General features: G+C 42.5%; 6 protein-coding genes, 1 long non-coding RNA gene and 2 pseudogenes across 7 annotated transcripts; 7 read left to right on the top strand and 2 right to left on the bottom strand.

Annotated features, from left to right (window-relative positions):
• The first annotated feature begins 8,392 nt into the window (after positions 1–8,392).
• On the top strand, positions 8,393–9,099 carry LOC120107093 (glycine-rich cell wall structural protein 2-like). Its single transcript, XM_039120249.1, has one exon. It carries the CDS (start codon positions 8,425–8,427, stop codon positions 8,866–8,868), a length of 444 nt encoding a protein of 147 aa, XP_038976177.1. The 5' UTR covers positions 8,393–8,424; the 3' UTR covers positions 8,869–9,099.
• Positions 9,100–15,319: 6,220 nt separating this feature from the next.
• LOC113462549 lies at positions 15,320–15,841 on the top strand. The gene is made up of 3 exons (XR_003385107.2): positions 15,320–15,374; positions 15,556–15,655; positions 15,762–15,841. It is a non-coding gene; the product is annotated as an uncharacterized LOC113462549 (long non-coding RNA).
• A 3,639-nt stretch (positions 15,842–19,480) lies between these two features.
• Positions 19,481–20,193, top strand: LOC103711224 (glycine-rich cell wall structural protein 2-like). Its single transcript, XM_039120245.1, has one exon. It carries the CDS (start codon positions 19,506–19,508, stop codon positions 19,947–19,949), a length of 444 nt encoding a protein of 147 aa, XP_038976173.1. The 5' UTR covers positions 19,481–19,505; the 3' UTR covers positions 19,950–20,193.
• A 4,244-nt stretch (positions 20,194–24,437) lies between these two features.
• Positions 24,438–29,311, top strand: LOC113463003 (annotated as a pseudogene).
• A 689-nt stretch (positions 29,312–30,000) lies between these two features.
• LOC103711168 (glycine-rich cell wall structural protein 2-like) lies at positions 30,001–30,753 on the top strand. Its single transcript, XM_017843803.3, has one exon. The coding sequence runs from the start codon at positions 30,080–30,082 to the stop codon at positions 30,521–30,523; it is 444 nt and encodes a 147-aa protein (XP_017699292.3). The 5' UTR covers positions 30,001–30,079; the 3' UTR covers positions 30,524–30,753.
• Positions 30,754–40,913: 10,160 nt separating this feature from the next.
• On the top strand, positions 40,914–41,698 carry LOC103711169 (glycine-rich cell wall structural protein 2-like). Its single transcript, XM_017843797.3, has one exon. The coding sequence runs from the start codon at positions 40,956–40,958 to the stop codon at positions 41,538–41,540; it is 585 nt and encodes a 194-aa protein (XP_017699286.1). The 5' UTR covers positions 40,914–40,955; the 3' UTR covers positions 41,541–41,698.
• A 3,069-nt stretch (positions 41,699–44,767) lies between these two features.
• On the bottom strand, positions 44,768–47,251 carry LOC108511445 (annotated as a pseudogene).
• A 1,497-nt stretch (positions 47,252–48,748) lies between these two features.
• Positions 48,749–49,560, top strand: LOC120107092 (glycine-rich cell wall structural protein 2-like). Its single transcript, XM_039120248.1, has 2 exons — positions 48,749–49,140; positions 49,177–49,560. Exons 1-2 carry the CDS (start codon positions 48,792–48,794, stop codon positions 49,395–49,397), a joined length of 570 nt encoding a protein of 189 aa, XP_038976176.1. The 5' UTR covers positions 48,749–48,791; the 3' UTR covers positions 49,398–49,560.
• A 14,001-nt stretch (positions 49,561–63,561) lies between these two features.
• Positions 63,562–64,761, bottom strand: LOC120107091 (dehydrodolichyl diphosphate synthase CPT3-like). Its single transcript, XM_039120246.1, is given in 2 exon segments — positions 63,562–64,672; positions 64,675–64,761. Coding segments are annotated over 2 exon segments (867 nt in total). The 5' UTR covers positions 64,748–64,761; the 3' UTR covers positions 63,562–63,878.
• Positions 64,762–71,282: the final 6,521 nt, after the last annotated feature.

The following is a 71,282-nucleotide window of genomic DNA, read 5'->3' as shown; positions in this document are numbered from 1 at the left end:
GTAGAAGGCTTATGGAAGGTGCGATAACCCTCCGGATTGGCAATAGAGTAAGCGTTGCTGCTGTTGCTGTGGGCAGCTACCCTCTGCGATTGCCATTTAGATTTAGTTTGATACTTATGGATTGTTATTATGTACCTGCTGCTAGCAGAAACTTAATTTCTGTATCTTGTCTAGCACAGAAAGATTTTGAATTCAATTTTAATAAAGACTACTGCTTCGTTTATTTGAGAAATAAAATGGTTGCACGTAGTTTTATGATTAACAGTCTCTATCACTAACATTTGGATGTGTCTGTGAATGTATCTGAGCAAACAGTAAGTACCATAGGATCTAAAAGATCTAAAGATGAGATAAATCAAAAGCATTTATGGCACCTCAGGCTTGGTCATATAGGAGAAGACAGAATAAACAAATTGGAGAAACATGGGCTTCTAGGCTCATTGACTTTCGAGTCATATCCGATTTGTGAATTCTGCCTTCAAGAAAAAATGGCCAAATTATCCTTTGTAGGACACGGAAAGAGGTCCACTGAAATACTTACCCTAGTACACACTGATGTGTGCGGCCCATTCGATGTGCAAGCTAGGAAAGGTTATTCTTACTTCATAATATTTACCGATGATTGTTCTCGGTATGGGCATGTGTATCTTATAAGATACAAGTCTGAAGCTTTTGAAAAGTTCACAGAGTTCAGATATGAAGTAGAAAAATAAATAGAAAAACTTATTAAGGTTCTTCGATCGGATCGAGAAGGCGAATACCTTAGTAGAGAATTCTGTGATTATCTTAAAGAAAATGATATAGTTTCACAGTGGACCCCTTCTGGAATACTTCAGCTCAACGGAGTGTCAGAGAGGAGGAATCAGATCCTATTGGATATGGTCAGGTCCATGATGAGCTTCACTGATTTACCCTTATTTTTTTGGAAAAATGTCCTACTTTCAGCAATTTATATATTGAATAGAATTTCCTCTAAGTCTGTTTCTACCACACCGTATGAGATATGGCATGGTAAGAAACCAAGTCTTGGTCATCTTAAGATTTGGAGATGTCCGGCCTACGTCAAGCGACAACAGACGGATAAGTTAGAGGCTAGGATAGTTAGTGCTCGTTTTATAAGATATCCTAAGGAGACATTAGGATACAATTTTTACGTTCCAGAGGATCACAAAGTGTTTGTGAGCCGACATGCTGTCTTTCTGGAAAAACAGTTTATCTTTGATAAAGGCAGTGGGAGAAAAATTGAGCTCGAAGAGAAAGTCTCTAAAAAGCAACGAACCACTGTACATGTAGAGCCTATTTACATTGAGCCAATACACGTAGAACTAGACCTGACCACGGTCCGGTTCTAACTAGAGAACCAGACAGAAACTGAACCGAAAAGAATCAGATCGAAACCAAAACCGTGTCTCACGGTTCTTAACCAAACCGAAACCTTGAGGAATACGGTTCGGTTAAGGTTCCAGGTTTGATGGAACCGAACCGAAACCGAAACCGAAACCGAAACCGGAGCCTAATTTTTTCTTTTTTTCCATTTATAATAAAATAAATTAGTTCCAAATTTATTTAATGTAACTTATTATTTTTTTTATAATGTTATCTAGTTGTATTATTAAAATTTACTTTGATAGTAAATAATAAAATGAGGTACAAATTATCATTTTGTATTAATTACACAATCTATTTGTATTTATAATTTTTTTCCAAATTAATTATACAATCTATTTTTTTTCAAAATTTTATAATTTATGTTGAAAAATCGGAATCAAAACCGTTTAGAACTGAAACCGAAACTGTCTAGAACCAGAATCGAAACCGGCGGTTCTATAATCGGAACCGAACCGACTATTTTCGGTTACGGTTAAGTTTCTAGGTTTTTGTGGAACCGAAACTGGCGGTTCCAGAACCGTGGTCAGGTCTACGTAGAACCTCCTCCACATCGTAGATTTTGTAGAATTTTCAATCCTCCTGAAAGGTACCTAGGTATGCTTACAGAGGAAGTAGGGAAAGTATTTCTCATAGAAAATAGGGATCATTCTAAAAATCTCAATAGCTACAACGAGGCGATGTTAGACATCGATTCCGAAAAATGGTTGGAAGCGATGAAGTTAGAGATGGACTCCATGCATACCAACTAAGTATGGACCTTAGTAGATCGACCATAAGGTATAGTACCTATTGGATGTAAATGGATCTACAAGAGAAAAATAAGTTTGGATGGCTAGGTAGAGGCCTATAAGACAAGGCTAGTGGCGAAAGGTTATAGTCAGCGCGAAGGCATTGATTATCAAGAAACCTTTTCACCTGTAGCCATGCTGAAGTCTATTCGAACATTGCTTGCCCTTGCAACATATCATGATTATTAGATATGGTAGATGGTTGTGAAAACTGCTTTTCTAAGTGGATATCTTGAAGAAGATATCTATATGGAGCAGCCTTTGGGTTTCACTTCCAGTGATGGTGATCATAAAGTCTGCAAACTGCAAAGATCCATGTATGGATTAAAGCAAGCATCTCGGAGTTAGAACACTCGTTTCAACGATGTAATCAAATTATTTGATTTTATTAAAAACGAAGAGAAATCGTGTATTTATAAAAAGGTTAGTGGGAGAGCTATTGTATTCCTCGTATTGTACGTGGATGATATCCTCCTAATTGGGAATGATATTCCATGCTTACTTCGGTCAAGGTATGGTTGTCTAAGGAATTCTCCATAAAAAACCTTAGGGAAGCATCCTATATTTTGAAAATTAAGGTCTATAGAGATAGATCTAAAAGGATGCTTGGCCTGTCACAGAAAATGTACATAGAGGAAGTGCTGAAGAGGTTCAGCATGGAAAACTCTAAAAGGGGATTGCTACCCCATAGGCATGGGATTCATCTTTCTAAGAAGATGTGCCCCAACACATCTGAAGAGACGCATGAGTAAGATCCCTTATGCTTCGACTATAGGAAGCCTCATGTATGACATGTTGTGTACATGACCTGATATAGCACATGCTGTGAGTGTCACGAGCAGATATCAGTCAAATCCAGGCGAAGAACACTGGACAGCTGTGAAGAACATTCTTAAGTACTTGATAAGAACTAAGGATATGTTCTTGGTGTTTGGAGGAGAATCAGAATTAAAGTTAGAAAGATACACAGATTCAGACTTTATGACTGACATTGATGATAGAAAGTCTACATCAGGGTATGCGTTCTTATGCAATGGTGGTATGGTAAATTGGAAGAGTTCCAAACAACCGATCATTGCAGATTCTACCATGGAAGCTTAGTACATTGCCGCCTCTGAAGTTGCAAAGGAGGCATTCTGGTACAAAATGTTTGTTGAAAAGAAAGTATAGAAAGTTTATTTATAATCACATTCGATGTGCTTTCATTATAATTTGCTCTGAAATTTTATTAATTGGCTCTGATCTATGCTCATTAATCTTGTTCTGACATTATTGCCTTGAGTTATATGATTCATATTCTTGCAATAATTCGATATGCATTGACTGAAAATCAGATTAAAATAAGGGAAAGAAATATCTAAATTTAATTTATTACTTTGCACTTAATGTTTCATTATTTTGCAACTTTTTTGATGTTGTCAAAAAGGGAGAGAAATATCTGAGTAATAGTATATGCTCATAATGCTTTATGAGTCATAATGCTTTATGTATTTTCAATGGAATATAAATCAGCTTAGATAAAAATATATTGATTGGGCTAAGCTGATTAAATCTAAAGCATTATCATGAAGTATGTTTTAAATATGCATGTTTTCTACTTCATGCAACTTAGCTATGCATTAGTTTTAGAACACAATCTATTTTATATTGCATATACTCCAAGTTTTGACATCATCAAAAAGGGGGAGATTGCTGACCCAAAGATTGACTTTGATGATCACAAAATCTTGAAGTATAATTACTAATGGTTGTGTTGCAAGAAGAAAGATAAATTGTTTTGCAAGGAATATAGCAAGTTGGAAGAATGCAAGAAGGCCTCAAAAGTTCTCAAGAATAGTTGGAAGAAAGCCACACTTCATTGGCTTAAGTTTCAAGTACAAAGAATTCAAGTTGGAGGGACAATTCTAAAGAAAAACTCAAAAGAACAGTCCTCGAGTCGACTCTTGGAAGCTTAGAGTCGATTCTGACACTTTGAAGTACCATGACATAAAAAGCAGTTTTCAACGCTACAGTGCTTGAGCCGACTCCTACTATTTACGAGCCGACTCCAGCTACAGTGCCGAGTCGACTCTTACTTCATTCGAGCCGTCTCTCTCAATCAGGACAGAAAGTAGTTTTCAGCGCTACAGTTCTCGAGCTGACTCCAGCTACAGTGCGAGCCGACTCCAGCTACAGTGCCGAACCGATTCCTATTCATGAGTCAACTCCTGCTTCAGCCGAGTCGACTCGAGCACGCTAGGAGGCATAACAGCTAGTTTTTTCTCGACTTCAATGGTTCTATTTTTGTCTCTAACGGCTAGATCTTTGTTCCCACGCCATCCAAAGCTATAAAATCAAGGGGAGAGCAAGGGGAGAAGTAAAGAGGGATAGAACACATAGGGAAGAGATTTCAAAGAGATTTTAAGAGAAACCTCCCAAAAGCACAAAAGGGCCATTCAAAGCAAAAAAGAGAAAAGAAGAGCATCTGAGTGAATCCTAAAGCTTTCTCTCCAACTGTGTGCTGCCTCAGTGATCCTCTACCTCGTGCGAAATTAGAAGAGGCTCAAGTAAAGAAGAAGTCGAGTTCTTTCATCTGCAAAACTTGTTTGAGGGCTTCTTCTCTTTACTCTATTTGCTTATATTGTTATATCTGCTTGTTTGAGAAGTTTGTATTTGTTTTAAACTTCTATTTTGACATCTTGTAACTTGATTCAATCAAGGAGTTAAGGGTTGTTGGTGAGCTAGTGAAAATCAACGTTGTAGGTTGTAGTTGGTAATTCGGAAAAAATCAACTGGGTTGGATTGTGAGCCCGTTAAAACAGTCGGATTGGTTCTAGTTGGTGAGCCTGTAAAAATCGACCGAGTTCGTTGTAATTTTGTGAAAACAACAAGTTAGGTTGTGAGCTTGTAAAACAACCGGCTGTAATTTGAGGGATTATACTGAAATTTTCAAGAGACTTTGGGGAGTGGATGTAGGTGCTGGGGTGCACCGAACCACTATACATAGTTATGTTTGTGATGCCTTTTCTCTTGTGCTTCATGCCTTACATTCATACTTGATTGTGTAATATCTCCAGCTTTGTTTCCTATTGCTTTATATGTGATTGTGTAGAGCTTGCTTAGCTTCCACTCCATTCATATCATTCACATAGATTAAAATTGATCATACAACTATAAGTTAATTTTAGATCAATTGCACCTTAAAGCCATAGTGTAGTTGCTCTAGCTTAATTTTCACTGCTTTACATGTAATTGTTTAGAGCTTAAGTAAGATAACATCTTATCATTCCGCTGCATTCAATTCAAAGTTAATTAGGGAACATAATTTTTAGAAAACTCAATTCACCCCCCTCTTGGGTTGTCATCTTGGGCAACAGAGTTACTATATCATATGCTAACTGTACCTAGAGGTTCATCCCTTCCGTTCTGCTAGGTTGTCACTATATGTTGCTAGGTGTCTCTAGTGGATTGCAAGACTCGAAGGTATTCACTTGGTGATCAGTGAACCCTAAGAGTAGAGTTGAAATCATTTCAATCCACTGAAAAGAGTTTTGATGATATTATGATAGAGATCATAGTATATCTCACTACTAGTCAGAATAGAACCTATGGGGTCACACACATTAGAGATTTTGATCGTTTCGACGGTTGGATGGCGATTTAGAATCGTAATTAAAATTGATTGCCAATTGGATTAACCCGTTAAGAGTTAGTGAGTTAAGAAGAAAGAATTGCAATTGGATTGCAATTTAATTTATTTAATTGGATCTTATTAAATTAGGCTTAACCTTATTGGATAAGGATAGAAAGGCGTAATTAATTAGAACTCCTTATTAGATAAGGAACTTGATTCATGAAGTCTGATTCAAGTCTTAATTGGATTAGGATTCATATAAATCAATTTGGAGGAGACATTGGGTTCTAATTGGATTAGAATTCAATTGATCAAGTGGGACCTTATAATTCCTAATTAGATTAGAAAATCAATGCATAAAAACTAGGAAGGAATCTTCCTTCATGCGGTTGTGAGGCAAAGAAGGAAAGAGGGAGGGGCGTCCGCCCCTCCTCCTTCTCACACGCATGAAGAAAGGAGGGGCGGACGCCCCTCCTTTCCTAGTTTGATCCCATGCCACATGGAGGGCCTGATGCTCCTCCTCCTCTTTCACACGGATTGCCACATGGCACATGCATATCCCTTGGATTTCTTCAAACTCTTTTAAGTAAGGGTTGCGATAGAATTAAGTAAGAGGTGTTGCAGAATTTGGAGAGATGAATTAAGAAGTGATTGATCTCTGAAATCATTCCTTGTTTGTATGGGCATGAGATGCTTATTTAAAGGGCCTGGCATGGGACATAGAGATGATTGAAGCCCCTCTGCTGCTGCCATCCTCTCTCTCCCCTTCTTCCCTTTGGCGTGAGCAAGAGAGAAAGAAGAAGAGCCGCCGTCTTCTTCTTCTTCCCCTTCGACGTTCATCGTCTTCTTTTTTCATCCTCTCAAAGTAATCAAGGAGTTGATTAAAAGAGAGGAATTCAGCCATCAAGGTGATCTCTGCAAGGGAGCTAGTATCCTGGTGAGATCTTGGAGCGATCTGTACCTCGTGTGGATACCGGTAGAGGCCGGACGCTTGTGCGGCTTCAAGAGAACCAAAAATCCTACGATCATCAAATAGCGGTGAAGTTCTACCCGTTCAAAGTTAAAGATTAGATCTTTATAAATTCTATACAATTAGAAATTGTAGTAGATCTGAAATTAATCTAGTCTTTCAATTTTAATCTTCCCTTTAGATTTCATAAATCTAAGTTATAGAACTCTAGAAAATTTTTGAAATCTACGTTCCCTAGAACGTTCACGAGATGAACAACCCCGTGCGTGTCTTTCCGCTGCAATCGTTGCAACGCGTGTAGGGGTAATCCGACACAAACTCCTCTCTCTCTCTCTCTCTCTAGAAGTTCTATTTTCTTTATTTTTCTTGCAGGGTTAATAGGAGCAAGCGGATATGCATAGACGAGGAGTATAGATTGATTTGGCCCTTGGTAAGCCATAAGATTAACCTTATCATATTTGAAACAACATCATGGCAGAACAATATCTAGCTTGCTCGCTAGCACCATTTCACAATAAGCGATTAATTATATTCGATCCATTTGGTTATACGATTCCAAGCCATTAGCGCACATTGGACGATGTTAAATTTTGAAACTAGTTCAATTCTTTTTCCACTTTGCTCTAATCTAATATTCTCAACATCAAATTGATAGGAGATCACAAATTGCAAATGGTGCATAGTGTTTCAACAGAGTGCTATCTCTTCTTGGCATTCTTGACATTAAAACTAGCTAGAGTATCGAATGTCAAATTCGAGGCTAGGTGGTAAAAGCGAAACTTGGATGAACTCTTTTCGCTTACAAGGAATTTATCAAGGAAGTACAAGCAAGAAGTTAAAAGAGGAACTTCAAATTTAAAGACTAGATTCTCTGAAATTATTAAATTCAAATTAATGCTACAATTTTAATTGTGCAAGATAGTATAGGATGGAGCAAGTCCCCAACTCTATGCATTTTCAAAAGAATTTCAAATCCTACATGACTACCAGCTACCTAAGTAATTCAAGAGAAATTAACAATGGAAAAGAAACAAAGAAAGCCATTCAAAATTGAACCTTGGCATCCAAAAGGCTGCATAATCTGATGGAGTTGGGTTCCAAAATGGACTGGGGGTAGTTTTTAGTAAGCTTTACTTGTACTGGTTAAATAGTTTGTTCTGTTGGGCTTATTTGGGTCTGGACCATGCACTACAGTGACAAGCTAAATTACATTAACCATGATCTAGCAACCATCATACTTATTATTTTATATCTCTTGTTGTTATGTATCCTTACCAGAATGGACAATTCAAGCCTGCCAACCTTCAAAAAGGTTAGGTAAAATTATAAAGATGGTAACTTTAAGCCTGGCCGACGCGTAGGCAAGAGTGGAAAAGATAGGTGGCAGCACCTTGGTCCGAGAAAAATACATGAAATCAATCCACGTCTCGATCGTATGTTAAGTTAGAATTAGTGAAAGATCGCGGTAACGTTGGTCAAGGCAACCCACCAGCCAATAAGACTTTCCCTGGTTTCACACCGGAAACCTCGTTCTCGCCATGTAAATAAAGTAGAATAAGCCCGCTTGCATGCCCCGAGAGCCACCCAAGCTACGCTATAAATACCCATGCTATCTTCCCTTCGAACACACAACTCAATCCTCATTTGGCCCTCCTTTGACAGCCATGGCTTGCACTAAGCTCGTCGCTCTTGCCTTCGTAGTTATGTTAAGCATTGCTCTCTCTGAGGCAGCCCAAGGCGGGGGCGGGGGCAGTGGCGGCGGTGGCGGCGGTGGTGGCGGTTCTGGGAATGGCTCCGGGTCCGGCTATGGTTCCGGATCCGGTTATGGTGAAGGAGGTGGATCGGGGGCCAGTGGCGGAGGATACGGAAGAGGCGGGGGTGGTGGCGGCGGCGGCGGCTCCGGCGGTGGGAATGGACGCGGGAGTGGGTCAGGATATGGGTCCGGCGGGGGGGCTGGATACGGTGAGGGAGGCGGTGCTCAGGGAGGAGGGTATGGAAGGGGTGGCGGAGGCGGCGGTGGTGGAGGTCGTGGTTCTGGCTCTGGGTCGGGCTACGGTTCAGGCTACGGATCCGGGTATGGGAGTGGTGGGGGGCACGGTCACCCTTGAATCATAGAGCAACAACAGCCGCATGAAGCCCTACGTGTTCTTTCTGCTTCTTCTCCTCTTCGTGTGTCTTTGTAATTTTCTTTTAATAATATAAGCGTGTGTTAGTGTAGTTTGTAATGACTAAAAGGTTCGGGAACTAGTTTCCCGTTGTGATAAATAAAGGAAGGGCTTCTGTTCCTAAATAAAGTGGCGTTACTTTTACGGAAATGAAATTATGGATTTCCTTGACTACCATATTTCTTTAATGTAAAGATGGGAATTATCCATCAGTATTTGCTTAGTTTCTTTTCTCACATATTGTTATGGTGCAGACAAACTCTTCATCTTCTGCAGCAAGAGCAAAGTCAACCCAACAGCCTGATATTGCCTACAATATGTTTCAAAGAAACAAGCTTTATTTTAATAACAATGTAAGTAGAAGTTCTACTTGAAAGTTCAAACATGATAAGTGCGGTAGCAGCAGCTGAAACAACAACAAGAGTATAATGAAAATTGCATGAGAAACGGTTTTATTAAATGGAATGAGCTTTAATGTGGCTAATTTGAATGGGTTTGTCGAAATGAGATGGTGCGTGGATATAGTCTGGTGTCTCGGGTAAAGAGATATATAGCTTGACTTCACTGCCATGCATGCTTACTCAAAGAGGTCAGTGAGTGGTCGCCACCCCTGTTCTACCCAAGATTTACTGCCTAAATCCAACTTGACAAGTTTTCTATAAATTTTTTTTCGAGGTCTCAAGAATCTTAGACAATATCCAAAATTGGTAAGCATACATGTAAGTGTTCACTGATGAAGAGAAAATATGAAATGTCTTTAACTATGAAATATCTTTAATTGGTAAGTTGTATCTTGAGAGACCTACCAGCTTAAGCTTCTAAGATTAGTTCATCCCTTCAATCAAGAGCTTCCTCTCTGGGGACCCTGACTTCCTTCCGGCTATAATTTCTATAACCAAATAATTTAGTCGTTGTTTTCCTGTTCTTTTTCTTCCTTGAAGACTAAGTGGCTACATCCATACCCCGTATAAAGGTAATCAGATATAGCGTTGATTTAGTCCTGCCCACCATGAACTATAGCTACGTGACTGTCAATCATTTGTATGCTCTATAACCTTTCGCTTGGCGTTCGACGATCATTTGCAAATATAGGTTGAGGTTAGGCACTGTTTACACCTCAATCATGCTTAAGAAGACATACTAAAATCATATTATGAAGGACAGATTGATCGTGGATCACAATTTGCAATTATTTCAAAAAATTTCTTTTATCTAGGTTATTTCCGGTCCTCATTTTTGGCTGCACAAGTACCCGGAGGGTAGCATTGTTCGGGAGAAAGATTTTTCTGTTCTTTTGTCGGAAGATACGCAAGTTAGAAGATAAGCTCCAGGTTTTATCCAGAAAAACTCGGGCCAAGAGCCCTGTTTTTGAACTAGAAGTGCAGTCCTGTCAACATCTTTAATTTGACTACGATTCCGTGATATGGTCAGCAAATTTTTCTTGACACTTGCGTGCTACGTACCCACAGTCCGAAGTTTCAAGTGGTTAATATCACTTTGAAAAATGCTTAACTCAAAAATACCACGACTTACCCAATATATATATGTGTGTGTGTGTCTATATATATATATATATATATATATATATATATATATATATATATATATATCACTCAAAGGCCATTCAATTGGGGTGGCTTACTGTGTTGGCCTTTTTTGCTGCAATTCATGACTCATAGTCTAAATGTACGTACACCAACATTCATGTTTGCAAACGAGTCAACGTTAGATGAGTGCGGCCATATGTAAGATTTTGGGTTCATCATGCACCAAGAAAAATTACATGCTGCAAGCCATGCACTAAGAAGCATTGCATGCTGCGATTCGTCCAACATGGAAACGGATCTGGTTGCCTTGTGGAGCACCATAAGTTGGAGCATAGAGAACTGATCTCATTTTATCAGTTTGGTCTGGGATTTAAAACATATTGGTTGGTTCCATCCTCGAGTTGAAAAAACCCAACTGACTTACTTTGATTTTGAATCAAGAGATTGGAAAACTTGATCCAACACGAACTCAATTGATCTATATTGTCTAATATTATGAATAGAAAATCTATGATAGAATATATAAAGTGCATTTTGTAATGTCCATATTATTTCATGATTTATTATATTCTAGACATGCCGTTTAAGTTGATTCTTGTGACAGACTTTCTTATTGATGTTGTGAGGACCAGTATAAGCATATGTTAATTAGTCTTACATCGGTTATTCATTGGGTAGATCTTAGATACTTATATAGGATCAAGAAACTCAAATAGTACCTTTTGGCTAGTATTTTTAGATTAGATCCTGAGTTGTAACAAATGATATCAGAGCGGATTTGGTTCATAATCTTTGTGGACTAGGAGCAATGCAGCACAGATTCATTGGGGTTGTGCACAGATCGATCGTGGTGCTTGTGATTAGATTTGAATAAATTTGAACTCTTAGCCTGGCGAGGACGTTAGGGCTTAAACGGAGGTAGTATGTAAGGACTCGTACGAGCGAGTATTTAGTTTCACATCGATTATTTGCTGAGTAGATCTTTGGTACCTATACAGAATCAAGTACTACAAAAACAAAAATCTTTTCTAATGCTTTTTAGAGCTTTTACATATGCTTATAAGTGTTGGTAATTTTCGCGCCGATGCTTCCAGATGCGTCGCAAAAGCATTAAGCAAGTGGGGGTGGAAAATTTTTCTTTTGATGCATTCTGAAAGCATTGGCATAAACCCAAGCTATGCCGATGCTTATAAGCGTCGACTCATTTTGGAGTAAGCCGACGCTTATAAGCATCGGCAGAGACCGAAGATAGGCCGACGCTTATAAGCATCGACATATCTAGGCTTCGGCCGATGCTTATTAGCATCAGTCCATTTTGGAGTCTGCCGACGCTAATAAGCGTCAACAGAAACCCATATCTGCTTCCTATTTTAGATTCCTCATCAGGTTTCCTCCGTGCCGCCTCCCAACCATATACATTTCTGGCCTTACACTTGCTGGTTAACCCATCTGTCAAATTACATTTCCGGCTTGCCCCTTCCCTGGCCTGACGCGACAGCGGCGGCGGCAATGCGCTCGAATCCATTACATGAGGTGGGCTTGTTGGCCAAGGAGGAAGCATAAGGCATTCGTCAGCGAAGACAGAGGTAGTGGCCTTTTTCCTCTTAGGTGTCACGCCCCCACCTGCGCGGGGTATGTGAGGCACCCAGTGCCCATGTAGGGGCCACATGAGGAGGGAACACATGGCTCCCCTGCCAAATATTGTCCGGTTCTAGAGCCTGCACGCGCGCGCATGTGCCACTCAAACTTCTTTTCGATTTTGTTTTCCATCCAAAATGCGTCTGCAGGATTTCGAAACATCCGCCTCATATGCCCAGGCTCCGAAACGAGTCGAGCCGATGTGGTATCTTTCATTCACCCCTCCTTGGACAGCTCTGATATCAAATGTCACGCCCCCACCTGTGTGGGGTACATGAGGCACCCACTGCCCACGTCATTAGAGCCATATGTGGGAGGAACACGTGGCTCCTTTGCTAGATATTGCTCGGTTCTGGGGATCGCACTCGTACGCGCGCCACTCAAACCCCTCTTCGGTTTTATTTTCCACCCAAAACGCATCTGCAGGATTTGAAGAGACCCGCCTCATATACTCAGGTTCTGAAACGAGTCTAGGCAATGTAGGATCTTTCATTAGGTGGCCTTCCATGATGGCTGAGAGGGAGCCAAATATAGCTGAACTGGATGTAGTGGGAGATGGAAGCCTCCGAGGAGCCACCCTCCTTTGCCAACTCTCGCAGCGCCACCTGAACCATCTACTATTCCAGCAGTCCCACATCAAGAACACAAACGATGTGGGACTAAAAATAAGGAAGAGGTATTGGCAACAGAAGAGAGAAAAATGGGGGCTAGAGCTGCTAAGCGCCGAAGAGAAGAAAAGTGTCGGGGTCGGGCACTAGGTTTAAGCTAGGGAGTTGGCCTTCGACGACACTTATAAATGTCATCTTAGGTCTTGGCCTCCGACGACGCTTATAAGCTTCGTCTTAGATCTTGCCCAAGGAGGGACATAAGGCACCCGATGGTGGAGCCAGAGGTGGCTGCCTTTTTCCTTTTAGGCGACCTCCCACGTCGGCCGAGAGGGAGCCAAGTGTAGCTGGATTGGATGTAGCGAGAGATAGAGGCCTCCAAGGAGCCGCCCTCCTCTGCCAGCTCTCGCAATGCCACGCGAACCATCTACTATTCTACTAGTCTCACATCAAAAACACAAACAAAGTGGGACTAAAAACAAGGAAGAGGTCTCGGGGTTAGAGCTGCTAAGCGCCGGAGAGGAGAAAAGCATTGGGGTCGGGCACTGGGTTTGAGCTGGGGAGTTGGCGTTCGACGACACTTTCTTAAGTCTTGGCCTTCAATGACGCTTATAAGCATCATCTTAGGTTGGAGGACAATAACGTCGCTTAAAACCGTTGTCACAGGCCGGCTCCTAATACTGAAAAGTGTTGTCTTAGCTTGAGGCCTCTGGTGACGCTTGTAGGCGTCGTCTGTTCTTTAAGATTGCCGATGCTCATTATTAGCGTCGGCAAAATTTGACGCGGGAGGCAAATTTACCGACGCATCTCCCTAGCGTCGGCATTGATTAGTCCGCTTTTTCCAATTTTGCTGTAGTGAAGGAACCCAAATAATACCTTCCGGCAAGCCTTTTTGGGTGAGATCCTGGGTTGTAGCAATTGTAACATGCTATGTCCAATATATATAGTTTATTTTTGAAATCATTATTATATTTTATGGTCATTGAATTATCTATTGATCTATCTCGCTACTTGTTCCAAATGTATTTTTTAATAAAAATTAACAACTATTTTTTTATTTGCATCAAAAAATAAAATTAACAAATTGGAAGTAAGGAGGAAGTCAGTCACTTTCCCCAATTTATTAGATCAACGAATGTACAAGTGGGAAGAAAAAGGAGAAACAGAAGAAAGAGAAAAAAAACATCGTAACTTCTCTAGCTACAACACATTATCTTGTTTAGGGAGTAATCAAAGAGGGAAAACAACTCCAAATCTTATGATGCCCTTTGATCTCCTACTCTAAGCATAAGTGTTCCCACATCTAAAAAGTATGCAGATTTTTAAAGGACCGAATAAATCGAGCAATGCCTGCAGAGAAAAACTATTTCTTATGATATTTACGACGTCGTTGGGTATAACTAAGATGATTTGCTATTTCTTTTTTTTTGTTGTTGGAGAAAAGATCTAAAATAACTGTGATTAGCTAAATATGGTGAAACAAAGGTGTACATCTCTATGTTCATGATTTTCTATGTTCTTCATCTTTCCTGGCATTATTTTTTGAAAATGTATGTTTGCTCCATCACTTTAAAGGAATCAACACATAAATCCTAGGGTCATTGAAATCCCAATTAATGTTCGAGCACATCAACCTTTTCAAGCTTGTAGAATTATCCCAATCCTTCAATAGAGAGTTTGCTCTCAAGAAATTTGAGTTTCCTTTAGGAATTTGGTGGTATAATTTATTCTAAAACTAAATAATTTAGTTGAGCCATTGTTATGTTTTTACTTTTTCTTTTAAGAAAATGTCTTTGATGGAGAATCATCTTGAACTAATAGGCACTACAAGAAAATGGGGTTTTACCGACCCTTTTACAAGCGTCGGCGATTTTCGGTCCAGCCCCAACATATGCCGACGCTTTTAGAATTATCCATAGACGACGCTAATTAGCGTCGTGGTAGATTCTGGCCTAAGACGACACGTATACGCGTCGTCAGAACTCAAATTTGCAACAAAAAACAAGTGGGCCATTCCCCTCCTCATTCTGCATCCCGATCTCAAGCCCTAGCTCCTCTCCTCCTTCCTCCTCTCCGGCGACGAGCTGCCCACCCTTGTCCTCTCTGGCGCCAAGCGACGTCCGACGGCAAGGTCTTCTCCTCCTCCCTCCTCTCCGACGACGAGCGGCCGACCCTTGTACTCTCCGGTGCCGAGCGACGTCCGATGGCAAGCTCCGCTCCTCCTTCCTCCTCTCCGGCATTTTATTGCAGGTGAGTTTTTTCCCCAACCCCCTCCCTGACTAGGCAAGGGCGAAGGGCTCCTTGCCTAGTCAGGGACTCTGTAACCCTAATTTTTTGAAGAATTGGAATGGGGGAAATAATGGATGATCTGAGGAAGGAGAGATCGGCAAAGAAGCGGCTGAATTTGGAAGGGGAAGAAGATATCACGGAGAAGAAGAAAAAGAAGAAGGAGAAGAAGAACAAGTCTGGTGAGTTCTCTTCTATTCGAGAGAAGAGAAGACTTGAGAAGGTGGTGATGTTTTTGATATATGTATTTTTTATTTCGGTAGTAAAAATTTCTGGGTTTTATTTGTTGTTGACCTACTTTTCCATTTTGTTCCACATGAGAGGAGGGCTAATCTGGAGCAAATTCATGCTGAATCTCAGAGACTGTTGCGCGGTATATGCAATCCGGTTTCTCCTTTTCTTTTTCCAATTTGTTCAGTTCGATCTTCACCCTAAAGTCCAGGAGACCTAAAATGTAGTATCTTTATTACTATATCTACATTGGTGCCTTTTAGTCAGTAAGATGAAGATGAAAAGCTAATAAGTTTCTTTTTATCTTTTTCATTTTGAGGCAGAAACTAGAGATGCTTCATTTAAACCTGTGCCTCTTGTTTAGAAGCCGATATCATCTGTTTTGGAGAAGATCAGGCTAAGAAAGTTGGAAGTATCAAAAAAGTGAGTCATCAAATCCATTTTTGCTATTATGTAAATACCAAATTTTGCAATATGCATGTCAAATGCTGGAAAAAAGTAAACTATTGGAAATTACCACTGATTGCAGACCTAGCATTCTCTATCATTCTGATTCTATTGGTGATACTGATTGTTCTGCGGCTGAGATGTCTCACGTCTCTGATCTATCTGGGTCTAATGAGACATCAAAAATGGTACGTCGATCTCCTTCCTCCCCAAAGTGCTATGTCTTTGTATGTCTTTTTCAAACATTTCTTTATGTGTGAGAAAGCATGAAAAGTTGTTTTCTGTAAACTACTTTCCCGAGAACTATCAATATCATAGAAGTAGTTGTATAGTTGCAGGATGATGCTGTCCAAGCTATGGATGGTGACAGCAGTGCAAGTTTTCTGAGCTGCCATGAGAATGTTACCTATAGCAAGGTTATCAATTGTGTTGGTGGATCTCAGTTTGTTTGTCCGCCTTATGTCAGTTTGTTTTCCTATTAGAAGACACTAAATGGCATGCTCAAATCAAATGGCTGTACTTCATATACGTGCTAGAAATTTTTACTTCACGCTATTGAGCTTTATTTTAATGTGCACGTCATCCTCAGATTTATTGCTCTTTTGTAACATTAAACATCACTTTTATTTTGAAGGTGATAGGTGAATTTATCATACTAAACAGGAGGTACCATTGTTTATATTATTTCCTGATAATAGTGTTATGCAGTAGGATGAGTTAATATAATGGTCTAAAATTTAATAGAACCAGCTAGTGTATGTACAGCAATGCCAGTGAAGTAACATTATCATTGACTGCAATAAAGACTGATGATAAAGAAGTTTCATGAGACATGGTATACAGAACAATCGAGAGATGGTTAAAGATATATGTACGAGTTATAATCAGATATGCAATATAGAGACTCTTCTAAAATGTCATGTCAAGTAAACTTCCCTTAAGACCTGGGGGAATATGTAAGATGGCAACAAGGTTTGCGTGTTGTATGATTCAAAATGTTGAGCAATAGAGAAAGTCCAAGCATGTAAGGTGAGCATGTCTGAGCTGAGATTATTGAGGTGAGGGAAAAGTAAGCAAACTGTGGGCAGAGCGATGGAGAACTATCAGACATATCATGGGTGTGTACAACAAAGGTTTAAGGGCATATCGATTTCATCTTCTGATTCATTAGAGTTTCTTTCAACCGCCGATGTTTGCATGACATTGGGCATACTCCAAACCCATATGAGCAGGCATTATCAATTATTGGAAGAACTCTATCTGCTTTTGATGAGGATAATCTTATTCCTTGCTTTGGATTCGGAGATGGTTAGTGTCGCTCTAGCTTGTAGAAAAAGGTCTACTTAATTTTGATACAAATTTCAAGGCTACCTTTCTAAAACTGTCTGGGGATTCTTGTTATTGTTTCTATATTGCAGCATCATGAGGTATTCAGTTTTTATCCAGAGAACCGACCATGTAATGGCTTTGAGGAAGCACTACAAAGATATAAAGAATTAGTTCCACATCTTCGATTAGCTGGTCAGTACGATGCTCTTACTTACATGCTATTTTTTTGTCAACCTCATATAGATCATTGTGAAGTTCCTATTTGGTCATGACTCTGGACCTTCTTGACAGGACCAACATCCTTTGCACCAATAATTGAAACAGCCATCGGCATTGTAGAGAATAGTGGTGGCCAATATCATGTTCTTCTTATAATAGCAGATGGACAGGTCAGCTATTTAAGATGCTTCATTTTTCAATTTTTCATTGTTATTTTTCCTATTCGTAGATTTTTATTTTATGCAATAAAGAGCACTAATTTGAGATAGTAAAGCCTTTTTATTTGTTTTTTAATCATATATTTACTGTTAATTATTCTGACTTGCATCTCTTATGTTGGTACTTGGTAGTGATTACTCGCTGTCAATAGTTCCATCAAAGAGTTCTCTAGAAGAGAAACAAGTAAATAAATTAATTTACATATATGGTTTTTCCTTTTTTTTTTTTTGCAGATTCCTGAGACTTCAAAAGCTCATAGAGATGATGATGATGGAGCTGAATCCCATCCTTGATACCTTCTAAACTGGTTTTTATAGAGTTTGATATGTATACATTTCTTATTTTGCAAAGTACATTGTAATTCTAAGATATGACAATTTAAATATTTCGAATGATTTGAATGTTTGTGTCAATGTAAATATAATACTGGTTCATATTGTTATAATGTGTTTTTATAATTTACATTCGTATTTTTATTTTTTAAAAAAAATAGCAATCCTGACGCTTTAAAGCGTTGGTAAATAAAAGTTGTGGCACGCCTACGCCGACGCTTTAAAGCGTCGGCGAATGTATTTTTGCCGATGCTTTCTCTTAGCGTCGGCAAAAACTTTTGCCACTCCGATATCGCCGACGCTTTTGCGATGCTTCTGTTTACATCGCGGAAACTTCAGCCGACGCTTATAAGCATCGGTAAAGATTATAAAAAGCGTTGGAAAAGATGAATTTTCTTGTAGTGAGCCTACGTCCATATCCTATAGAAGGGCGACCCAAGTATAGATTGATTTGGCCCTTGCTAAGCCATAAGATTAACCTTATCATATTTGAAACAACATCACGGCAGAACAATATCTAGCTTGCTCGCTAGCACCATTGGACAATGAGCGAGTAATTATATTCGATCCATTTGGTTATGTGATTCCAAGCCATTAGCGCCAATTGGACGAGGTTAAATTTTGAAACTAGTTCAATTCAGTTTCCACTTTGCTCCTATCTAATATTCTCAACATCAAACTGGTAGCAGATCACAAATTGCAAATAGTGCATAGTGTTTCAACAGAGTGCTCTCTATTCTTGGCATTATTGACATAAAATCTAGCAAGGGTATCGAATGTCAAATTTGTGGTTAGGTGGTAAAAACGAAACCTGGATAAACTCTTTTCGCGTACAAGTTACAAGGAATTTATCAAGGAAGTAGAAGGAAGAAATTAAAAGGGGAACTTCAAATTTAAAGACTAGATTATTTGAAATTATTAAATTCAAATGCTACAATTTTAATTATGCGACTAGTATAAGATGGAGCAAGTCCCCAACCCTATGCATTTTCAAAAGAATTACAAATCCAACATGACTACCAGCTACCTAAGTAATTCAAGAGAAATTTACAATGGAAAAGACACTAAGAAAGCCATTCAAAATTCAACCTTGGCATTCAAAAGGCTGTATAATCTGATGGAGTTGGGTTCCAAAATGGACTGGGGGCAGTTTTTAGTAAGCTTTACTTGTACTGGTTAAATAGTTTGTTCTGTTGGGCTTATTTGGGTCTGGACCATGCACTACAGTGACAAGCTAAATTCCATTAACCATGATCTAGCAACCAACGTACTTATTATTTTATGTCTCTTGTTGTTATGTATTCTTACCAGAATGGACAATTCAAGCCTGCCAACCCTTCAAAAAGGTTAGGCAAACTTATAAAGACGGTAACTTTAAGCCTGGTCGACACGTAGGCAAGAGTGGAAAAGATAGGTGGCTGCACCTTGTTCTGAGCAAAATACATGAAATGAATCCACGTCTCGATCATATATTAAAGTTAGAATTTCCCTAGCCAATAAGACTTTCTCGATCATATATTAACGTCGCGGTAACGTTGGTCAAGGCAACCCACTAGCCAATAAGACTTTCCCTGGTTTCACACCGGAAACCTCGTTCTCGCCGTGTAAATAAAGTAGAATAAGCCCGCTTGCATGCCCCGAGAGCCACCCAAGCTAGTCTATAAATACCCATGCTATCTTCCCTTCGAACACACAACTCAATCCTCATTGGCTCTCCTTTGACGGCCATGGCTTGCACTAAGCTTGTCGCTCTTGCCTTCGTAGTTATGTTAAGCATTGCTCTCTCTGAGGCAGCCCAGGGCGGGGGCGGGGGCAGTGGCGGCGGCGGCGGCGGAGGTGGCGGTTCTGGGAATGGCTCCGGGTCTGGCTACGGTTCCGGATCCGGTTATGGTGAAGGAGGTGGATCGGGGGCCAGTGGCGGAGGATACGGAAGAGGCGGGGGTGGTGGTGGCGGCGGCGGCTCCGGCGGCGGGAATGGACGCGGGAGTGGGTCAGGATATGGGTCCGGCGGGGGGGCTGGATACGGTGAGGGAGGCGGTGCTCAGGGAGGAGGGTATGGAAGGGGTGGCGGAGGCGGCGGCGGCGGAGGTCGTGGTTCTGGCTCTGGGTCGGGCTACGGTTCAGGCTACGGATCCGGGTATGGGAGTGGTGGGGGGCACGGTCACCCTTGAATCATAGAGCAACAACAGCTGCATGAAGCCCTACGTGTTCTTTCTGCTTCTTCTCCTCTTCGTGTGTCTTTGTAATTTTCTTTTAATAATATAAGCTTGTGTTAGAGTAGTTTGTAATGACTAAAAGGTTCGGGAACTAGTTTCCCGTTGTGATAAATAAAGGAAGGGCTTCTGTTCCTAAATAAAGTGGCGTTACTTTTACGGAAATGAAATTATGGATTTCCTTGACAACCATATTTCTTTAATGTAAAGATGGGAATTATCCATCAGTATTTGCTTAGTTTCTTTTCTCACATATTGCTATGGTGCAGATAATCTCTTCATCCTCTGCAGCAAGCGCAAAGTCAACCCAACAGCCTGATATGGCCTACAATATGTCTCAAAGAAACAAGCTTTAAACAATCTTTCTCTTCATTTCATTTAAGGTAAAGTTATATTAATAACAATGTAAGTAGAAGTTCTACTTGAAAATTTAAACATGATAAGTGGGGCAGCAGCAGCTGAAACAACAACAAGAGTATAATGAAAATTGCATGAGAAACGGTTTTATTAAATGGAATGAGCTTTAATGTGGCTAATTTGAATGGGTTTGTCGAAATGAGATGGTGCGTGGATATAGTCTGGTGTCTCGGGTAAAGAGATATATAGCTTGACTTCACTGCCATGCATGCTTACTCAAAGAGGTCAGTGAGTGGTCGCCACCCCTGTCCTACCCAAGATTTCTACCATAGTATTTACTGCCTAAATCCAACTTGACAAGTTTTCTATAAATTTTTTTTCGAGGTCTCAAGAATCTTAGACAATATCCAAAATTGGTAAGCATACATGTAAGTGTTCACTGATGAAGAGAAAATATGAAATGTCTTTAACTATGAAATATCTTTAATTGGTAAGTTGTATTTTGAGAGACCTACCAGCTTAAGCTTCTAAGATTAGTTCATCCCTTCAATCAAGAGCTTCCTCTCTGGGGACCCTGATCACTTCCTTCCGGCTATAATTTCTATAACCAAATAATTTAGTCGTTGTTTTCCTGTTCTTTTTCTTCCTTGTAGACTAAGTGGCTACATCCATACCCCGTATAAAGGTAATCAGATATAGCGTTGATTTCCTGCCGCACCATGAACTATAGCTACGTGACTGTCAATCATTTGTATGCTCTATAACCTTGATTCGCTTGGCGTTCGACGATCATTTGCAAATATAGGTTGAGGTTAGGCACTGTTTACACCTCAATACACTTTCAATTTATTTTTCATGCTTAAGAAGACATACTAAAATCATATTATGAAGAACAGATTGATCGTGGATCACAATTTGTAATTATTTCAAAATTTTTCTTTTATCTAGGTTATTTCCGGTCCTCATTTTTGGCTGCACAAGTACCCGGAGGGTAGCATTGTTCGGGAGAAAGATTTTTCTGTTCTTTTGTTCCTAATTGACAATGCTATATTTTTTCTTCTTTGTTAAGAGCTACGTACTTGATTTTATACCAAAGTTAATGTACGGTTAGAGGAAATGAACTGGATTAATTTATTTGGGGAGGAAGAACGCGGAAGATACGCAATTTAGAAGATAAGCTCCAGGTTTTATCCAGAAAAACTCAGGCCAAGAGCCCTGTTTTTGAACTAGAAGTGCGGTCCTATCAACATCTATAATTTGACTACGACTCCGTGATATGGTCAGCAAATTTTTCTGACACTTGCGTGCTACGTATCCACAGTCCGAAGTTTCAAGTGGTTAATATCACTTTGAAAAATGCTTAACTCAAAAATACCACTACTTACCCAATATATATATATATATATCACACAAAAGGCATTCAATTGGGGTGGCTTACTTTGTTGGCCTTTTTTGCTGCAATTCATGACTCATAGTTTAAATGTACGTACACCAAATTCATGTTTGCAAACGAGTCAACGTTGGATGAGTGCGGCAGTATGTAAGATTTTGTGTGCATCATGCACCAAGAAAAAACACATGCTGCAAGCCATGCACTAAGAAGCTTTGCATGCTGCGATTCGTGCAACATGGAAACGGATCTGGTTGCCTTGTCGAGCACAATAAGTTGGAGCACAGAGAACTGATCTCATTCGATCAGTTTGATGTGGGATTTAAAACATATTGGTTGGGTCCATCCTCGAGTTGAAAAAACCCAATTGACTTACTTTGATTTCAAATCAAGAGATTGGAAAACTTGATCCAACACGAACTCTATTGATCTATATTGTCTAATATTATGAATAGAAAAATCTATGATAGAATATATAAAGTGCATTTTGTAATGTCCATATTATTTCATGATTTATTATATTCTAGACATGCCATTTAAATTGATTCTTGTGACAGGCTTTCTTATTGATGTTGTGAGGACCACTACAAGCATATGTTTAGTCTTACATCGGTTATTCGCTGGATAAATCTTAGATACTTACACAGGATCAAGAAACTCAAATAATACCTTCCGGCTAGCATTTTTATATGAGATCCTGAGTTGTAACAAATGATATTAGAGGAGATTTGGTTTATAATCTATGTGGACTAGGAGCAATGCAGCACGGATTCATTGGGGCTGTGCACAGATCGATCGTGGTGCTTGTGATTAGATTTGAATGAATTTGAACCCTTAGCCTAGCGAGGACGTTAGGGCTTAAACGGAGGTAGTATGTAATGACTCTTACGAGCGAGTATTTAATCTCATATCGATTATTTGGTGAGTAGATCTTTAGTACCTATACAAGATCAAGTACTACAAAAACAAAAATCTTTTCCAACACTTTTTAGAGCCTTTACAGATGCTTATAAGCGTCGGTAATTTTCACGCCGACGCTTCCAGATGCGTCGCAAAAGCGTCGAGCAGGTGGGGGTAGAAAATTTTTCTCTCGACACATTCTGAAAGCGTTGGCATAAACCCAAGCTATAAGCATCGGCTCATTTTGGAGTAAGCTGATGCTTATAAGCGTCGGCAGAAACTGGAGATAGGCCGACGCTTATAAGCATCGGCGTATCTAGGCTTCGGCCGTTGCTTATTATCGTCGGTCCGTTTTCAAGTTTGCTGACGCTAATAAGGATCGACAGAAACCCATATATGCTTCCTATTTTAGTTAGATTCCTCATCAGGATTTCTCTTTGCCGCCTCCCAACCATACACATTTCTGGCCTTACACTCACTAGCTAACCCATCTCTCAAATTACATTTCCTGCTTGCCCCTTCCCCAGCCCGGTGTGGCAGCGGCGGCGGCGGCGGCAATGCGCTCGAATCCATTACATGAGCTGGGCTTGTTGGCCAAGGAGGAAGCATAAGGCATCCGGCGGCGCAGGCAGAGGTGGCTGCCTTTTTCCTCTTAGGTGTCACGCCCCTACCTGCGCGGGGTACGTGAGGCACCCAGTGCTCATGTGGGGGCTACATGAGGCGGGAACACGAGGCTCCCCTGCCAGATATTGTCCAGTTCTAGGGCCCGCACGCGCACAAACATGCCGCTCTGACCCTTTTCCGATTTTGTTTTCCATCCAAAACGCGTCTGCAGGATTTGGAGATACTCACCTCATATGCCCATGCTCTGAAACAAGTCTAGCCGATGTGGTATCTTTCATTTACCCCCCCGGACTAGAGCCATCCTCGGCTCTGATATTAAATGTTATGCTCCCGCCTGCGCTTAGTACGTAAGACACCCAATGCCTACGTGGGGGCCATATGATGGGGGAACACGGGGCTCCCCTGCCCGATATTGTTCGGTTCTGGGGCCCGCACGCGCGCGCATGTATCAGTTAGACCTTTTTTCGATTTTGTTTTCCACCCAAAATGCGTCTGCAGGATTTGAAGATATCCGCCTCATATACCCAGGCTCTGAAACGAGTTTAGCCAATGTGGAATCTTTTATTAGGTGGCCTTCCATGGTAGCTGGGAGGGAGCCAAATATAGCTGGACTGGATGTAGCGGGAGATTGAGGCCTCCGAGAAGCCGCCCTCCTCCGCCAACTCTCGCAGTGCCACCAGAAACATCTACTATTCCAGTAATCCCACATCAAGAACACAAACGATGTGAGACTAAAAATAAGGAAGAGGTCTTGGCAATAACAAGGAGGAAAACGGGGGCTAGAGCTGCTAAGCGCCGGAGAGGAGAAAAGCGTCGAGGTCAGGCACTAGGTTTAAGCTGGGGAGTTGGCCTCTGACGACACTTATAAGTATCATCTTAGGTCTTGGCCTCCGACGACGCTTATAAGCATCGTCTTTGGTCTTGTCCAAGAAAGAACATAGGGCACCCGACGGCGGAGCCAGAGGTGGCGGCCTTTTTCCTCTTAGGCGGTCTCCCACGACGGCCGAGAGGGAGCCAAGTGTAGCTGAACTGGATGAAGCGAGAGATGGAGGCCTCCGAGGAGCCGCTCTCCTCCGTCAGCTCTAGCAGCACCACCCGAACCATCTACTATTCCAGCAGTCCCACATCAAAAACACAAACAAAGTGGGACTAAAAACAAGGAAGAGGTCTTGGCAATGGAGAGGAGGAAAACAGAGGTTAGAGCTGCAAACACTACAACAAAAAGAAGCTTTGGCGACGCTTTTTAAGATTTTTACCGACGCTTATGAGAGTCGGCACATTTCTTCCTAACGCTTTTCTAAGCGTCGCCAAAACGTCGGCTATGTAAGAGTGGGAAAAATATTTGCCGACGCTTTCAAAAAGCGTCGCTAAAATGGATGCTTTTAAGTGTCGACATTAGCTGCGCTTTAAAGCGTCGGCGTTTAAGTGTATTTTTTACTTAGCAATGCTAAAAAGCACGTGTGGAGGGTGGCGATGTGACCCCAGATGAGGAAGAGGATGGGCTCGTTGTGGGCGATGGGCGGCTGCCTGTTGAGCTAGTCGTCGTTGGCCGCAGCGGTGGAGACGCAGAGGAGCCACGAGATGTCGGCGATGGAGGCAACTTCCAGGGTACTCCCGTCGGCGTCTCCATGGACAACACCCGCTTGGCGATCGCCACCATCGGGAAGCTCATGTTCGCCCATTTCTCCGAGCTCGTCAACGATTTCTACAACAACGGGCTGCCATCCAATCTCTCCGGCGGCCGGAACCCGAGCTTGGACTATGGCTTCAAGGGTGCGGAGATAGCGATGGCAGCCTAGCTCCAATTCCTTGGGAACCCGGTCACCAGCCACGTCCTGAGTGCAGAGCAGCACAACTAGGACGTCAACTCCCTGGGCTTGATCTCTACAAGGAAGACGCAAGAGGCGGTGGAGATCCTGAAGCTCATGTCCTCCACCTACTTGGTAGTAATCTGCCAAGCCATTGATTTAAGGCATCTGGAGGAGAACTTGAAGAACACCGTGAAGAACACCGCGAGCCAAGTGGCGAAGAGGGTGCTCACGACGGGCGTGAACGGCGAGCTCCACCGATCGAGGTTCTGCGAGAACCTCCTAATTCCCCACCACCATTTGTTGATCCGCCGATGTGGGGCTAAATCGAGGACCTAATTAGTTCTATTATCCCGAGAGGAGAGGAAGGGAGGAAGGGCAATGAAGAGATCGAGAAAGAGCAATGAAGAGATCGAGAAAGAGCAATGAAGAGAGGAGGGGAGGGGGTGCGGCCTCTGACAACGCTAAATAGCGTCGTCATTTCAAAAAGGCTTCCGACGACGTTTCAAAAGCGTCGGCCTTTTTTTATTTTTCGACGACGCTAAATGGTCGGCTTCTGACGACGCTAAATAGCGTCGTCATTTCAAAAAGGCCTCCGACGACGCTTTCAAAAGCGTCGGCCTTTTTTAATTTATCGACGACGCTTTAGCCCAGGAAGTGTCGTCTATTGCCGACGCTTTTTAAAGCGTCGCCAAATTGTGGTGCTAGACCAAAAATTGCCGATGCTTGTGACAAGTGTCGGCAAAAAAGCGTCGGTAAAACCCACTTTTCTAGTAGTGAAAGCGCCGAAGAGGAGAAAAGCATCGGGGTCGAGCACTGGGTTTGAGCTAGGGAGTTGGCCTTCGACGACGCTTATAAGCATCGTCTTAGGCCGGAGGACAATGACGTCACTTAAAACCGTCGTCACAGGCCGGCTCCCGACACTCAAAAGCATTGTCTTAGCTGAGGCCGTTGTCGACGTTTTTAGGATCGTCTGTTCTTTTAGATTACCGACGCTCATTATTAGCGTCGGCAAAATTTGGCGCGGGAGACAAATTTAACGATGCAACTCCCTAGCATCGGCATTGATGAGTCAGCTTTTTTCAATTTTGCTGTAGTGAAGGAATCTAAATAATACCTTCCGACAAGCCTTTTTGAGTGAAGTCCTAAGTTGTGACAGTTGTAACATGCTATGTCCAATATACATAGTTTATTTTTGAAATCATTACTATATTTTATGGTTATTGAATTATCTATTGATCTATCTCGCTACTCGTTTCAAATGTATTTTTTAATAAAAATTAACAACTATATTTTTTTCATTTGCATCAAAAAATAAAATTAACAAATTGGAAGTAAGGAGGAAGTCAGTCACTTTCCCCAATTTATTAGATCAACGAATGAATGCACAAGTGGGAAGAAAAAGGAGAAACAGAAGAAAGAGAAAAAAAAATCATCGTAACTTCTCTAGCTACAACCCATTATCTTGTTTAGGGAGTAATCACTACAGGAAAAGGTAGATTTCCCGACACTTTTTTACCGACGCTTTTTAAAAGCGTCGGTACATCTTTAAAATTGACGACGCTTTTTAAGCGTCGGTGTAAGCGGGACCTACGACGACGCTTATAAGCGTCGGCGTAGGCCAAATCCTTTCCAACCCTCTCGATTGATGCCCTCGGGATAACTTGTAATCGTTCGCCGTGAACGATAAGGTCACCACGTGGCGTGCAACCAAAAACACTCCCTCTCCACACACCGTACATCGCTTTCGTAATGTCACGGTCGCACGATTGCTAAATCCACCGGCCGGAGTATCATACCCCGTTGCCGAAACTCAATATAAATTGTCCGAGCTCACAGGGCCTAGGTTCGTTGTACCAAAACGGACAAGCCCCTCTCTTTCTTCCCTTTTCTTCCTCTCCTTCTCCTCTCCTCTCTGTCTGGCCTCTGGGAACCCTAAGGAGGTCTTCAAGCGTATCGGCCTCGCCTTCTTGCAGCCTTTCTGGAAGGCGTCGATCGTCAACTACACTGTCTCTGATGCAAGTAAGATTATCCATTTCTCTTTTTTTTTTCTTGGATTTTTTTCGTTGCCACTTTCTCTGGCGTGGATTTCTTTGGCCTTTTTTGTTGTTTTGGGGTTTGATTGTCGAAATCTTGGATCGTGTATCACTTGAAAGAAAATTGGCTATTGGATTTAAATTACGTGAATCATTATTGATTTCTTTGGAGGAGAACGAGGTCGTTAGTTTTTGATGAAGAGGGGTTGATTGTGATTGAATGGGGATTTGAGGTCGTTCAGGAACGCAGCAGGTACTCCATCATCCCCTCCTCCAAGGCCATGTCCATCCACTTCCGCATCTGGTACCACAACGCTACCCTCCACACGGCCTCTCTCGACGCCCGATCTGACTCAGCCAAGATCTCCACTCCGGCACCGGCTCCGGTTCATCACCCGATGGCAGCCGTTCATTCCCCAAATCCGGCGCCGCTGCAGCAGCAGGTTCCGGTCCGAACCGAAGCCTCCCCTGCCTCCACCTTCGATCCGCCACCGCCAACCCAACAGTAGAATGACACCGGCACCGGGGCCGAAATCGTCCGAGATCCGAAGGTAGCGGGAAATCCCCCTTCGCCGTCCCCACCGCTACTCCAAGCCCACCTCCAGTTTTGCCAACAGCAGGGTTTCCAGATTTGGATGCCTGATTTTGGTGCAGGAGACTGAGCAAAGGTGTGGAATATTTGGTTGAAGCCTCGGCAGCAGAGGCTAAGGCAATTAGTGCTACTCTGTTTTTTTAAAAAAAAACAGGTGGCTAACGCCGACGCTTATAAGCGTTGGCTTTGACTCTTTTAGCGACGCTTTTAAGCGTCGCTAAAAGGCGTCGTTCAAAACTGACCTTTTAGCGACGCTTATAAGCGTCGGCTTTGACTCTTTTAGCCACGCTTTTTTTAGCGTCGGGAAAGCCCAGTTTTTGCCGACGCTTTCTCTTAGCGTCGGCAAAAACCGGACCCACACCCACCTGCCTGACGTCTGACCCACGCTTTGAGGTGCGTGGGCTGGAAATTCGCCGACGCTTAAAAGCGTCGGTAGAGACCAAAAAAACCGCCGGAAGATATTCTTTCTTTTGTAGTGAATCAAAGAGGGAAAACAACTCCAAATCTTATGATGCCCTTTGATCTGCTACTCTAAGCATAAGTGTTCCCTCATCTGAAAAGTATGCAGATTTTTAAAGGACCGAATAAATCGAGCAATGCCTGCAGAGAAAAAGTATTTCTTATGATACTTACGACGTTGGGTATAACTAAGATGATTTGCTATTTCTTTTTTTTTTTTTTGTTGGAGAAAAGATCTAAAATATCTGTGATTAGCTAAATATGGTGAAACAAAGCTGTACATCTCTATGTTCATGATTTTCTATGTTCTTCATCTTTCCTGGCATTATTTTTTGAAAATGTACGTTTGCTCTATCACTTTTAAGGAATCAACACATAAATCCTAGGGTCATTGAAATCCCAATTAATGTTCGTGCACACCAACCTTTTCAATCTTGTAGAATTATCCCAATCCTTCAATAGAGAGTTTGCTTTCAGGAAATTTGAGTTTCCTTTTGGAATTTGGTGGTAAAATTTATTCTAAAACTAAATAATTTAGTTGAGCCATTGTTATGTTTTTACTTTTTCTTTTAAGAAAATGTCTTTGATGGAGAATCATCTTGAACTAATACGCTACGTCCATATCCTATAGAAGGGCGACCCAAGTATAGATTGATTTGGCCCTTACTAAGCCATAACATTAACCTTATCATATTTGAAACAACATTACGGCAGAACAATATCTAGCTTGCTCGCTAGCACCATTTCACAATGAGCGAGTAATTATATTCGATCGATTTGGTTATGTGATTCCAACCCATTAGCGCCAATTGGACGAAATTGTGAAACTAGTTCAATTCAGTTTCCACTTTGCTCCTATCTAATATTCTCAACATCAAACTGGTGGCAGATCACAAATTGCAAATGGCGCATGGTGTTTCAACAGAGTGCTATCTATTCTTGGCATTATTGACATAAAACTAGCTAGGGTATTGAATGTCAAATTCGTGGTTAGGTGGTAAAAGCGAAACCTCGATAAACTCTTTTTGCGTACAAAGGAATTTATCAAGGAAGTAGGAGGAAGAAATTTTAAAGAGGAACTTCAAATTTAAAGACTAGATTCTCTGAAATTATTAAATTCAAATGCTACAATTTTAATTATGCGACTAGTATAGGATGGAGCAAGTCAGCTCTATGCATTTTTAAAAGAATTACAAATCCTACATGACTACCAACTACCTAAGTAATTCAAGAGAAATTTACAATGAAAAAGACACTAAGAAAGCCATTCAAAATTCAACCTTGGCATCCAAAAAGGCTGTATAATCTGATGGAGTTGGGTTCCAAAATGGACTGGGGGTAGTTTTTAGTAAGCTTTATTTGTACCGGTTAAATAGTTTGTTCTGTTGGGCTTATTTGGGTCTGGACCATGCACTACAGTGGCAGGCTAAATTACATTAACCATGATCTAGCAACCATCATACTTATTATTTTATATCTCCTGTTGTTATGTATCCTTACCAGAATGGACAATTCAAGCCTGCCAACCTTCAAAAAGGTTAGGTAAAATTATAAAGATGGTAACTTTAAGCCTGGCCGACGCGTAGGCAAGAGTGGAAAAGATAGGTGGCAGCACCTTGGTCCGAGAAAAATACATGAAATCAAACCACGTCTCGATCGTATGTTAAAGTTAGAATTAGTGAAAGATCGCGGTAACGTTGGTCAAGGCAACCCACTAGCCAATAAGATTTTCCCTGGTTTCACACTGGAAACCTCGTTCTCGCCGCGTAAATAAAGTAGAATGAGCCCGCTTGCATGCCCCGAGAGCCACCCAAGCTACGCTATAAATACCCATGCTATCTTCCCTTCGAACACACAACTCAATCCTTTAGCAAAAAAAAAAAACACACAACTCAATCCTCATTGGCTCTCCTTTGACAGCCATGGCTTGCACTAAGCTTGTCGCTCTTGCCTTCGTAGTTATGTTAAGCATTGCTCTCTCTGAGGCAGCTCGGGGCGGGGGCGGGGGCGGGGGCCGTGGCGGCGGTGGAGGTGGCGGTTCTGGGAATGGCTCCGGGTCCGGCTATGGTTCCGGATCTGGTTATGGTGAAGGAGGTGGATCGGGGGCCAGTGGCGGAGGATACGGAAGAGGCGGGGGTGGTGGTGGTGGCGGCGGCTCCGGCGGTGGGAATGGACGCGGGAGTGGGTCAGGATATGGGTCCGGCGGGGGGGCTGGATACGGTGAGGGAGGCGGTGCTCATGGAGGAGGGTATGGAAGGGGTGGCGGAGGCGGCGGCGGTGGAGGTCGTGGTTCTGGCTCTGGGTCGGGCTACGGTTCAGGCTACGGATCCGGGTATGGGAGTGGTGGGGGGCACGGTCACCCTTGAATCATAGAGCAACAACAGCTGCATGAAGCCCTACGTGTTCTTTCTGCTTCTCCTCTTCGTGTGTCTTTGTAATTTTCTTTTAATAATATAAGCGTGTGTTAGAGTAGTTTGTAATGACTAAAGGTTCGGGAACTAGTTTCCCGTTGTGATAAATAAACGAAGGGCTTCTGTTCCTAAATAAAGTGGCGTTACTTTTACGGAAATGAAATTATGGATTTCCTTGACTACCATATTTCTTTAATGCAAAGATGGGAATTATCCATCAGTATTTGCTTAGTTTCTTTTCTCACATATTGTTATGGTGCAGACAAACTCTTCATCTTCTGCAGCAAGAGCAAAGTCAACCCAACAGCCTGATATTGCCTACAATATGTCTCAAAGAAACAAGCTTTAAACAATCTTTCTCTTCATTTCATTTAAGGTAAAGTTATATTAATAACAATGTAAGTAGAAGTTCTACTTGAAAGTTTAAACATGATAAGTGCGGTAGCAGCAGCTGAAACAAGAACAAGATCGTATAATGAAAATTGCATGAGAAACGGTTTTATTAAATGGAATGAGCTTTAATGTGGCTAATTTGAATGGGTTTGTCGAAATGAGATGGTGCGTGGATATAGTCTTGCGTCTCGGGTAAAGAGATATATAGCTTGACTTCACTGCCATGCATGCTTACTCAAAGAGGTCAGTGAGTGGTCGTCACCCCTGTTCTACCCAAGATTTCTACCATAGTATTTGCTGCCTAAATCCAACTTGACCAGTTTACTATAATTTTTTTTTCAAGGTCTCAAAAATCTTAGCCAATCCCCAAAATTGGTAAGCATGCAAGTGTTCACTGATGAAGAGAAAATATGAAATATCTTTAACTATGAATTATCTTTAACATGTAATGTGTCTAAATATCTTGAGAGACCAACCAGCTTAAGCTTCTAGATTAGTTCAACCCTTCGATCAAGAGCTTCCTCTCTAGGTGCCCTGACTTTTATCCGGCTATATATAATTTCTATAACCAGATAATTTAGTCGTTGTTTTCTTGTTCTTTTTCTTCCTTGTAGACTAAGTGGCTACATCCATACCCCGTATAAAGGTAATCAGATAACATTGATTTAGTCCTGCCTCACCTCGAACTTTAGCTACATGACTGTCAATCATTTGTATACTCTATCACCTTTCGCTTGGTGTTCGACGATCATTTGCAAATATAGGTTTTGGTTAGGCACTGTTTACACCTCAATAGACTTTCAATTTATTTTTCATCCTTAAGAAGGCATACTAAAATCATATTACGAAAAACAGATTGATCGTGGATACAATTTGCAATTATTTCAATAATTTTCTTGTACCTAGGTTATTTCCAGTCCTCATTCTTGGCTGCACAAGTACTCGCGCAGAGGCTGGCATTGTTCGGGAGACAGATTTTTCTGTTTTTTTTTTCCTAATTGACAATGCTATATTTTTTCTTCTTTGCTAAGATCTACGTACTTGATTAGATAACACGTCGCATGGATTTTATCCCAATTTAATGTACGGTGAGAGGAAATGAACTGGATTAATTTATTTGGGGAGGAAGAACGCGGAAGATAAGCAAGTTAGAAGATAAGCTCCAGGTTTTATACAGAAAAACTCGGGCCAGGAGCCGTGTTTTTGAACCAGAAGTGCTGTCCTGTAATTTGACTACGACTCTGTGATATAGTCAGCAAATCTTTCTTTGACACTTGTGAGCTACGTATCGGCAGTCCGAAGCTTCCCGTGGTTAATAATATCACTTTGCATCCCACATTTTTTATTTTATTTAATTTTTTTTATATGTCAGACTGTACCCATGTTAGAAGTATATGAAATAAAATACCATTTAAAAAAAAGAAAAAAGAAAGAAAAAAAAGGAAGGAAAAGCTTAACCCAAAAATACCACTACTTACCCAAAAATTATATATATCTTACTCAAAAATCATTCAACTGGTGTGGCTTATCCTCGTTGCTCCCTTTGAATTGACACCGTGAAGCGTGTCATCTAATGAAGCAAACTGTTTGGTGAAAGATAACTTTTTTTAGTGGTTTTTCTTGAGTAAGCATTGCTTTATTACTTTCCCCATTGATTTTTACGGCAATGGGCGATCCCACCAGCCCTTCGTTAGGCTAAACAAGTCAACAACGCAAACTGTGTAGCTTTAGAAATCGAGAGCAGCGTCGACACGTAGGTCTAGGGACGGGAGAGACGTGTCGACCCGAAAAAGATGGGCGGTAGCACCTTGGGGTCGAGCAGTACCCGGAGTCAATCCACGGATCAATCATGTACTAAGGCTATGCAGTGAATCAATGTTGGTCAAGATAACGCACTAGCCAAAGTCCATCCTCTACTTTGTTTCACTCGAGAAACCTTTCTCTTGCCACGTCAAACAAAGCAAAATCCAAGCGCTTGCATGACTTGAAAGCAACGAATGTTAGGTGGGTCTGAAAACTGACATGACAAACGAGCACTGGTATATTTATATTTATATTTTTTATAAATATATATAATAATATAAGTATTAAATAGGTGCTAAAATTAATATCTATATTAGTTCTAAATCGACACGGATATAGATCGAATATTAAGGATATTTATATTTATTGTAAACGGGTACAGGCACAAGTCAGATATTACTTATATCCATATGTTTGTCCAAATATGGGTATAAGCCTATGAATTCCGGTACAAATTATATTTTAGAGAATTTAATGATAAAATTAATTTCACTTATGCAATTGCAGGGATATGAACAAAATTTACTATGCAGACTGTAAGGGATACATAAGTTGCTAAGGAATTGGTCATTTAGGTCACTAGTTCGACTAATAGATAATTTAAATTATGATGTGAATAGATTATCAAAAGCTATGATGTTTCTTAATTGAACGAGAATTTGATTTCTTGTATATTCTGGAGGATTGAATTAGGTTAATATTGAACAACGAAATTTTTATTTTTCAAAAAAGATTTAACAAATTAAAATTAATAATGGGTTGTTTAAATTAGAGATCTATATCATTGATAATGATCTACATGAGAAACAATAAAATCAAAAGCCATATATTCCACTATTTACCTATTTAACAAGTGGGTATAAAAATGGAGAATACTCATTGTGCTGGTGAGTTAAATTATATTATAGGACAGATAAATTGAAAATCAATATTTTGGATATAATTCATGCATTTTGACAAAAGTGTAGATCAAAATTCAATAGATTTTAATGCTTTAGATTATATCAAGCTATTAAAACTCTCTATTTTTTTACCCCCTTAATGCATAGGCTAGAAATATCTAAAATAAAGTATTTAAATTTTCTAGATATTTTTAGTTATTTATATCATAATCAAAATGTTTAACACTTGAACGATACTCTTTTCCTGCACTTCTCTGCTTCAATTTCCTATCAAATTGAGGTGTCTCTACCTTGGACAAATCAAAACAATCACTACCATTGACTCAAGTTTAGCTCAAACCTGGGCTTTCTTGGACTTCAATTTTTATCCTCCATTTCTTTTAGAAGATCCACCTTCGTAGATGTACATTTAAGGAATCTATCATAAATATCCTAAATGTATATGAGTGCTTCGATGGAATCTTGAACATGTTGAGATTCATAGCTAAGTCACAATTTCATTAGAATTTGTTTAGTTGGTTGTTAGTTCCAATATTTAGGATTCAAGTCCATATTAGGTTAAGTTGAGTCTCAAGCTCAATATATTTGAGTTTATTTTTTAGCTGAAGAAGGATAGTGATATTTTTAAATTTCAGTAGAAGATAATAATGTTTCTATCTTTTACTGGAAGAGAGTATGGTTTTAGTAAGAGAGGGAGATCTTTGTGAATTGTGGTAAAGGGAGATCTTTGTGAGATATCTTTGATAGAGCGAGAGAGGCATCTTGGAGAGATTTGAGGATTTTCAGGCATTCATTTCTTTTGAATAAATATATTTTTGTCTCTCCAATTTTTTTCTCTCACTACTATTGCTAGATTCAATTGGTGTTCATTTTAGATCCTAGGTCGACACATGTAATGTACATCAATGTTATGCTACATGATATCAAAACAAGGTTGGAGTGTGGCCAAGAGGTGTGAGGCTTCAATGAGTTATCGGAAGCATAATTTTTGGAGTAACGACTTGATTGTTGATGGTTTTGAAGATAATTCGATATTCGGATCATGGTGGCCAACTTCACCAACATCGACATGGTTGCTTTTGCTTCAATGACTTATCTTAATAAGTTGAATTATACTTATTCTCCAATTTGAAAGTCTTTTATTAAATCATAATTGTTGGGACAATATTTGTGGGATATCTTGGGAGAGTCAGATATGATGAAATATATACTCTTAATAATGAGGTTGAAAAAAAAAGAGAAATCTATAATCTTAAAAGGTGATGTGGATTATCCAAGTTATGATGGATAGAATTAATTATCTCCATATCTAGGATGTATAGGAGTCAAAAAAAAAGTATATGATATTGCATCTCTCCACTCAAAATCTAGCAATGAGAAATTAAGATATTCTAAAAAAAAAAGTTACATGAAGAGTGGATTTTGATTTTAGGTTTCTCCAAAAATCTGAAAGAAGAGCAACATTAGTTTAAAAATGAAGATTTGAAGTAGGAAAAGTTTGATTACTTAGAGATTTGATCAAGTTCTGAAACTTAAAGCATGGTAAGGTTGATCAACTCTAGAATCAACCAAATTTAGAAGAAAATCTGGAACAAAAGAAGTTTGATCATACGGATATTGTATCAAATTTAGAAGAGATCATGATTGAAGAACCAATTGATTCTGAAATTAATCAGAAGAATCAAAGGATGCTACGATTGATCCAATCATAGTGATCTTTATTGAGGAGTCAAATCATGCAAAAGAATGTTGTGCTCATGCTATCCAAGACATGGATGTTTCTTTTGGAGAATTAGATAGAAACACAGACGAAGAGTCAATTAATTATGAAGTAGTTTTAGAGATCAAGTAATAAGAAGATATGCTTGGTATAGATGATTTATATTGTGTTTTGGTATTCAACAATGGTTTTGGTGCACTAACTAATTTTGAAACTAATTTGGAGTTTGGACAATTAGAAGATTTTATGCATGAGGATTTGATTTCATGATTAGAAGGAGGTAACTACAAGCAGATATATGCGATTGTACTAATGCAAAATAAATTATATATCGATCTCATTATCCCTAAAATGAAAGAGCTGTCTAGTATAGAGTTGTTCAATTGGAGATATTTGAATGTGGCCAAAGTTTTGTTGTTGATTTTACTTATTTGCATAGAATGGCCAATGCTATGGTGAGTAATGATCGCAATCGGCAACTTGATGTTCATTAGCAGAAGTTGGATGCTCAATGGAGCCTCGGCATAATGATCGCACAACCAATACTAAGAGAAAGTGTTGCAGAACATCGTCGACTTCAATACATATATAAAAGAGGATGAGCCAGTAAAAGAGTTATTATTCAAGTAGATAAAAAAGGAACATTATTTAATTATTCATTTGACAAGTCATTGCATATTGATATTACTACGATAATAATATATAGCAATGGGTATTGTGATATTTGATGATATCGATAAGTCTAATATTATTGGCGTGGACTTGACAATAAAGAGGAGTATTGAGATTCACTGCCAAGTCCTATTCTTATTAGAATTTATTTAATTGGTCATTAATTATAATAAATTTAGGATTCTAGTCTATTTTAATTCAGGTTGAGTCTCAAGCTCAATATATTTGAGTTTATTTTTTAGTGAAAGTATAATAGTGATATTTTTGTCTTTTTAGTATGAAAAAAATAATGTTTTCATCATTTAGTGGAAGAGAGAGTGTAGTCTTGTTAGGAGGAAAAAAGAATACATGAATTGTGGTAGAAGAAAATTGTATCTTTGAGAGAAGGAGAGAGGCCTCTAGAAAAGGCTTGAAGCTACATAGTTAGAGAAACTGTACTCATTATTTTAGTCTTTATTTTTTTAAAATAAATCTATTTTTATCTCTCCAATTTTTTACTATACTTGCTTGATTTAATTTGTTTTATTTTTTTTGAACAAATTTATTTTTATCTCTCCAATATTTTTTCTACTATTATTGTTTGATTTAATTAGTATTTTTTTTGAATTCTGAACTATCACATTTAATTTATGTGGAGTAGTGCGATATTTTAAAAAATATCTTTTTTGTATTGGGGCTGTGGCATTGACATTTGCAGAGATAAAGATGTTGGCGGTGGTTGTGGATCTGGTGCAGCGACATGTCCTCCTTCCATAAACCTGCTCTAGTGTAAACTAGTTAATTTAGCCCCGACGTTTTCAGAAAACTAACATATGGAGATAGAATAGTCCAACATGGCTTCAAGCAGAATCAAACGAATCCGTGATTCGTAAAATGACGATGCAATTCATGGGGCCGCTGATTTCCGCTCCATGACTCCCATGAGTTCTTGACCCCCATCCAGTTGCATCAAGAGACGAAGCTAAATCATTTACGTTGCTGTGCTCGTAATGCATGGGCTCCTTCCATAATTTACATACCACAGAAAAGTTTCAACATCAAAAGAAGGAAGCTGATGATCTCGTTTTGCTAGTCAAACGGTATGTTGAAAAATGCAACCAAATCCAGCGAGAATATCACAATGAGTTACTGGCTCGCAAATTCCACCACCGCCGACGATAAAGAATAGCAGCTTCACCTCGATATCCTTGCGTCGAACCTTTCTCGATGGAAACAAAATAGAACGAAAAAAGTCAGAGAATACATATCTGAATCGCAAACTAAGCGAGCAAAGCAGTAGCTGCAAACGGTCAGAGAAAGAAGCTTCCAGTGTCAAATCGATATGAAAGATTTAATGCAAGCTTTGGAGCCAAGGCAAGTAGAAAATTAAGGTTTGGTGGGGTTGTTGGGAGCGCAGATCGAGGTCGAGCTCATATAGAAAAGAAGTCATACAAGGCGACAAGGGCGAATGGTTGGTGGTCATGGAGGAATTTGACGCAGGATTTTGATTGGTTTCTTGGTGGAAGAGAGATGGATAAGTCCACGCGACAGAAGGGAGGGAGTGGTTGTGGTGTGTGATGTTTCAACGTTTTGAAGTGCTTCAAACGCGGCCGCTTGCCTGCGGGCGAGATCGAGAGAGAATCTACAAGTTAGTGCAAGTAGGCATCCGGGCGCGTCTTTTTTTTTTTTTAATTATTAGTTGTTCCCAGCTTAACATGTCGGTGGGATAATTTTTCTTAAATAGATTAAAAATAATACACGAAGATTCTTTTCTTAAAATAGAAAACTATTTGCATACGTCTGTACGAGCATATGTACGATTGCTTATGTGTATGCAACTATGCATGTATGCACCATTGGTACATATCTATGTGAATATACATATATTGTGCACGTGTGCTCATATGCTCATGTATGTGTTTGTCCTACCATGTGTCTACGTAAAATGGTTGTACCTTATCTTTCAAAACCAAAATTTATATAGTTTTTACATTATTTGGTATAGGGGCCTGCACAATACATTTTTAGTAACAAAAAAATGCATGATAGATTTATTACATGGCGGTAAGGATTGGGCCATTAATTAGATAACATTGTTGGGGTATTTTTTCTGAAAAGAAAATTATTCCTTTAATTTATTTTATTTTATTCACTGAATTAATAGGTTGTATGTGCAAAATAAAAATTATATTAAAATATTTTAAAGAGGAAAAATAATAAAATTTAATAAATAATTTTATTTAGAGATATAAACACAAACATGAAATAAGAATCAATTTTATAGATTGAGTGAGACTTAAATTTGAATATATTTTTTTCAAGTGAGGAGAACTAAATCCAACTTTCGATTCCTCAATTTAAATATAAAATATATAAAAGTCAATATTTTGCTTTGAAATTAATTTCTCAACTTTCACTTTTGGGGGAAAAAATCTTTTCTTATTAGATTCTATGTTGCACTAGAATGCACCAACCCTAGTTATGCCTATTCAAGCTTGACTATGAATAGCGGAAAACCCAAATTGACTAGATTTTAGTTTCATCACTTTTTCTTCATTTAGTTAGATTCATTGATAGGTATAGCAAAAACTAGTACGCTTAATTAGCACCAACATGTCTAGCTTGATAACACCCAAAAGATGCACCATGGTCGATGTATAGGCTTTTGTATAACATAAACTCCTCTCCTGTTGTCTGACTACATGGTTGCTTCAGAGTCATCATTCTCCCTTTTTATGTTGTTTGTTTTGCCATAGTCTCCCTCTCTCTCTTCCTTCTTTTCTTTTGTGGGGGTGGGGAACTAAACCATACTCTCCCTTCTTTGAAATATGTGGAAACTAAAAAAGAGAGTCATTTATAAGCTTTACTAGTATCATTTTCTTTTCTCTCTCAAACTTGTATATCGTCCGAGAGAACAAGGCCATAGTCCAGTGGTGGCACCTCTCTTCTCTTTTATGTTCTAAACATTTGAACATGTTTCTTCAAATGTTTGATATGGATAATCCTTTTAACATTCCTGACAAATGATTTGCAAAGCTCTTTTTTTGACAAAATTAAAAAAAAAAACATGTATATCTCCATCAGATAAAAGAGAAATATAATTATGATCTTTACATATGCCTATGCACATTTTTACATTAACAAATCTAAAATTAGCTATAGAACAAACAATGACATGTGTTTGCATATGCCAAATGCTGGTTCGAACAAGATTACCTCTAGTTGATCCTTAGAGCCAAGTTAGCTCCAATGAATAGGCTAACACATCACACAGCAAGATACCTAAGGTGCACAGCTATATTGAGCATCCCGTACATGTCAATGTTTGATACACATCCATACTATATTAGACCAAGAAACAAATTGGCAAAAATGGTTGAACCTACTATAATTTCTTCATATTATTTTTTTAAATACCAAGGGTTATGCAATTTAATCTAGATCTAGCCAGTTGAACAGTTGGATAAATCACTTATTGAACTCAATTTCAAGCAAACATTTCAATCCAAAATTTGGTGATCCAACTTAATAACGTGGCTGAATTTTTCTTTAAAGCGTGATCCAACTTAAGTAAATCAGTATTAATTATTTTCCATCATATGTACCTAAATTATATAATTATTATTCTATATTTTCTATGTATTTTTTAATTATTTTTTGGTGTTATATTACAACTTAATTTTTATTACTTATAGTATTATTTTATTTATTTATTTTTGCATTGATCGAGGGTTGAGTCGACCTGACATTATTCACTCAAATTCAAATAAATTAAGTTTCAATGTGCACTACTTCATCCTTACTGGTGCACAAGAGCCAATTGCGTGCACAAGAAGTTATTGCATGCTGCTTTGTTGTGCATGGAAGAAGCAAGCATAAAGCACTATGGGCTCGTTTGGTTCGCGGGAAAAGAAAGGGAGAAAGTGTGGTCAACGGGAAAGTAATGATATGCCTCTTGTTTGGTTGGAGTTTTCAAAGGAGAGAGAAGGAAAAGTTGTATTCCCATGGGAATGTGATTCCCACATTTCATGGGAAAGTCTTTCCCATGAGAAACATGGGAAAGTAACTTTCCCATAAGGCGGGAATCACTCCATTTTTACTTTTTTCCAAAAAGTCCCTTCAGCATTAAAGAAGCATTAAAGAGGCATTAAAAACCTAATTTTTATTAAGGGCATAATAGGAATTATATATAACTTTCCTAGGAAAGTGGATGACCAATCAAACATAAGCACCTTGGAAATTTGTCACGTTCCCATGGTCAACCAAACATGCCAAAAGTACTTTCTTAGGCATTCTCTTCCTAGGAATTTGTTTCCCAGGAATCATGTTCCTAGGAAGGAAAATGCTTCCTGCGAACCAAACGAGCCCTATATATATTGGGAGCATTCTAACCCTGTAGGAGGGATCAGAGATGTATATATCCTTTGTGCGAAAGAAAGATCCAACTTCTTTCACATGAATGCACCATTTGATCAAAGCACTCCAAATTCTATCATTTATCTATCTGTATACATTTCAAAGCAATCGATGGATAATCCAATAGTGGATTCGTGCGATGAAATGTGAATCCCTTCCTTAGGCATAAAAGCTAGCTACCTTAGGAAAGCAAAACGTATATTATATCGATGATAAAATAAAAGTGAAAAAAAAGGTGGATGAGCGACGCTGGGTGGGTATAATCGAGAGAATCCCACTAACAAAGTGAGAAAAGAAGCTGATGACACATCGGCACCATGTGTCAAAAAAGAGCAACCAGCCAACGCCCTTGGAGTCCTCATTTCACACGGCTTTGGCCCTCTCGCAAACAACGTGCATTATGGCCTCAGCTTTCGTCCGTTACCCATGCAAAAAAAGGCCTTTAAATAGCCCTCCTCTCCCCCGTTACCTTGGCATCCCTTAACTCCGCACCTTGACTACCATGGCTAGTCGTAGTAGCACTAGGCTTTTGGCTCTTGCCCTCATTGTCCTCCTAAGCGTTGGGCTCACTTCTGCCGCTAGATCCCTCACCGGAATCAGCGGTGGAGGTGGCGGTGGAAGTGGTGGTGGTGGCGGCTTTGGCGGTGGTTCTGGGTCTGGTTACGGTAAGGGATATGGTGAGGGATACGGTGAGGGTGCTGGCGGAGGAGTTGGTGGAGGATACGGGAAGGGAGGTGGTGGTGGCGGAGGTGGTGGAAAAGGCGGTGGCGAGGGCGAGGGCACTGGGTCCGGGTATGGCTCTGGTTCGGGCTACGGGTCCGGTGCTGGTGGTGGTGCACATGGTGGAGGCTACGGGAGTGGCGGAGGTGGTGGTGCTGGCGGCGGCTCCGGCGGAGGGCATGGAAGCGGGAGTGGATCGGGATATGGCTCAGGAGGTGGTTCCGGGTATGGTGCTGGCGGTGCCCATGGCGGAGGCTATGGCAGTGGCGGCGGCGGTGGAGGCGGCGGCGGGTCCGGCAGTGGCTCCGGCTCCGGCTATGGGCACGGTTACGGTTCCGGCTATGGAAGTGGTGGGGGTGGAAACTGACACTCCTAGAGGAAAATCCCTACCTTATAATATGCCTTGCATAATGGGTCCATAACGTGCTCTTGATGTAGTTAAGAATAAATTTGCGCTTGTATGCCTACTAGTGTATGGAACGCAGCTTTCTTGCTTAAATAATAACTAAAGAAAAGTTTATAGTATGTCTCTTTTTGATGTTGGGTAAAAGGAAACATCTTATTGTGGGGAATAATTTCTCTTAGGAAGGAAAGTCACACGTTCTTAACAATTTGAGTTCAAAAATGCACTCAAACTCTAAAAGAAACTCGAGTTGCAAAGATTTTTGTTGGAAAAATCTGGAGTTTCCCTGAAATGTCTAAAATTCTCTAACACTTGGAATATTTTTAGGAGCAAGATATTTACAATGTCTAAAATATTGTTCTAACTACTAAATGGATGACAAGAGACATCATCCTCTTCTATAAACAGGTGAGGGGGTTCTCATTTGCGACACAAGTCTCCACCATACTAGATTGAATACTAAGCGTTGTTCAGCCACTTTACTTTTTTCTAATTGTCTTGCTATTTACTTTCCCTAGTTTAAGGAACAGGACACTAGCCTAATCTAGAATTTACTAAAGGGAAAGACTGAGTCAGCTATGGGAAAGCATTCTAAGTAAATGATCCATTCTTAATATAATGATCCATCTTGATTGGCAGTGAGCAGTGGCTGTTCTGTATGCTTATCATGCTACACCAACAAAAGCGATGTCACTTCGTAGAAAAAATAGATTTAAAAATAAACTTAGTCTAAAAATCGAGATATGGCAAATTAACCTTACAATTGATTATACTTTTTTAAGAAAATTAAATAAAATAAAATTGGTTACTGTTTGCATGTATCCAATGAAACTCCAAATTTATCAGGATGTTTAAAAAAAATACTTGGGATTTGGGAGTGTCCTAGTTCTCTCTTCTTCCAGTAACTATTCTATTTTTCTTTATACAGGTTCATAGGGCAACCCTTAACAGGACTTTTTGATAGAATCCATGCGCCTATGCTAAGCTAATGACTGAAGTCCGATTGTGATTCTTAACTACAGGCTTGGGCCTAGTGCACAAAGCCCAGACCAAAAGTTCAGAGTTCAAGGTCTATAGGGCATTGCTATTTTAATTTTTGCCTAATTATTGTTTCCAAAAATCTGAGAACAAAAATATCTAGAGAACAACAAATGACAGTGAAACCTTTTTTTTCTGCAATTCTTTGTAAAAACTTTGGAGCTTTCGGTAGCTTTGGAAAAAGAGTGAAAATAAAATGAATAGCGGAAGTTTTATGCAAATGCTGTTCAACGTCAATCTTTCAATGATATTTAACTAATTTGAAGAGAAACGGGAGAGATAGGGCTTAGTAAATTTCTTGATTTGAATAATGTTTACCTTGGAAAAATGTTATGTAATGACATTTGATAAAATGTAGAAGCAACTGGATTAAATTTGGTTGTAAAATTATAACATTTGAAATTTTCTAAATGCTTTAATTTTACCACTGCCTGTTATTATGAATAATCCATATGGAAATCAAAAATCTCAAGCAGGCTTTTCATGTTCTATGGGTCAAATCTTGTAGGCTGTGCGCCTACCTGCTCATGCTGTTAGGTCAGGGCATGATAATTAACCTCCTCATGCCTGCTTAATTTGGTGTTATTATTGCTCACGACACCTTTTGTCGAGGCGATTAAGGATCACCAACCTAGCATAATCAACTTCAAGCAGCACAAGTCCCACTTCTATCCTGGGTTCTTTTAGGGCTTGTTTGTTTCGCGGGAAGCATTTTTTCTCTTAGGAATATAATTCCTAGGAACAAATTCCTAGGAAGAGGATGCCTAGGAAAGTACTTTTGGCATGTTTAGTTGACCATGGAAAAGTGATAAATTTCCAAAGTGCTTATCTTTGTTTGGATATCACTTTTCTGGAAAAGTTATATATAATTCCTACTATGCCCTTAATAAATATTAGGTCTTTAATACCTCTTTAATGCTTTTTTAATGCTGAAGGGTATTTTTGGAAAAAAATAAAAATTGCGTGATTTCCGCCTCATGGGAAAGATTTTCCCATGAGATGTGGGAATCATATTTTCACGGAAATACAACTTTTCCATCTTTCTCCTTTGAAAACTCCAACCAAACAAGAGGCATCTAATTACTTTCCCGTTGACCATACTCTCCCTCCTTTTTTTCCTGCGAACCAAACGAGCTCTTAGGGTTTTTTGGTTAAGACAAATGTATTATATAGTTCTGGTATTATACAATGCTCAGTCCCTTTATCTCACAGGCCATCATGAGAAGTTTACAGCCAGCCAGTGTGGATCTTTTCACAGCACCGATGGCTCCGATTCAAGGGACAACATTTGTTCTCAAATTTTGTTTGAGAAGTACATTTTTTCTGTGAAATTGAAAGACCAGGTTGCTTAAGCACATGATATTGGATATACTAATTAATTTGCTTGCTCTTCAAAGACATGTACATATGCTTCTGTGTTGTTTCTCTCTACATGAAGCGTACGTAGATGCAATACCATCATTTAAAATTTCTTAGGAAACCATCCATGCCCAACATTTATCCACTCTATTTTTTATTTTTATTTTTTTTATGGCACTCAAGTGACTTCTAGTTGGTCAGGCTTTTCAGCAGCGCTGTTGCCCCATCTGATTAGATGCCCATGTTGGTCAAGGTACAGCAACTGTTGCAGTCTTTTGTCGAATACCTGAAGGTTAAAACATAGCTGAGAACAACGTTCACTTGTGATGGCAATGTTTAGAGCCAAGATACTGTATTAAATGATAGAACCTATAATAAATTTTGTTTTATAAAAACTGAAAGCAGCTTATAATAATAAGAGCAGCAGTAGCAGCAACAACAACAATAAACTACGACGATAGTAGCAGCAGCAAAGCAGTAAAAATGAATAGGCATATGCTTATGGAAAATAATGAACCGTTATGATACAGAAGATACATGTCGAATCACCTAATTTTCTGCTGAAAGAGAATTGCCTTCACCAAAACCAACAATTTTCATGAAAAACTATAATACCTTCCCTTTTTTTCAAATTTCAACCTCTATCACGGGTACCATCCTCAAACAATCATGCCAGCATAAAATTGCAATAATAGCATTGTATTCATTATAAAACAGATAAAGCTCATATCGTTACAACACAATTGAATCTAATGAAATATGGTACAACTTCTGAAAGCTAAACATCATAGCTCTCAATTTTTCTCTTTACTTGAACTTCTCCTTTGGTATTTTAAAATGGCCCAAACGAGATGCCTGAAAGAAAACTCTGGCCATAAAGGGACTGGATTTTGCAAGTGGCTAAAAGTAGTTTGCCAGCGAAGGAAATTACTCAGCGGAGTTTCTCTCGATGTCCTGATCACAATATCAGGATCAGGGCAATCAGATGTGTACAAGTGCCGCTCCAAATCAGTAACTGAAATTAATCACACTATCCATGTTATCTGCCCGAACTGATTCATCTTTATAACCATTATTATACCCTTTCCGTCTTCTGCCCTTCTTTTCTACACATGATTCTTCACTCTTCAGCAGCATGCATGATCTCATTTGTCGACGTGTAGGCCACGCATGCTGAAAACACTGGTCCTGTACTCACTGGCAGTGCTTGCCATTGCCTTTTCAGCTGCTAATCTTGCCGGCTACCTCAAAAGACTCATGTTTTCCAAAAATTAATCCTAATTCTATATTTGTTCACAATGCTCTCTTCCTTTAGCAATTCATCGATCTTTTGCTTCATTAAATCCATCAACGACTGCACCTCATCAGGTTGTCGTTTAAAATTGTCAATACTGAGAGCATATACTGCTCTAGTATAAACTAATTAATTTAACTCCGACGTTTTCAGAAAACTAACATATGGAGATAGAATAGTCCAACATGGCTTCAAGAAGAATCAAACGAATCCTCCTGATTCGTAAAATGACGATGCAATTCATAGGGCTGCTGATTTCCGCTCCATGACTCCCATGAGTTCATGACGCCCATCCAGTTGCATCGAGAGACGAAGCTAAATCGCTAACGTTGCTGTGCTTGTAACGGGTTCCTTCCATAATTTACATACCACAGAAAAGTTTCAACATCAAAAGAAGGAAGCTGATGATCTCGTTTTGCTAGTCAAACGGTATGTTGAAAAACGCAACCAAAGCCAGCGAGAATATCACAATGAGTTACTGGCTCGCAAATTCCACCACCGCCGACGATAAAGAATAGCAGCTTCACCTCGATATCGTCGTATCGAACCTTTCATGATGGAAACAAAATAGAACGAAAAAAGTCAGAGAATACATATCTGAATCGCAAACTAAGCGAGCAATGCAGTAGCTGCAAGCGGTCAGAGAAAGCAGCTTCCAGTGCCAGGTCGATATGAAAGATTTAATGCAAGCTTTGGAGCGAAGGCAAGTAGAAACTTAAGGTTTGGTGGGGTTGGTGACGTTGGGATTGTAGATCGAGGTCGAGCTCATGGAGTAAAGAAGTCATACAAGGCGACAAGGGCGAATGGTTGGTGGTCATGGAGGAATTTGACGCAGGATTTTGATTGGTTTCTCGGTGGACGAGAGATGGATAAGTCCACGCGACAGCAGGGAGGGAGTGGTTGTGGTGTGTGATGTTACAACGTTTTGAAGTGCTTCAAGCGCGGCCGCTTGCCTGTGGGCGAGATCGCGAGAGAATGCACAAGTTAGTGCAAGTAGGCATCCGTATATAAGCGTCCTTTTTTTCTTTTTCTTATTAGTTGTTCCCAGCTTAACATGTCGGTGGGATAATTTTTCTTAGATAGATTAAAAATAATAAACGAAGATTCTTGACTTAAAGAAGAAAATTATTTGCTTCCGCCTGTACGATCGAGCATGTATGTGAGTGCATGTGTATGCTCGTATGCACATGTGCATGTATCTGTGTGAGTAATACATATGTTGTGCATTTATGCTCATGTGTTCATGCATGTGTGTCCCCTGCCATGTGTCAACTTAAAATGATTGTATGTATCTTTCAAAATCAGCTTTCTTTTGAAATGAAAATTTATATATATAGTTACTACAATTTACATTATTTGGTATAGGGGCCTGCACAATACATTTTTAGTAACAAAAAAATGATAGATTTATTACATGGTGGTAAGGATTAGGCCATTAAGATAACATTGATGGGGTATTTTTTCTGAAAAGAAAATTATTCCTTTCATTTATTTTATTTTATTCACTGAATTAATAGGTTGTGCAAAATAAAAATTATATTAAAATATTTTGAAGAGGCAAAATAATAAGTAATTTTATTTAGAGATATAAAGACAAACATCAAATAAGAATCAATTTTATAGATTGAGTGAGACTTAAATTTGAATATATTTTTTTCAGGTGGGGAGAACTAAATCCAACTTTCGATTCCTCAATTTAAATATAAAATATATAAAAGTCAATATTTTGCTTTGAAATTATCTTTTCAACTTTTACTTTTGAGGGAAAAAAATTTTTCTTTACTAAATTCTATGTTGCACAAGAATGCACCATCCCTAGTTACGCCTATTCAAGCTTGACTACAAATAGCGAAAAACCCAAGTTGACTAGATTTTAGTTTCATCACTTTTTCTTTATTTACTTACATTCATTGATCAATATAGCAAAAAATAGTATGCTGAGCACCAACATATCTAGCTTGATAGTACCCAAAAGATGCACCATGGTCGATGTTCATTTATAAGCTTTACTAGTATCCTTTTGTTTTCTCTCTCAAACTTGCGTATCGTCCAAGAGAACAAGGCTATAGTCCAGTGGTGGCACCTCTCTTCTCTTTTAAGTTCCAAACATTTGAACATGTCTTCAGCTGTGAATATGCCTTTTAACATTCCTGATAAATGATTTGCAAAGCTCTTTTTTTGACAAAATAACAAAAAAAACATGTATATCTCCATCAGATAAAAGAGAAGTATAATTATGATCTACGTATGCCTATGCACATTTTTACATGAACAAATCTAAAATTTGCTATAGAACAAACAATGACATGTGTTTGCATATGCCAAATGCTGGTTCGACAAGATTACCTCTAGTTGATCCTTGGAGCCAAGTTAGCTCCAATGAATAGGCTAACACATCACACAGCAAGATACCTAAGGAGCACAGCCATATTGTGCATCCCGTGCATGTCAATGTTTGATACACATCCATACTATATTAGACCAAGAAACAAAATGGCAAAAATGGTTGAACCTACTATAATTTCTTCATATTATTTTTTTAAATACCAAGGGTTATGCAATTTAATCTAGATCGAGCCAGTTGAACTGTTGGATAAATCACTTATTGAACTCAATTTCAGGTAAACATTTCAATCCAAAATTTGGTGATCCAACTTAATAACTTGGTTGAATTTTTCATTAAAGCATGATCCGACTTAAGTAAATCCGTATTATTTATTTTCTATATCTATTATATGCCAAAATTATATAATTATTATTCTATATTTTCTATGTATTTTCTATGTTATTATTTATTGTATTATCTTATTTATTTTTGCATTGATCAGGGGGTTGAGTCGACCGGACATTATTCACTCAAATCCAAATGACTTGAGTTTTGCACTACTTCATCCTTGCTAGCTAGTGCGCTGGAGAGAACTGCGTGTATAAGAAGTTATAGCATGCTGCTTTGTTGTGCATGGAATAAGCAAGCATTAAGCATGCACTATATATATTGTGAGCATTCTAACTCTGTAGGAGGGATCGGGGGTGTATATATACTTTATGCGAAAGAAAGATCCAACTTTTTTCACATGAATGCACTGTTTGATCAACACACTCCAAACTCTATCATTCACCTATCTATATACACGATGAATAATCCAATAGTAGATTTGTGCGATGAAATGTGAATCCTCCCCTTAGGCATAAAGCTGGCTACCTTAGGAAAGCAAAACGTATATTATATCGATGATAAAATAAAAGTGAAAAAAAAGGTGGATGAGCGACGCTGGGTGGGTATAATCGAGAGAATCCCACTAATAAAGTGAGAAAAGAAGCTGATGACACATCGGAGCCAAAGTGTCAAAAAAGAGCAACCAGCCGACGCCCTTGGAGTCCTCATTTCACACGGCTTTGGCCCTCTCGAAAACAACGTGAATTATGGCCTCAGATTTCGTCCGTTAGCCATGCAAAAAAAACCCTATAAATACCCCCCATCTTCCCCGTTACCTTGGCATCCCTTACTCCGCTCCTTGACTACCATGGCTAGTCGTAGTAGCACTAGGCTTTTGGCCCTTGCCCTCATTGTCCTCCTAAGCGTTGGGCTCACTTCTGCCGCTAGATCCCTCACCGGAATCAGCAGTGGTGGTGGCGGTGGAAGTGGTGGCGGCGGCGGCGGCGGCGTCTCTGGCGGTGGTTCTGGGTCTGGTTACGGTGAGGGTGCTGGCGGAGGAGTTGGTGGAGGATACGGGAAGGGAGGCGGTGGTGGTGGAGGTGGTGGAAAAGGCGGTGGCGAGGGCTCGGGCTCTGGGTCCGGGTACGGCTCTGGTTCGGGCTATGGGTCCGGTGCTGGCGGGGGTGCATATGGTGGAGGCTACGGGAGTGGCGGAGGTGGTGGTGCTGGCGGCGGCTCCGGGAGTGGCGGAGGTGGTGGTGCTGGCGGCGGCTCCGGCGGAGGGCATGGAAGCGGGAGTGGATCGGGATACGGCTTAGGAGGTGGTACCGGGTATGGTGCCGGCGGTGCCCATGGCGGAGGCTATGGCAGTGGCGGCGGCGGTGGAGGCGGCGGCGGGTCCGGCAGTGGCTCCGGCTCCGGCTATGGGCACGGTTACGGTTCCGGCTATGGAAGTGGTGGGGGCGGAAACTGACACTACTGGAGGAAAATCCCTATCTTATAATATGCCTTGCATAATGGGTCCATAACGTGCTCTCGATATAGTTGAGAATAAATTTGCGCTTTTATGCCTACTACTGTATGGAAGGCAGCTTTCCTGCTTAAATAATAACTCAAGAAAAGTTTATAGTACGTCATTTTTTGTTGCTGGGTAATTTAGTATGGTGCTACATGGTACTTACCCTTTCATCTAATGTAAAAGGAAACGTCCGATTGTGGGGAATAATTTCTCGTAGGAAGGAAAGTCACACGTTTCTACCAATTTGAGTTAAAAAATGCACTCAAACTCTAAAAGAAACTCGAGTTGCAAAGATTTTTGTGGGAAAAATCTGGAGTTTCCCTGAAAAGTCCAGAATTCTCTAACACTTGGAATATTTTTAGATATTTCGTGAAAATTCCTATATTCTTCTAGGAGCAAGATATTTACAATGTCTAAAATATTATTCTAACTACTAAATGGATAACAAGAGACATCATCCTATGTGATCACTTTTATTACTAGCCTAACTCTATAAACAGGAGAGGGGGTTCTCATTTGTGACGCAAGTCTCCACGATACTAGATTGAATACTAAGTGTTGTTCAACCACTTTACTTTTTTCTAGTTCTCTTGCTATTTACTTTCCCTAGTTTTAACGAACAGGATACTAGCCTAATCTAGAATTTACTAAGGGGAAAGACGGAATCAGCTATGAGAAAGCTATAAGTACACGATCCACTCTTAAGATAATGATCCATCTTGAGTTGCAGCGAGTATGCCTATCATGCTGCACCAACAAAAGCGATGTCACTTCGTAGAAAAAATAGATTTAAAAATAAACTTAGTCTAAAAATCGAGATATGGCAAATTAACCATACAATTGATTATATTTTTTTAAAAAAATTAAATAAAATAAAATTGGTTACTGTTTGCATGTATCCAATGCAACTCCAAAATTATCAGGATATTTAAAAAAAATACTTGGGATTTGGGATTGTCCTAGTTCTCTCTTCTTCCAGTAACTATTCTGTTTTTCTTTATACAGGATCATAGGGCAACCCTTAACAGGACTTTTTGATAGAATCAATGCGCGTATGCTAAGCTAATGACTGAAGTCCGATTTTGATTCTTAACTACAGGCTTGGGCCTAATGCACAATGCCCAGACCAAAAGTTCAGAGTTCAAGGTCTATAGGGCATTGCTATTTTAATTTTTGCCTAACTATTGTTTTCAAAAATCTGAGAACAAAAATATCTAGAGAACAACAAATGACAGTGAAACCTTTTTTTTCTGCAATTCTTTGTAAAAACTTTGGAGCTTTCGGTCGCTTTGGAAAAAGAGTGAAACTAAAATGAATAGCGGAAGTTTTATGCAAATGCTCTTCAGCGTCAATCTTTCAATGATATTTAACTAATTTGAAGAGAAAAAGGAGAGATAGGCCTCAGTAAATTTCTTGATTTGAATAAAGTTTACCTTAGAACAATGCTATGTAATGACATTTTGTAAAATGTAGAAGCAACTGGATTAAATTTGGCTATAAAATTATAACATTTGAAACTTTCTAGATGCTTTAATTTTACCACTGCCTGTTATTATGCATAATTCATATGGAAATCAAAAATCTCAAACAGGCTTTTTATGTTGTATGGGTCAAATCTTGTAGGATGTGCGTCTACCTGCTCATGCTGGTAGGCCAGGGCATGATAATTAACACCGTTAACATTGCTATTATATAGTTCTAGTATTATACAATGCCCAGTCCCTTCATCTCACAGGCCATCATGGGAAGTTTACAGCCAGCCAGTGGATTTTTACGCAACAGTGATGGCTTCGATGCAAGGGGCAACATTTGTTCTCAAATTTTTGCTCGAGAATTACATATTTTCTGTGAAATTGACCTCAGAGACGCCCGACCTCAGGGCGCCCGACCAAGCACTCGACTTCGAGGCGTCCGACCAGGGCATTCTTGACCTCGAAAGCCCGACCTTGTCATCCACCCGCTGCAGCCGCATCCTTCTGCAGCTCCACCGCATCATGCTCCGTTCGCCAGCTCAACCGGGGGACCATGCCCTGCTACCGCTGTCAACAATTAATGTGTATGGCCTCCGCAGATCTCCGGCTCATTCAACAATTAATGCGCATGCTATCCACGGATCTCCGGCTTACCCAAAATCTCAGGCCCTCTACGACAACCAGTTGACTCACTCGACTACGTCCGATCACCCACGACGACTCATTGGCTCCAGTCTGGTCTTCCACGGCAATGCATTAATTCACACGATCGTGCTCAATTATGATGGAAACTCATTTAATTCGTCCGGTCATATCACAGGTAACCCTGTATCCCTCCTATAAAAGGAGAAATTCTTCCTCTTCAAAGGGGGGATTCTTCTTCTTGATCCGGAAACTCTGACTCCGAAATGCAAAACTCTCTCTTTCTCCACAAAAGCCTCCTCTGACTTAAGCATCGGAGGGCCGGCGTCGGAAACTCCGACCACCGGCTTTTTTGCAGGTCCCCCGGAGGACGCAGCCCGCCAACGCACCGCCACCCGCCGGAGCTCCTCCTTCTCGGTCGAGCGGTCGCCCCCGAATCCAATTTCCAGCAACAGTTGGCGCTAAAGAAAGGGATCGAGTTGCGGCCATGAAGCTAAGGAGCAAAGGAGCCTCCAACGCCTCGAGGCGTCCCGCATTAAATCTTGGACACTCAGTCCAGAAATCACCACAAAGACCTCTGGTGGACCCAGCCCCCCAAGTCCAACCGGAACAGTTCAACATTCTGGTGCAACAAGTTCAAGCCTTGGCCGCAGCGGTCCAAGGCCTGCAACGTGTGGCGCCCCCCCATGCCGCCTCCACAAGTCCAGGTCCAGTCAGTGCTCCCTCCAGACGGACCGGCACCCCAAGGCCAAAATCTCTATGGCTCCTCGAGGACCAATAATAAAGAACGATGCTACTACCAAGGCTCAACCCGAGCGTTTTCCCGGAGAGAGCCGCTAGAAAGAGGCCTGGATAGAAGGCCGCAGCTATCGGAAGCCGAGTCAGCCCCGGGTCAACCCGCACCGGAACAGACTATCGTGGCAATCCCTCGGGGCGAGGAACTCGACAAAAAGGTCGAGAAGCTCGAGCGCCAGATCGAGGCGCTCCACGGCAGGAAGACGAGGCACGAATGTGACTTTGAGTTTACCACCAAGTCGCCTTTCTCCCGCCAGATTGAGATGAACCGATCCCACCGAGGTTCAAAATGCCCCAAGTGGAGCCCTACAATGGGACTACTGATCCCCTCGACCACTTGGAAAGTTACCGAGCCCTCATGGCGTTGCAGGGGTCCTCGGAAGCTGTGCTCTGCAAGGCCTTTCCAGCAACTCTTCGAGGAACGGCTCGGCTTTGGTTCTCTAGACTGAAACCAAGCACGTTATCCTCTTTCGAGCAGTTCGGCAGGCAGTTCGCCACCAATTTTGCTGCCGGCAGACGCTAGCGACGAACGTCGGACTCCCTCCTTGACATTAAGCAGAAGGAGGGAGAGTCCTTGAAAGACTACCTCGACCATTTTACCGCCGCAATCTGGAAGGTCCGCGAGCTCGACCAGTCAATAGCCATGTCGGCACTAAAAACGAGGGCTCGATCCTACAGGTTCATCTTTTCTATTGAGAAGAATTTTTCCGCCAACTTCATTGCAATGTTGGCCGAGGAGGCTATCACCTCCAAGCGGGGCGCGACCGAGCAAGCCTCGAAGAAGCAAAATAGGCGCCGCAAGGAGCGTGGCCACCCGAGAAGCCGATCCCCCCGCCAAGATAAAAACCTGCCTCGGCTAAGGAGTCCACCTCGATAGCGCGCGCAGCTCCGACCGAGGTCCCTACCTCGATCGAGATCTCCATTGCGGTCGCGGATGCCCCGGGGGAAATACGAGAGCTACACTCCCCTCAATACACCCCGGGTAGAGATCCTTATGGAGATGGAAGGCCGAAACTATCTCCGACCCCCACCCCCGATGCGGAAAATAGGGGCTCAACGCAACCCTAGGAAATATTGCCGCTTCTATTGGGACCACGGCCACGACATGGAGGAGTGCTTTCAGCTTCGAGATGAGATCGAGGCGCTCATTTGCCGTGGAGTACTCGACCGGTTTGTGCAGAACCGGCGCGGGGAAAGAAGACCGGTAGAAAATGCTGCGCCGTCCGAGAACCCAAACGACAACAAGCCCATTGTCGGCACCATCAACACTATCGGGAGGGGCCCGGCTGAAGGAAGTTCAGGTGGAGAACCAACCGGGAGAAGAACCCCTCTGAAGCGTCCACGCACCTCTGAAGCAATCTCGTTCTCGGACGAGGACTTAGAAGGAGTTGAGACTCCTCATGATGACGTTGTGGTCATCTCCATGATCATAAATAAATTTGATGTAAAGCGTGTCTTGGTCGATAATGGAAGCTCAGCAAATGTTTTGTACTGCGATGCCTTTCGAAAAATGGGGATGACAGAGGACCAGCTCCAGAGAATGAACGCTCCGCTTGTCGGATTCACCGGAGACTCGGTCCCGGTAGAGGGTGAGGTCAGCTTACTGGTCAGGTCGGGCTCGCCCCTCGAGAGAGCACCGTGAGGAGGGATTTTCTTGTGGTCCGCCTGCCCTCGGCCTACAACGCCATTCTTGGACGACCAAGGCTTAACGCCCTCCGAGCTGTGGTCTCGACCTACCACCTGCTCTTGCGGTTCCCCACCGACCGAAGAGTAGGCGAGGTTCGTGGGGACCAGTCAATAGCTAAGCAATGCTATATGGCGACTCACAAAGCAAAGCAACCGGCTGAAGCACCGAGCCAAACGGAACAATCAGCCGAGGTGCCAACCCAAACGTTAGATCAGATGCTACCCATTGAAACCCTGGAAGTGCGGGACGCCTCCCGGAAAGAACGGGTAGAACCTGGTGAGCTTCTTATCCAAATCCCCTTAAAAGAAAACTGCCTAGAGCTAACCGTGCAGGTCGGCTCCAGCCGGAGCTCTCGCGAAACAGACCACCTAATCGAGTTCCTCTGGTCCAACATGGACGTCTTCGCCTGGTCGCCCACGGACATGCTGGGGTAGACCCCGAGGTCATGGTTCACCGACTTCAGGCAAAACCGACCTACAAACCTGTGAGGCAGAAGAAACGGAGCTCCGCGCCGGAATGACAACGAGCAGCGGCCGAGGAAGTAGACAAACTTCTCGAGGCCGGCTTCATCCGGGAGGTCTCCTATCCAGATTGGCTCGCCAACGTAGTCCTCGTGAAAAAAGCTAACGGAAGGTGGCGCATATGCATGGACTACATCGACTTGAACAAAGCCTGTCCAAAGGACAGCTTTCCTCTCCCCAACATCGACCAGCTCGTTGACTTCACCTCGGGACATCAGTTGCTGACCTTCATGGACACCTTCTCGGGACATAATCAAATCCGAATGCGCCAGAAGACGAGGAGAAGACGGCCTTCATCATCGATAAGGGCCTTTATTGCTACAAAGTGATGCCGTTCGGGTTGAAGAATGCCGGAGCAACATATCAAAGGTTGGTCAGCCAAATCTTTAAAAATCAAATAGGCCGAAACATGAAGGTCTATGTGGACGACATGCTGGTGAGGAGCCGAACAATAGAAAACCATGTAGCTGACCTCAATGAGGCATTCTTCACACTTAGAAAGTACCAAATGAAGCTCAACCCTGCCAAGTGCGCATTCAAGGTCACCTCGGGCAAATTTTTCGGCTTCGTAGTAACCCAGCATGGAATCGAAGCAAACCCTGAGAAGATCCAAGCGCTGCAAGAGATAGTGCCACCAAAGACAGTCAAAGAGGTACAACAGCTCACTGGGCAGGTTGCAGCTCTGGAAAGATTTGTTTCCAGGTCGGTCGAGCGGTGCCTCCTATTCTTCAAAATCCTCAAGCGGCCGAAGAACTTTCTATGGTTGGAGGAATGTCAGCAAGCTTTTGAAGAGCTCAGGCGCCTTCTTGCTTCCCCTCCATTACTCACAAAACCCCAGCAGGGTGAACTCCTCTATTTGTACCTGGCCGTCTCTCCGGTCGCGGTAAGTTTGGTCCTGGTCCGAGAAGATAACAAGCTTCAAAGATCGGTGTATTATACCAGCCAGGTCCTGAGGGATGCTGAGACCCGATATTCCAAGCTAGAGAAAATAATTTTTGCCTTGGTCATCTCGGCTCGAAGGCTCCGACCCTACTTCCAGGCCCACACTGTGGCCATACTGACCAACCAGCTTATGAAGCAAATTCTGTAATGGTCGGATCGCGCGGGGAGGATTGCGAAGTGGGCAGTCGAGCTCGGAGAGTTCGACCTTGAATACCGTCCGAGGCTGGTGATTAAAGCCCAAGCGCTCGCTGACTTTATTGTGGAGTGCACTTTGCCGGACGATCCCGAGCTCGCACGCACACCAGCGGAGGAGACCCCGAGGCAACATGGGTTCTACATGTGGACGGCTCCTCAACCTCGGGGGGTAGTAGAGCAGGCCTCATTCTCACTAGCCCAGACGGGGTAGTCGCGGAGCAGGCTCTACGCTTCGAGTTTCCTGCCTCGAACAATAAAGCAGAGTACGAGGCACTCATTGCAGGGCTCAAATTGGCAAAGGAGCTGAAAGTGGAGGACCTGAAAGTCTTCAGTGACTCCTAACTGGTCGTGAACCAGATTTTGGAAAACTTTGAAGCAAGAGAGCCATCGATGCAGAGATATCTCCAAAAGGTGCGAGACCTCACGTCCATCTTGGGCTCCTTCAACATCCAACACATTCCCAGAACAGAGAACATAAGGGCAGACCAATTGTCGAAGCTGGTGACTTTCCGCATGAGCGAGCTCCCTAAGGCAACAGTGCTCGAATACCTCCAAACGCCCAGCACAAAGGAGCCCGAGCCAACCCTCTGCATCGAGACCGAGCCGAGCTGGATGGTCGAGCTCGTCAGCTATCTGCAGAACGAAGTCCTCCTTAATGATGAGCTCAAGGCCCGCCGAATCAGGCGTCAAGCCTCCCGATACATACTATATGAAGGCAAGCTTTACCGAAGGTTGTTCACTTCTCCCCTCCTCAGATGTCTCCGCCCATCAGAGGCAAGCTATGCCATGCGGAAAGTTCACGAAGGGATCTATGGGAACCATTTGGGAGGATGAGCACTGGCCCACAAAATTTTGCACCAAGGATATTATTGGCCCACGCTTCAAAAGGACGTATTGAACTTCGTCCGAAGGTGCGATCGATGTCAGCGGAACGCCAACATTCAGCGCCAACCCTCAGCCCCGCTGACCTCGATCGGCGCTCCTTGGTCGTTTGCCCAATGGGGGATTGATATTATGGGACCGTTCCCCCTGGACACCGGGCAGAGAAAATTTCTGGTTGTCTCCATCGACTACTTCACCAAATGGGTCGAAGCCGAACCAATGGCCCGGATCTCCGAGTCGAAGATGCGAAACTTTGTCTGGAAGTCGATAATCTGCAGATTTGGACCCCCCGCATCCTTATATCTGACAATGGTCGTCAGTTCGACAACACTCATTTCAGAGAATTCTGCTCCGAGCTCGGCATCGACCACTGCTTCACCTCGGTCGCCCATCTACAGACGAACGGAGAAACTGAGATGACGAACCGCACCATCCTTTAGGGGCTCAAGGCCAGGCTCGACCGATCCAAAGGGCAATAGGTCGAGAACCTCTACAATATTCTTTGGGCTTACAAAACTACATTTCGACTTCCCACTGGCAAGACCTCCTTCAACTTGGCGTATGGAACAGAAGCCGTCATCCCCCTGAAAATCGAACTCCCCTCACCAAGAGTGGAGCACTACGATGCAGCCTCCAACTCCTCTCACCTCAGGAGCAACTTGGACCTCGTTGAGGAGATGAGGGAGGCTGCCCGAGTCCGCATGGCAAGGTACCAACAGAAAGCGGCACAGTACTACAACTCCAGAGTAAAGACCAAGCTTTTCAACGTGGGAGATCTTGTCCTCAAGAGAACTGAAGATTCTCAGCCTGCCGAGCAGGAAAAGCTTGCCCCAAACTGGGAGGGGCCATACCAAATTGCTCGAGTCCAACGGTCCGGAGCGTACAAGATGGAATCTCTCGAAGGGATCCCCATTCTCCGAAGTTGGAACTCCAACAATCTTTGAATGTATTATCAGTAAAACATTCAGGGGTCTCCGATGTTTGGAAACACAACCGACACTATGGCTCCCTTCTTTCTTTTCAATCTACTCACAGTTCTCCCTTAACTGTTCAATACTCTTCCTGATATTGGGACGCTTGTGAACTTCAGGATACCCGACCAGACTTGGATGCCCGACCAAGCTGAGATGCCCGACCAAGCTCGGATGCCCCAGCCAAGTTTGGGATGCCGCGCTGACATCGAGCTCAGTCCCGATCTCCATCAAAGCCCCCGACTAAGGTCGGGATGCCCCACTAAGTCGACAGCGAGCCCAAGCTCCCTCGACCTCGGAAAGTGTCGCGGGATCGACAGCGAGCCCGAGCTCCCTCGACCTCGTGCACGGTCCCCCAACTAATGTCGGGATGCCCCGCTAAGTCGACAGCGAGCCCAAACTCCCTCGACCTTGGAAAGCGTCGCGGGGTCGACAGCGAGCCCGAGTTCCATCGACCTCGTGCACGTTCTCCCGACTAAGGTCGGGATGCCCCGTTGAGTCGATAGCGAGCCCAAGCTCCCTCGACCTCGGAAAGCGTTGCGGGGTCGACAGCGAGCCCGAGCTCCCTCGACCTCGTGCACAGTCCTCCGACTAAGGTCGGGATGCTCCGCTGAGTCGACAGCGAGCACAAGCTTCCTCGATCTCTGAAAGCATCGCGGGGTCGATAGCGAGCTCGAGCTCCCTCGACCTCGTGCACGGTCCCCCCGACTAAGGTCGGGATGCCCTACTGAGTCGACAGCGAGCCCAAGCTCCTTCGATCTCGGGAAGCGTCGCGGGGTCGACAGCGAGCCCGAGCTCCCTCGACCTCGTGCACGGTCCTCCGACTAAGGTCGGGATGCCCTGCTGAGTCGACAGCGAGCCCAAGCTCCCTCGATCTCAGGAAGCATCACGGGGTCGACAGCGAGCCCGAGCTCCCTCAATCTCGTGCACGGCCCCGTCCGACTAAGGTCGGAATGCCCCGCTGAGTCAACAGCGAGCCCAAGCTCCCACGAACTCGGAAAGCACCGCCAAACGCCGCCAAGTCAACCGCGAGCCAAGTCTCCCTCGACCTCGCAGCGACATCTCCGCGATATCTCCATGATGCTTCGACGACATTCGGCACTGTTCGACGCCCCCTTTACAGTAATATGCCCCAATTTGAACAAAGGCACCACGCCGGGTCGACCACAGGCCGAAGAACGCCGCTAAAAGTCGATCTTGAAGTGGAGTCGCTTAGCTCGACCCAAGACACCCATCCAGCTCCGATTGTTCGAGAGCAAAGTCTCAGCTAGGCTCGGAATCCCCCGACCAAGGTTGGGATGTCCCGTTGAGCCAGTTGCAAGCCCGAGCTCCCTCAGCCTCGCGCACGACCCTCTGACTCGGCTCGGAGGCCTGTCCCGGTTCAAACGCCTTAGACCGGTTCGAAACGTCCTACTACGTCGATCCTGAGCTCTACCTAATAATGTCCCGGCCAAGCTCGAGGACACCTACTCTCATCGACCACAAATTCAACTTCAGATTCTACCCAACAACACCTCGACAAAGCTCGGGACCAAAGAGCATACAAGCTTCGACGACAACTCGGCTTCGGTCTACAATCCGAAGACCTAATAAAGTCCCCCCGGAGACCGAGCCCAAGGACTTGGCGAAATTTTGTTGAAAATCTAAAGCCTAAAGCCTAAGCACTCGGCGGGCTCTGGCGGGTTCCAAGCTCAAGCACTTAGCGAATTTTTCTAAAAGCCGAGCCCAGGGACTTGGTGAAAATTCACCAAACAAAAGTTCAGCTTAAATAGCTAAAGTAAGAGTTCGTTATAAAAGCAAACATAAGACTGGGGAAAAAAGCCTTCATTAGTAAAGGGCCCTGAGGCCAATTACAAAGCCCGACGAGGAGGCCGACCTCATCTACAGAAATAAAGAAAAAGCGTCCTAAGGGGCAGCTGCAGCTTCGGCGCCGACCTTGAGGTCGTCCACAAAATCACCTCGGAATTTTCAGCCGGAGCCTCCTCGGGGTCCTCCACCGATCCGGGCACATTTACAGTAGCCTCGGTCGGAACGCCGCTAGCGGCCTCGGGAGCAACTTCGGACGCTCCTTCAGAAGCGCCTCCGACAACTTCTCCAGGGGAAGCCTCCTGAGCGGTCTCCTCGACCACTTCGACCTCGGCCTCGACGGCTTCCTGCTCGGCCTCAGGGCCCGCAGGCGTCCCGCTGGCTGCGCCGCCATCCGCCGGACCTTCGGGCTCGCCCTCGCCCTCGACGATCCCCCCGCCGGGCTGAAGACTATCGAGATCGTACTGAGGGCAGATCCGCCGCATTTGCCTCCGGAAGTCGTCGATGCCATGGATAAGCCCGTCCATGGCCTCTTCCTCCATCAAGTCACGGAACTCTTCCGACTCCTGAAAGAGTTGCACCGCATTTTGGGCTTGCTCCAAAGTCCTCTTTTTTCGAGCCTCGAGCTGCTCGATCTTCAGTCGGGCGACCCCCGCCTCATGTTGATGGCCAACGATCGCAGAGCGAGCTTCGGCTAGATGCGCCTCGGAGGCGCGCACCTCTGACCTAGCCAAAGCGTGCACGGCCTTCTCCTCCTCGAGCTCCGCAATCACCGATCGTAGCTCGGCCTCGGCGGCCTCCGTCCTTGCAAGGGCCTCCCTTTGCGAGGCCTCGGCTTCGCCAAGCCTCTTCTCAGCCTCCTTCTGCGCACTCTGGCTCCTCCGAGCCTTATCTCGATAGTCGGCTGCCACAGAGATCAACATATCGACCTCGTGAAGATGCTATAAAAGAAAAAATGAAGGAGTGAGCCGAGACCGAGAGTCGAATATGGGAGTTAAGGCAAAAAATTTACCCGAATGGCGGAGCAGAAGGTTCCATCAATGAGGCTGTTTAAGTCTGCAGCCTGGAACTCGGCTCGATCGGCCGGAAGCAGCGCGACGCGGAATACTTGACGCACTATCTGGCCGTCGTGAAGAGCTGAGTCACCCTCGAAGACGGTCCACTTCGGGCAGTAGGGCCTCCTCTCCGGATGGGCCTCATCCCTTGAAGAACCCGGAAGATTGGGTCTCACCGAGTTCGGCAAAGATGAGCTCGGGACCCCTAGGCCGCTCCCTGGCTCGGGGCCCGAGCGCCGCAACCGGATGACCTGACGACTGGAACGCTAAGAGATAGGGGCTGGACAAGCGAGGGCCGCGGAAGTCCTCGCAGAGCTCGAGCCGGCGCGCTCGATGCCCGGAACCTCCTTCTGGATAGCGTCAGAAGTCCCGGTCCCGGGGGCACTCGCTTCGGTGGCCGCGGCCGTCGAGGACCTAGCTTTCTTCCTGGGCTCGGGTGGAACCCCGCCGGCCTCGGCCGTCCTTTTCTTGTACCGGGTGTAAAGAGCTGCATTACTGGTCACCATCCCCGGAATATCTAAAAAGACGAAAAAAGAGAAGCCCGGATGTCAGGTTGTCACTAAAGAAGAAAGGGAAGGGGGGAAGAGAGAAAAAGAGAAAAAGTACAACAAATAAGACAAAAGACGACAGAACAGAGCCACATAATCGCTCTTACCCTGAGGGCGCGCCGAGCTTAGGCCGACATTCACCAAAGCCACCTCACTCAGGAGGTCATTCAGAAGAATGTTCTCCTCGAGGCTGTAAAGAGCGCCGAGGATCTTCTGCTTGCTCTCTGAAAGTCTGGGGAGCTTGTTGGCGGCCTTGAGCCGGGGCTGCCCTCACCTGGGGTCGAATCCCCACGTGTGCTCAGAGGAAAGAAAGAAAAACTTCTCCTTCCACCCACGAATGGAGGAAGGAGCACCCCGGAAGAATGACCTACCGCCCCGAAGGGCAAGGTAAAGCCACTCCCCATCCGCCGGATTGGACTTCAACATGAAGCACTGACGGAAGACATTTACCGAGGTCGGTATCCCGTGCGCAAGGCAGAGGGACAGAAAACCGATGATGGTCCTCCACGCGTTCGGTGCGAGCTGCGCCGGGACAAGCTGGTATGTCGCCAGAAGCTCGTTCACGAAACCATGCAAGAGAAATCGTAGGCCGGCCTAGAGTGTCTCTACGTACACCCCAATCCGACCTGGGAGAGGCCTCGTCACCTGATCCTCCGACCCGTGGGTTCAAGACAAAACCTGCGCCGAGGAAAAATCCACTCGCCGATCATATCCAACTCCTCCTCGACCAAAGTGGACCCGACTTCGTCCGGGCCACAACCCATCTCCCAAAAAAAAAAAAGAAGAAGAAAAGAAGACAAAAACCCTCCGAACAAATAAGGGGGAAGCACCTACTGAGATTTCCGCCAAAAGTGCCGACGACCCAAAGGTGGAAGATCAAGATGATCGCTGGAAAACGCCTTGGAACACTGCCGAAAGAAACTAAACGAAGATCAAAGAACAAGGGGGAAGAAAGCAGAAAAAGAAACAACAACAGCGGCGGCCAAACGAGAGCCCTTAGGGCCAGAATAAGGGTTTATATAGACCCTCCCAACGACCCAGATTGATAGAGCCGGATCCCACTTTCCACCAGGATTATGCCACGTGTCGACCTCGGAAACCAAAGCGGCATATCAACCTGGATCAACGCTTTAAAAGCAAAATCAAAGCGGCGTCCCGTCGAATCTCGGGACCTCATTATGAACCTGCGGCTTCAAACGGCTTCAAAAAAGCGAAGGGGCGTCACCTTTCCTTAAGGACGCCCCGAAGCGCGTAGAATGGCGGAGAAATTTAAAACTGCCCGGTCCCGCCAACCTGGAATTACTTCCTTCGTCCGAGGTCGTGGGCTACTCAAACTCGGAAGGTCGGGGGGTAGTGTTGGAGAAAAAATGGACTGCTGTCGGCACATGACGACGGGTGAAGCGGCAGCGACCTCAAGGCGCCCGACCTGGCGCCCGACCAGGCGCTCGACTTCGAGGCATCCGACCAGGGCACCCGACCTCGGCATTCTTGACCTCAGAAGCCCAACCTTATCATCCACCCGCTACGGCCGCATCCTTCTGCAGCTCCACCGCATCATGCTCCGTTTGCCAGCTCAACTGAGGACCATGCCCTACTACCGCTGTCAACAATTAATGCGCATGGCCTCTGCAGATCTCCGGCTCACTCAATAATTAATGCGCATGCTATCCACGATCTCCGGCTTACCCAAAATCTCAGGCCCTCCACGGCAACTAGTTGATTCACTCGACTACGTCCGATCACCCATGACAACTCATTGGCTCTAGTCTGGTCTTCCACGGCAATGCATTAATTCACACGATCGTACTCAATCATGACGGAAACTTATTTAATTCGTCCGATCACATCACATGTAACCCTTTATCTCTCCTATAAAAGGTGAACTTCTTCCTCTTCAAAAGAGGGATTCTTCTTCTTGATCTGAAAACTCTAACTTCGATATGCAAAACTCTCTGTTTCTCTACAAAAGCCTCTTCTGACTTAAGCATCAAAGAGCCGGCGCAGGAAACTCCGCCCACTGGCTTTTTTGCAGGTCCCCCGGAGGACGCAGCATGCCGACGCACCGCCACCCGCCGAAGCTCCTCCTTCTCGGCCGAGCGGTCGCCCCCAGGCCCTATTTCCAGCAACACTAATTAATTTGGTTGCCCTTCAAAAACATGTACATATGCTTCTATGTTGTCTCTCTACAGGAAGTGTATGTAGATGCGATACCAATTATTTAAAATTTCTTCGGAAACCATCCATGCCCAACATTTATCCACTCTATTTTTTCTTTTTTTTAATGGCACTCAGGTGACTCCTAGTTGGTCAGGCTTTTCAGCAGTGCTGTTGCAGAAAAAAAAAAGGTACAGCAGCTGTTGCAGCCTGTTGCAGAAAAAAAGGTATTTGAATAAACATATGCTGATTGACTGAAGGCATTAAAACATATCAAAGAACAATGTTCACTTGTGATGGCAATGTTTAGAGCCAAGATACTGTATTAAATTTTTGGAACCTATAATAAATTTTGCTTTATAAAAACTGAAAGCAGCTGATAACAACAAAAACAGCAGCAACAACAACAAAAATAAATGGTGACAGCAGCAGCAGCAGCAGCAAAGCAGTAAAAATGAAGGGGCATATGCTTATGGAAAACAATAGAACCGTTGTGACACAGAAGTTACATGTCAAATCACCTAATTTCCTGCTGAAAGAGCATTGCCTCCACCAAAACCAAGAATTTTCATGAAAAAGTATAATACCCTCCTTTTTTTCAAATTTCAACCTCTTTATCACGAGTACCATCCTCAAACAATCATGCCAGCACAAAATTGCAAGTACAGCATTGTATTCATTTTAAAACAGATAAAGCTCATATCATTGCAACACAATTGAATCTAATGAAATGTGGCACAACTTCTGAAGCTAAACATCATAGCTCTCAATTTTTCTCTTTACTCGAAGTTCTCCTCTGTTCTAGATAAGGGTAGATCCTCTGGTATTCTAAAATGGCCCAAACGAGGTGCCTAAAAGAGAACTCTGGCCATAAAGGGACTGGATTTTGCAAGTGGCTAAAAGTAGTTTGCCAGAGAAGGAAATTACTCAGCCGAGTTTCTCCCGATGTCCTGATCACAATATCAGGATCAGGGCAATCAGACGTGTACAAGTGCCGCTCCAAATCAGTGACTGAAATCACACTATCCTTGTTATCTGCCTGAACTGATTCATCTTTATAACCATTATTATACCCTTTCCGTATTCTGCCCCTCTTTTCTACACATGATTCTTCAACAGCATGCATAATCTCATTCGTCGACGTGTAGGCCACACATACTGAAAACACTGGTCCCGTGTTCCTGGCAGTGCTTGCCATTGCCTTTTCAGCTGCTAATCTTACCGGCTCGCTCAAAAGACTCAGGTTTCCCCAAAAATTAATCCTAATTCTGTATTTGTTCACAATGCTCTCTTCCTTTAGCAATTCATCGATCTTTTGCTTCATTAAGTCCATCAACGACTGCACCTCATCAGGTTGTCGTTTAAAATTTTCAATACTGAAAGCATATACAGTCACATACTTCACACCCATCTCATAACAGTATTGGAGAACAGATGTGAGAGCTGTGAAACCAGCCCTGTGACCATTACCCTGTTTGACTCTCCTGCTCTTGGCATATCTACGATTTCCATCCATGATAAACGCAATATGGTTAGGCATTGGACCAAAAGAGAGCACAAAAAGAGGCATTTACGGAGAAAGCACCAAACACCACCAAGGAGATTGGATGCACTGTTTTCACGTTGCGTCTCCATTACCAAATCCTACCCTGGGAATACACATATTCAGGTCATGTCATTAGTATAAATTAGAAGGACAATATATCAAGGAACCCATCATAATAGACTTGGGAAGGGTATCAATAACTACAACCTATCTCAGAATGACAACGACGACGACGACAACAACAACAACAACAATAGCTTTTGTTCCCTCCATTTCTTTAGAGAACAGAAATATCATAAATTTGAGGATGCAAAATCAACACATAATGCACTATCCTGATTTTAATTTTTAAACACGCAATAATCTTATAGACCATTAATAACTATTAGTGTCTGCTCGATATCATAAATTCATTTTTTATGAGTTTGTTGCATAGTATTTATGTTAATTTCTTCCATCAAACAAACTAGGCATAACTTCTAAAAAGAATTAAGAGTAAGGTGCATAGCACCTTCCTTACATGATGCAGTGAGAAATTGAAAATTATTTTGGTATTAAAATTAGAAGATCTTGTCATACAAACCAGAAATTTCCAAATCCTGTAAAATAAGTTTTAAAAAGATCCTATCCATCAGATTTCCTTTTAGGAGTCATAGCATCAGAAGTTTCTACAAAATGATCATGAAGGATGTAGCTATCATGACATGATAAATTCTTGCTGAGATTCTTTTCATGATGAACCTTGATGCATGAGAAGGTCAATATACTATTTAGAAATGTGACAAGAGTTCAGTAAACTTCTGGCATAACCCAGCCTCTCAATAATATCTTATGGTAAGCAGTTTCGAAATGCAAAGGATAGGCACTCGCGGCATCATCAGGCTAGTGCTTTTAACATGTCCAGCAGAGCCTTTTTAAAGTCACCATTCATATATCTGAAGGACACTACAGAGGGAACGGTGTTCCTATCAGATAAAACATCGGATAAGGTGCAGTACCTTTTTGGTATAGCACCTACACATGGTACAGAAAATAACTTGTTGCTATGAACAGGAATTTGGAGGAGTGTTGTATCATTTCTCTTTTCAAAAAAAATAATTTTTTACAGATCAAACCAAAAATTATGCTTTGCCTCAAGTTCTGTTCTAGGAACCTTCATAGTAGTAAAAGGGCTCCCCATGTTTACAAAGGGAACAAGCAATGAGAGAAGTATAAGGCATGCTATCGAATGCCTAAACTGTATGTTGAAACCATTATACAGCTTCCACCTTCATTACATTCAAGATCAGATACAAATAGCAAAAAAATCCATTGCTCTGGTGACTATAAATTTGACCTTAGAAGATGACACTACCATCCAATATGTTAGGACATGATTCAATGTACAGTTTTTGATTTTTTTTAATTTAAACTTTGTTTAAAGCTAGATACTAATTGGAATACATGCACCAAAGTTTTTTTTCCCTGTTATTATTTGGCTAGCTCTGTGGGTTTCTGCAAAAATGGTTGAAAACATTTGGGCATTCAAGCTGTCGTTATCTTCCATGAATAATATAACTTTGAATGATAAGATATTTCACCAAGGCACATGAAGTAATACCAATGAAACTAATGAACCTTTGCAAACAAATGGAATTTGTTCGTACTAGTGTTTCTTCATCAGAAAGTAGTTGAATGACAAACAACTACCAAATAAAATGCTTTCAGTTTTATTCATATAAACAAATTATACATAAAGGAATATAAAGAAATAATTTTAGATGCTCAAAGCATGAGATATGGAAGATAGGTCTTTTCTGCAAGCTGTTGCGAAAATATGCGAGGTCGGTACATAATTGGTTCTTTATGCCTTTTGCTTCGGTTTTCGTAGCGGGTATATTCTTAAATGCAAGCAATCCTAGACAATATTGTCCATGAATGGGAGGACAACTGGACCCTTAAAGCCATTTATACCTAAACATAATTCTAAAATTGTAAATGAAGGTCCATGGGCAGGACTTCAAAATATTGTGGATTATGGGAGCTATAGAAGGACAACCATCTGAAGAAAATCAGAAAGCCCCAACTTATAATTAATTGACACAAAAAAAAAATTGAACAATGATTGATAGATATTAATAACATCAACCGGAAACTATATATCAACTTATAATTATGATATGCTATGCCACACCGTACTGGACGGTACCAGACGTACCGTACCGTACCGTCCTGGGTACCGATGGTGTACTCCATACCGTCCTGGCACTGGTACGGAGTCCGATACCGGTACGGCGAACCTTGTTTATAATAATATTTCAAAAATGGACCACATGACAACCTAGGTGCTTGCTTAATGCATATGGCTACCCAAGGGCCTTCCTAGCCTAATTAGTCTACATGTGTGGCCTGACCAGGAGGGACTTTTAACTCTTGGACCCTCACACACCCCTCTTATATTAGGTTAATTTTATTTAACATCACCCTGGATGATTTTGCATTATCATAAATGGAACCGAGAAACCTCAATTGATTGCTGCTGCCTTATTGCTTTAGAGACTTGCAAATATATCCAATTGCAAATGCAGCTGTTATTTACAAGTAGAGATCTTGTAAGTCGTTATTGCATTGCGCAACTATAAAAATTACTATTTTGACACAGCAACTAATTATTGCTTTGATTCAAATTATACAAATTTCATATTTGGATTTTCTTTTTTGATCTTTTTTTTTATTATTTTTGGTTTGTTTAACCCTTTCTCCTTCGATTACGCAGGAAACTTCAGGCACTCAACCACTGGCCCCCCTGCCTAGAACCTACCGTTCCCATGGGCAGCCTGTAAGAGTGCAAGATGCATAGCGCTTTTGAAATTCTGGGCTTCTGTTACCCTGTTAATTGAAACAACTTATAACTAAGGGAACTTGACTATAATGGCTCAATTAGATTGTGGGCGGAATGTACTGGGTAACAATGCTTGACTCTGAACAAAGTACAAGGTTTAAACGGCAACTACAGGAAGCTCCCCAGTGCAAAATACAGCAGTTTGAGCAATCTATCTCTCTTTGAATCAACCTATACATTAAAATAATTAATATCTATTTATTTCTATTGATACTAAATTAAGAAGGAGAAAAAAATATCTATGACAATCTATGATCCGTAGCTTCTTCTCTTTGTGTTTTGATAGTCAAACCATCAGCTTAATCATTCAAAGGATCTATTTGGCTCCAATGCAGCAGAAAACTACTGAAAATGCTAGATATCAATGAATAAAATCCATCCATCGCAGCACATGAACGAATAGAAATTTATACAAGTAATCTAACGAAATTCATCTAAAATCCATGAAAAGAGGCTACGATTGATATTAAATAATACATTAGAAACAAGACGAAAAGATTCAATTTTGTGGGCCGGGTCGCTAAAAAAATTATGGATTGAGTAAGAAAAACAGATCAGATGAGTGAAAAACACAAGATGGAAAAAGTGGAGTGCGGAAAAAGATCGAGGACGTGGCGGGGATTGACGCACCTGGATCTCTGAGAGAAGAGGGAGAAAAGCCGGGACGGAGCGGCAGTCGCTGGCCGGCCGCGAAGAAGGGAGCAGAAGACGCGAGAGGACCAGCGGGTACTCGGACTTTGTTCCGCTTGCTTTTCAGTTTTCGATGGACGAAGGCCGTGGACGAGCATCGAGGGAGCGGCGGCGCACGAGGACTGCAGATGATCGACACGCGGGCATAGCGCCGATTGGATGCTTGGAGATTAGCACACCTATCGCGGTTGGAAAAAAAAAAAAAAATATATATATATATATATATATACAACACACATAAATATCCTTCTAAATATCTAATTTTATATAAATATTTTTTAAAAATTAATATTTATATACATATACCTTTGTAAAATACTTATTTTGCTATTCTACTCTATTTTATTTTTATTTTTGTATATATATCCACACCATCTAATGCTGTTAAAAAATTAACGGTTTTGAAATTAAAATAACTAAAATATTCTTTGAATAGACGTGTGCCAAAAGAAATATACGATTACGATGGAAATAAAAAAATAATTTTAATATTTTATTTTATTTTTAATTTAAATAAATAAAGTTTTTATTAATAATGTTAGATGAACCGTTAGGAATATTTATGCAAAAACAGTATTTTATGAGGATACATAAATAAATATAAATTTTAACAGGATATTCACGTAAATTTAAATTTTTTATAAAAGTATTCAAGCTAAAAAAAAAAATTCTTGTTGGTTATGACCTTTGGGGTGCGAGGGGAGGAGGTTTAAAAAAAAAAAAAAAAAAAAAAGAAAGAAAGACACAAGAGTGTCCCAATATAAATTCAGCTTACAAAGAAAATTAAAATATAATGCATATCTAAAAGGTTTTGTGGAGAAATTAAGAATGACGAGGAGCCCCAAATCATTGATGCTTTTCAACAATTTTTTCGGCACCCAGCTACTTCCATAGTCTAAAGTGTGAAGAATTTTGTGAAGAGTTACATAAATAGAATTTTTTCTTAGTAGAAAGATCCTTCTATTTTTTTCTTGCCATATATGCTAGAATATGATCATTAATAACTGATCCCAAGCTTTTCTAACTTGTGGCTGTTTTTTTTTTACATCGCCAATGAGTCCAAATGGAGATTAGCTGGCTATTCATGAATGTTCAAGCAAGTCTTCGAGGTACATCATCTAGATTTAACAAAAGGACTTATGAGAAATAGGTGGGAGACAGATTCAACAACTACAAAGCGGACAACCCCCACTCACCAGCCGTTCCCTTTTTGCAAGCACGTCTTCCACATGGAGCTTATTGTCAAGACTAGCGGCACTAGCCGCTATCTTCACCTTCTCCGGTGCCACCACTTTTCAAATAACCTATAGTAAGGATAAAGCAAGCCGCCCTTCTTAAATCTCAATGGACTTATAGTATGTGCGAGGACCATGCGGGTATGTGTTTAGTCCTACATCGATTATTCGTTGGATAGATCTTGGGTACTTGTACAGGATCAAGAAATCCAAATAAAACCTCCGGCTAGCCATTTTAGATAAGGTCCTAAATTGTTATAAATAGTATCTGTTACGGGGGAACTAAGCCGCCATGCTCCACGTGACCGGCACGCGCGCCCATGAAGACTACGGCTGTCCTTTGATCCAGCAATCCGACCCCGAGTCGGATATCTTCGGCTTCGCGGCCCGACCTCGAGTCGGCTGCCCTTCGATCCAGCAGTCCGGCCCCGAGTCGGACATCTTCGGCTTCGCGGCCCGACCCCGAGTCGGCTGCCCCTTAATCTAGCAATCCGACCCCAAGTCGGATATCCTCAGCACCGCAGCCCGACCCCGGGTCGGCTGCCCCCCTGATCCAGCACTCCGACCCCGAGTCGGAGATCTCTTGATAACGACAGGCTGCTTCCCAGAGGCACGCCGAGGCCTCCTGCTCCACTACTCCCTGCAACGGCTGTATCCGATGCTGTTCCACGATCTCCTGTATCAGCCGTACAAAGCGGAACTCCACTACGCCCTGTCAATGGCCGTACCAGCGCTGCTCCACGACGCCCCTGTAACGGCCATGTCAGTGGCCACTCCGCCGCGCCCACGATGACAAACCCCCCTCAGAGACCCTCCAGCCAGGTATATATGCGGCTGGGGGGAGAAGGGGGGGTAAGCAATATCTTCCAGAGCACTCTCTTGCTTGCGATTATTATCTCTCCTTCTCCTCCAATCTCCTCTGACTTGATCGTCGGAGGGCCCCCACTACCCCAGTGGTGGTGCGAGGCTTGCTCGCAGGTTTCCTGGTGGAAGGTGGAGCGTAACCAACACCAACCAAGACAACTCAGACGGAACCCCGTTCACACCGCTGTGTCAATCGTTCTCGATTTGGACCACCAGCAACAGTTGGCGCTAGAGGAAGGGACTGATCTCAGAGCGATCGTAATGGCATGGCGAGGTGGTCGTGGAGCTTCCAATGCCTCCGGTCGCGGGGCTCTCGCGCCTCCGGCCGGGAGGCCGCTGCGTCTCCAACACATTCTCAGCAACACTCCACCATTCCACCCCCCATTCAGATGGTCGAAGCCGCTCAGTTCGACCAGTTAGCCCAGCAGGTTCGCACCCTCGCGGAGGTAGTGCAGAACCTGCAGGGTGTGATGTCCTCGAGCGCCACAGCGGGCCCAGGAGCCGCTGCCCCCGAGCGCTCACCTGTCTTCCTCAACCCGCGCTCCTTCCTCTCTCATGGGGAGGAGCGCCGGCGCGAGGAAGGTTCTCGAGCACGGTCCATTCTGCCAGGACCTTCTCATCGAAGCTGCGCGGGGTACGAGAGGCGGACCCGGGCGCGTTCTCCCGACCCCCCAGTCTCGAGGGGCCCGCACTCCAGTCGGTCCCCCTCGCGCCGCTCCTTGTCTCCCACCCACCGGTCGCGCTCCCTGGACCGGCGGTGAACAATCTCCACAGACAACTCCAGGTCCTGAAGGGCCACTCCAAAGATCTCTTCGCCGACTTGGAGATCTCCTCCCAACCGGCGCTTGCCTCGAGGATCCTGCGGACCCCAAATCCGCCGGAATTCAAAATGCCGGCGATCGAGCCCTATGACGGGGCGGCGGACCCGCGGGATCACGTGGAGAGTTTCAGGAC

The sequence above is a fragment of the Phoenix dactylifera genome, unplaced genomic scaffold (assembly GCF_009389715.1).
Source record: "Phoenix dactylifera cultivar Barhee BC4 unplaced genomic scaffold, palm_55x_up_171113_PBpolish2nd_filt_p 000761F, whole genome shotgun sequence".
Taxonomy (NCBI): domain Eukaryota; kingdom Viridiplantae; phylum Streptophyta; class Magnoliopsida; order Arecales; family Arecaceae; genus Phoenix; species Phoenix dactylifera.
The sequence above is the reverse complement of the archived record's forward strand: the minus strand, read 5'-3'. Positions and strand labels throughout refer to the sequence as shown.

Excerpts from the sequence above, each read along its gene's own strand:
- LOC120107093 (XM_039120249.1), top strand. The coding sequence starts at position 8,425 with ATGGCTTGCACTAAGCTCGTCGCTCTTGCCTTCGTAGTTATGTTAAGC.
- LOC103711224 (XM_039120245.1), top strand. The coding sequence starts at position 19,506 with ATGGCTTGCACTAAGCTTGTCGCTCTTGCCTTCGTAGTTATGTTAAGC.
- LOC103711168 (XM_017843803.3), top strand. The coding sequence starts at position 30,080 with ATGGCTTGCACTAAGCTTGTCGCTCTTGCCTTCGTAGTTATGTTAAGC.
- LOC103711169 (XM_017843797.3), top strand. The coding sequence starts at position 40,956 with ATGGCTAGTCGTAGTAGCACTAGGCTTTTGGCTCTTGCCCTCATTGTC.
- LOC120107092 (XM_039120248.1), top strand. The coding sequence starts at position 48,792 with ATGGCTAGTCGTAGTAGCACTAGGCTTTTGGCCCTTGCCCTCATTGTC. Across the intron at positions 49,141-49,176 it reads AGGCTACGGGAGTGGCGGAG|GTGGTGGTGCTGGCGGCGGC; the intron begins GTGGTGGTGCTG and ends GGAGTGGCGGAG.